Genomic DNA, 72,089 nt, shown 5'->3' with positions numbered 1-72,089 from the left:
CGTGACGTCATACGGTTAATGTTTACATTCTGCACCAACAAAGTAAACAAAATTGTATATACTTAATTTTAAATTAGACATTATAAACGTCAGTAGAGAATACAGTTATGTGACGTCACAAATGTTTTTGATAGTTTGAACTATTCATAGACAACTTGTACTTTTACAAAATGGTTTTATTTTCCATAGTAAACATTTTTATAAATATTTTTCCCCTATTCCTCGACGATGAGCTGGCCAAATACTCAAGTAGGTGGAGGCCAATAAACTAAAGAAGGAGAAGAAGGATATACCTAAATATAACCATAAATATAACCATATAGTTAAACTAAACTATACTTAAATTTGTAGTTTTAAGTTATTATGAGTTTTTGAAGCGTGAAATTTTGGAAGTCATATTTTTAAATAAAACTGAACATTATTATGTAATAAAAAAATGTGAGAGTTACTTGACTATCGGGGTCAATAGTTCTGGTACCCACATACGTAAGGTATACAGGACAAATTTTCATTTTCAATCTAGGAAAGGAGATCCAAATAGTTTTACATGGGTTCTAAATTAGCATGAGAAGAAAGAGTAGTAGCAGCTGTGCAGTATTAACCTGTCCTGCCGATCTAAGCGGTCATTGCCAGTCTGAGCTCTTCAGTACTCGGCGCAGGACAGACTGGATGAGGAAAATCTTATTTTCGACACAGTGCTTATCAATGGCTAATAGAAGACGATCCATGGATATATAGGCCAATATGGCAGGTGTAAATAAAGTACAACCAAATAAACACCTGTGGATCAACTAAGAACGTAATTAATATGGGGGCGCACCCACATTATTAACTGTATATTTGTTGATTGAAGATGAAGTACACATACTCACACATATACACAGGCATATACACACATGCACAAACACACCATGCACATATATGTCATGTTCAGTTAACAAATCACTGGACAGTAACTCCACTAGTTGTGTGGTCTTCTTCTTCCTGTGCCACATCAGAATTATAATCCTACGTTGGTGATTACTATTGCGAAGGCTTCTCGATCTTTTGTAGTATGGAATAGTCCTGAATTTGATATATATGAGTCCATTCACGAATGTTTTTTAACCAAGAAATTTGTTTTCTTCTTACACTTACCTACAATATGCTGATAACACGGTCAATCTGACAGGTAATGCTGAAGCACTGCAACGATTAATGGACCGAGTAACGCAAGTCTGTAGAGAATTTAGAATGAAATTGAATACAAAGAAGACAAAAACGAGGGTCATCAGCAAACACCAAAACAGAAGGGTGAAGGTCAATGTCGACGGAACAGATCTGGAGAGAGAAACAAGAATAACGTAACTTGGAAATAACCTTGATGAAACTTGGGACCACTCACTAAAGATAAGAACACGCCTGGAAAAGCAAGTACAGTGTTTTTCAAAATCCAAAAAGTTCTATGCAACCGCTGGCTAGGTATCTCGTTGAGAACTGGACTACTTATGTGCTATGTTTTTTGTACCTTGCTCTATGGCCTTGAAGCCTGGAAAATGACAAAAGCAACACAAAAAAGAATCCAAGAATTAGAGACACATAAGAATCCGAAGAATCTCAGAAGCCCTATCACCTTGGAAAATCCAATTACCAATTTACGAAAGGACAAAGATGAAGTAGAAAATACAAACATACGTACAGACAAGCAGGCCATCAAAGTTTGTAAATCCAAGAATCCGTTCTATTCGCCTATAAATTTCATTAAGAAGGATACTTTAGGATCATCGATAAATCTGGATCCTTTGCCCCACCAAGAGTTAGATTAATCAATAACTCGAATAGTCGATATCTTCTAGCCAGATTAAGGGAACCGGACATCTTAAAAGCCATTAAACTTCATCTTGCTTATCTACACGACCAACCTGCCTCAGTGTTTTATGATGGATTTACCAACACAAGCGTTAAACTCTTTTTGGCTTCCGAGGGACTTCCTACTAAAACTGAAGATCTGCGACAAATTCTGCTAGAATTTAACAATGCCTATGGAATTGGTCCAGACAAGGTGGAAGCTGATCTTGCTGCTTTTAGGTCCTTTCTCAGTTATGAAAGGATTATACACCTGCAAAAATCAAGGGAATGTCACCGAAATTACTATTCCGCTGTCTCTCCAAAACGAAATTTTTAAACATCACGACGTGTTCTGAGGGACTAGAATCCTCAAATTGTTTTAGTGATAACAGCTTTAGCGTGGTTCTGATTAATATTCGTTCTATAAGATACAAAACTGATGAATTGTTTTTGTTCCTAGAGGAATGAGGATTTCCCCCAGTAGTTGCGGTTACAGAGCACTGGCTTGAAGTCAACAAGCCTTTTTTGTAGAAAAATACACCACAATTGCTAGGTATGATCGTCAAGCTCAGCTCATGGAGGCACCCTGATTCTTTCTACGAGCAATGATTTTTCGGGTAACAAAATATGACTTTCTCTTTAGTGAAGCCTTCTTTGAGTTTTCCTTAGTTTACAATAAGAATCTCAATCTTTATAATATTTGCATTTATAGATCACCTGACTCTTCCGTGGAAATATTTTTTCAGAACCTGCTAAATTTGTTAGATGACCTACCCCATAAAAGTAGAAAAATTTTATGCGGGGACTTTAACATTGATTATGCTGCTGCTTGTGCTACACAAATATCCTTGATCAACATATTTTGAATCGTATGGTCTAACAATGCACGTTGATTCTCCTACAAGGATTACAAAAACTTCATCTACCATAATTGATTATACTGTCTCAGATTTCTCACTCCTTGATGTCCACTCTACAATAATTATTAATGCTGGACTATATGATCATGAAGCAGTTTATACGAAGTTTAATATCTTCAGCAAACCCTCCTCGAAAACCCGACGTTTAGGCAGGATTTTTTCTACCCGGAACTTTCGTAATTTCCAAAATTTATGCTTAACCTCTGAGTGGCGCTTTCCTGCTATGGACGTGGATAATAATTTCAGTGATTTTTTAGATAAGCTTGTCTGTATCTTCAATAAAGCATTTCCTTTAATTCCAATTAAGCCAAAACATCGTAAACCCTGGACTACTACAGGTATCCGAATATCTTCCAAGAATATGCGTTCTCTACTCTACATCAAGAAATTTACTACGCAACGTCTCTATCACTGAATATATCACCAAGTACAGGGCAACCTATCTTAAACTTATAAAATCAGCGAAAAAAGTCTACTACCAAAACCGTCTGGGAAGCTCTAAAAGTGTTACAAAAGAAACTTGGTCCATAATAAACGATCTTCGAAATAAAACCCACACTACTCAAACATTTTCCCTTTCAGACCCTGAAAACCTAAATGAGTACTTTGTTAATGCGAGTAAAAATATTACATCAACTATTTTGCCACAAAAAGATCCCATTTCCTATCTCCCTAATTCAAGAAAGGTCTCGAATTCATTCTTTATAAAACCAGTCCATAAATCTGAACTGATCCAAACAATCGATAGTATCAACAGCAAATCTTCCTGTAGTACTGATGGTCTATCGATAAAAATTTTTTCTAATCTCCCAGAAAATGTGTTGGAAGTCCTCTTCTCACTGATTAATGATTCTTTTGAGAAAGGCAAATTTTCAGAGTGCCTAAAGACAGTCATCATTATTCCTCTTTATAAGGGTGGTGAAAAATCTAATACCTGCAATTATAGACCTATTGCACTACTACCGGTACTCTCCAAAATGATTGAGAGACTGATAAAAGCCCGACTTATGTCCTTACTCGTTGAAAACATTTTATCACAAAATCAGTTCGGCTTTTTAAATAATAAATGCACCACTGATGCCATGTTTTCTGTACTACATAAGGTTTATCAAGCACTAAACAATAATCTTCACACTGCCACCGTTTTTTGTGACTACGCCAAAGCTTTTGATTGTGTAAATCACAACATTTTGACAAAAAAACTAAATTTCTACGGAATTCGAGGTATTTCTTTGAATTGGTTCCAATCTTACTTGGATGATAGGAAACAACTGGTTAGAGCAAACGATACAGACTCTAGTCTCAAAAACATTGTATGTGGGGTACCTCAAGGATCAGTATTGGGTCCTCTACTTTTCCTTATCTTTATTAATGACATCACTAGTTTAAAAATTGATGGAAAAGTCTTTCTTTTTGCTGATGATACCAGTATCACTTGGAGCAACTCAAATATTGCAAATCTTCATGCTACTATAACTTCTGATCTACTTACAATAAAAACCTGGTCTGACTCTAATTTACTCTCGTTTAACGTAGATAAAACAGTAGCATTTTCTTATAAAGGAGTCCTTCAACCCTTACCTCTTAATAACAGCCAGATCAGTACCGTTGATTCTGTAAAATTTCTTGGTATTTTTTTAGACAGCAACCTTAAGTAGTCCCACCATATCGATTTGTTAAGAAAGAAACTATCCTCAGCTTGCTATGCTATAAGATCTGTTTCGAATGAACTCAATTTAGTTTCTTCCAAAATAACATATTTTTCTTTGTTAGAGTCACATCTTCGTTATTGTCTTCCTTTTTGGGGTTCTGGTACAGCTGCCCAATTCGATATGATTTGAAATTACAAAAAAGAGCAATAAGATATCTGTTTGGCCTCAGAAGAACAACACATTGTAGAAGTTACTTCAAAGATCACAGAATTTTAGCCCTTCCATCTTTATATATTTTACTGTTTGCTTAATTCGTAAACATCTACATGTCTTTTCACCAAGATCTAATCATGACTACTTCACGAGAAATTCTACCTTTGACTTCTATTTACCGACCCCGTCATCTGAGTTAGTAAAGAAATCTAAATTATATTCCGCAAAAAAACTTTATAACCATCTCCCTCTACAACTTAAATCTGCAGCATCTTTCCCCAAATTCCGTAAACTGACAAAAGCCTACCTATCCGAAAGACTTATGCCGTAGAAGATTTTCTTAATCAATAACTAAGAAATTACAGTACCCTTTGCACAAGTAGTATTTTTATTATTATTTTTCATCTATATTTGAGTGTCATATGCAGCAGCTTAACTTTTAATCTTAATTACTAGGTAGACTATGCAATTTGCAATTTATTTAAATTTTGCAATTGGTTAACTGATTAACTTCATTATTATTATTTTTTTAATTTATACTGACGATTTATGTAACTTTAGTAAATTGAATTGTTATTGTTTTGTTTTCTTGACTTTTGTAAGCTTTGTCGATAAAATTGTACAATTTTTCATGACAATAAAGCATATTTCTATTCTATTCTATTCTATGAACTCTGGTATTACCGTAAAATGCTCAGAATATCCTACATGAGCCATACAGCAAATGCGAAAGTTTTGCGGATGATGAACAGGGAAAGAGAGCTTATGCTTATAATAAAAGAACGGAAAACACAATATTTTGGCCACATCGTAAGAAATCAAAAATAAGAACTGCTCCAACTTATATTCGAAGGCAAAATCAATAGTAAAAGCGGACCAGAAAGAAGACGCAACTCATGGCTTAAAAAACACCGGCAATGGACGAATAAGACCTCCATAGAACTACTCAGGGCGGCTGCAAATAAGATTAAATGGTCAAATGTAATGGCTAACATACTTAAGGATAAGGTATCGTAAGAAGAAGAAGAAGAATCAGTTGAGCCTATCAGAATCAAAACCTGCTAAATCCAAAATTTATCGTTTTCCCTGTTTTACAAAGTTTCTATCTATGTCTACAAAGTATCTATTAATATACAGACATAAGGCTCAAAACCTTCTAAATCCTCTTCAAAATACCACTGAAATGTTAACGTAGAATCAAACCCTGCTATGTCCATAGTTCTATGAACAATAAAATACTTGTTTTTCTTGTATATTTTGTATGCTTTCCTATCAAAATGGTTCAATACCTACTTTTAGTGCATTAATTGCGCCTAAAAGCAGTTGAAAATGAGCAATAATATGTGGGCTTAGAATCAAAATCAGCTAAGTCCAAACTAAAAGTACAAATTGTACAAGGGGCATGCAGAAAAATGACTACATATATGTCAAATTAATGTGCCATTTTATGACATTTATTGAAGCCACTTTGATTAAGAAATACCGGATAATTTTTGGGAAATATTTTTAATGTTTTTTTAGTCTCCTGAACAATTTAAAAAATGGATCTAGCAGGTTTTGATTCTATAGGCATCAGTTGTAGTATTCCATATCGATTTTCCCTCAATAAATATCCCAGATAAGATATATTCTGGTGTTTAACAGTCTTTAGCAGTTCTGTACCTTTGTTGACCCTCCTTCGTATTCCTCATTCGTATTTAGTATAATATTTTAAAAGTACATAATATAATATATTAGTCGAAACAATAAAGCACTGAACCTACGAAAAAAAAAACGACAAGGCGGATCTTAATAATTCTTTTTGCATTCGATTCGTGAATGCGCCAGGAAACTTTGTAACCCCGAGCCATGATATATTGAAAAACTGCATACAAAAAATGCATTCTTAAAGTGCATCTCAAACAGACAATAAAAAAATTCAGAACCCGTCAATTATCGGCGGAAATGAGTTCAATTTTCAAATATGGAAATGGTTGCTGATGTGAGCACATAATATTATTTATGTAGGGTAGGTAATAAGTCTACTACTCACAGTCTTGTTAGATTTTATTTATTTAAAATGTAGATGTAAAATTTGGACGACCGGTTTCGGTGTTTAACATTTACACCATCATCAGGCCCTTAAGAAGATATATCAGTATAGCATTAGCGAATTAGCCCCCTCCCTTCAGACATTATTTTTTTATTAAAGAATATTTGTGACATTAACGAGATAACTAAAGATTGCACACAATGATATCTAAACATGTGTAAAATTTTTAGTTATCTCGTTAATGTCACAAAAATTCTTTATTAAAAAATAATGTCTGAAGGGAGGGGGCTAATTCGCTAATGATATACTGATCTTCTTAAGGGCCTGATGATGGTGTAAATGTTAAACACCGAAACCGGTCGCCCAAATTGTACATCTACATTTTAAATAAATATAATCTAACAAGACTGTGAGTAGTAGACTTATTACCTACCCTACATAAATAAGAGTTCAATTTTGTTACTCTGGGATTTTTGGGGTCGCTGAAAACGAATATGGTGTCATAAGTGATCTCCTGAGTATCTGGTGCCCAGGGTACCTACTGTTTACCTCATCATTAAAATTCATTAAAAAATTAGTCAAAAATCGTTACTCGGATTGTTTTTAGGGTCACTAACGATGAATATGACATCGGAAGTGATCTACGGAGTACCTGGTGCCCAGGGTAGCTCGTCGTCTTTTGGAGTTTTCGGCAAATTCATTAAAAAATTAGTCAAAAAAACCTTACTCAGAGGTTTTTGGGTCGCTGACTACGAATATGACATCGGAAGTGATCTACGGAATACCTAGTACCCAGTGTACCTACTATTTACCTCGTTTTCTGGAGTTTCCGACAAATTCATTTAAAAATTAGTCAAAATTCATTACTCGGAGGTTCTTGGGGTCGCTAACCACGAATATGACATCGGAAGTGATTTCAGGAATACCTGGTGCCCAGGGTGCCCTGGTACCTACTATTTACCTCGTCTTCGGGAGTTTTCGGCAAATTCTTAAAAAAATTAGTAAAAAATCATTACTCAGGGGGTTTATGGGGTCGCTGACGACAAATATGACATCGGAAGTGATCTCCGGAGTACCTTGTGCTCAGGGTACCTACTGTTTATCTCGTGACTAATGATTTTTGACTAATTTTTTAATGAATTTGCCGAAATCTCCGAAAGACGAGGTAAACAGTAGGTACCCTGGGCATCAGGTACTCCGAAGATCACTTCCGATGTCATATTCGTCGTCAGTGACCCCAAAAACCCCCGAATAATGAATTTTGACTAATTCTTAAATGAATTTGTCGAAAACTTCAGAAAACGAGGTAAACAGTAGGTACCCTTTGTACTAAGTATTCCGTAGATCACTTCCTATGTCATATTCGTCGTCAGCGACCCAAAAACCCCTCGAGTAATGATTTTTGACTAATTTTTTAATGCATTTGCCGAAAACTCCAAAAGACGACGAGCTACCCTGGGCACCAGATATTCCGGAGATCACCTCCGACGTCATATTCGTCGTTAGGGACCCCAAAAACCCCCAATTATGATTTTTGACTAATTTTTTAATAATTTTTTTGCCTAAAACTCCACAAGACGAGGTAAACAGTAGGTACCCTGGGCACCAGGTACTTTGTAGATCACTTCCGATGTCATATTCGTCGTTAGTGACCTTAAAACCCCCCCGAGTAATGATTTTTGACTAATTTTTTAATGAATTTTAATGACAAGGTAAACAGTAGTTACCCTGGGCACCAGGTACTCCGGAGATCACTTACGACGCTATATTCGTTTTGAGCGACCCCAAAAACGTCTGAATAACAAAATTGAACTCATTTCCTCCAATAATTGACGAGTTCCGAATTTTTTTTATTGTCTGTTTGAGATGCACTTTAAGAATTCACGAATCGAATGCAAAAAGAATTATTAAGATCCATCTTGTTGTCTTTTTTTTCAGAGGTAAAGCCGATTTTAGTGCTTCATTGCTTCGCCTATATTACTAACATATTAAAATTAAAAAAGTGAAATAACTATACTCGAGCTTTCACCCTCTAGAAATGATGTATCACTTGTTACGTCATATTACGTAAAAATATGTTCAGTCAATGTTTCCGACAAAAGATATCAAGCGATATCAGATTAGAGACCGTCCCAGGCAGCAATATTTATTTATTTCTCCCGTACCTTCAAAATGTGTATTCATAAATTGTGTTCCATGTTCTGTGTGAACTACCGCACATTAAATCTTGATATTGGATTCAAATTACATGCACATACATACATTTACCGCGAATTCTTGCTATTATTGTATCTACCAGGAGCACGGTCAAGATTGACTGAAAAACTCTCGGACTTGTTTTATTGACCGATGGGGACATTATGTTATTACAGTGGAACCTCGATAACTCGGATTAATCGGGACCGCGGCCGATCCGGGTTATCGAAAATCCGGGTTAGCCGGAGAATATGGTAAAAATTAATAAATAACCTCCATTATAATTACAAAAACATGAAACACATATGCACAGTACACATCTAAATTACGTATAGTTGTATAGAGTGTAGTTTTGTTCATTTCTTGGTAAAAAACTCAGTCATACTGTAGAGATGTACCGACACCATAATATGGTATCATAATATCATATTATGATGCTGCAATAAATTTATTTTAAAGATTCGCCTTTATCAATCCTACCTAATGTTTCTAGTTTCTTTTCCATTGTCACTACAACATTTTTACGTTTTGTTACCATTACGTAGACAAAAATCACGCAAACACAATCTGAAGCATGATTACAGAACGGAAGTGATTAATACGACTGTAATACTACACACAATACGGTCACAAGGAACAATGTTGTTATTTAAGAACAGACTAAGACCATTGTTTTAAAAAAGAATTTTTAAATAGTCACGTCTATTTTAAACAATGCTAAGACAGTTTGACATAAATAAAGGAAAAGGAATACAGACAGGTGCCTGTTCTTTCCGATAAGCAGAGATGGTCGCTCTGCCTGCCGCCGTGTACATGAATCATTTTTACTATTATATATGTAGTTCAAATTACACAAATACACATTATCTCTCAAATATTATTTTGCCTACATACATTTTTATTTGATAAAATTGTTAAATTGTTTATTTGTTAAATTTTTGTCTGATGAAAATCGGTCCGGGTTAGCCGGACTTCCGGGTTATCGGGGGCCGACTTATCGGGGTTCCACTGTACTATCATTTATCTCTGTTTAGATCAGTTTCTTCTTCGGTTATCCATTGGAGGTAGGTACGTATAAAATTTCTATAAATGCATTAATTTATTGTTCATAAATTTTTTTAATTAATTAGTTAATATAAAATGCAAATAGAGTGATGACTTGAGGACATTATCTTGTATATATTGTACCTTTTGTGTTAGTTACAGGAAGTTTAAGCAAGTCAATTCTTTGATGTTTATTAGCCATATCATCTGTTGTCTACCAAGACCTCGTCTGCCCTCAATCTTTCTCTATCTAAGCATTATTGATTACATTCTTAAGGCTTAGTCATTTGCATTCTATGTTGCATTGTATATACTAGATATTTCTCTGACAATTGTAACGTAAATGATTTTCTTCTTTTTTCTCAGCTTTTCCCTTTTCAGGGGTCGCTGTACTTACTATTCTTCGCCACTCATTCCTGTTCATCCTGTCTTCTTCTTTTACACCTTTCGCTATCAAGCACTTTGTCACTTGTCACAGTCCTTCCATCTTCTCCTCAACTTATAACAGTTCTATGCTTCATTTCACATAGTTTTCATCTCTACATCTGACGTGACCAAACCATTGCAGTCTTTGTCGTTATCCTTTATTTGAGACAGACTCTTTCCTCAATCACGTGGTTTCTGATCTTGTCCCTTTCAGTCTTTCCCAAGAACCACGGTAATATTTTCATTTTAGTTACATCCATCTTCTTTTCCTGAATTCTCTTTACATTGGCGCCCGAGTATTTGTTTTAACAATTAAGCAATGTTTTGGCAGAATTTAACTTAGATACGACAGGTAAATTAGACGATCTTCGGTCAAGAATGGTGTTACACTTACGCTCAAAAAAGACTGGCACAGTTACCAATATCGATACTGAGGATCCTAAAACAGACGATACACAAACGGAAAATAAACACAGTCAAATAATGGACAGAGTTAGAAAATGGGGCTTACATTTTGACGGATCCAAAGACCTCACAGAATTTTTAGAGAGGCTATACGAACTAAAAAGCTGTTACATACCGGATTCGAGACGATGCTTGATTAAAAGCACTGCCAGAAGTATTTAGGGGAAAAGCGATACTATGGTTCCGAAACAACGTCGACTCCTGGGAAAACTGGAACAATTTTACGGAGGATTTTAACTTTGCTTTTAAATCAGCAAACTGATTAGACGATTTGGAAGACCAAATCAGAACGAGAACGCAGAAAACAAACGAACGGTTTAAAGATTTTTTTTAGAGCTTCAAACGCTAATCAGAAGGTACGGCAAAATAGACGAAACACAACAATTAAAAAGAATTTACAAAAACATGCACCCAAATAACAAATTATACATCAAGGAAAAAGATGTCACGTCCGTCAAAGACCTTATACGCCAGACTGAAGAATACGAAACGATTCAAAGCAACATAAGTAAAATAGAGGTAGACAACACTTCACAAAGAAGAAGCTCCCATTTTAATAGAATGTCCCAGGAAACATCACGAAAAAAACTATTCAAATTCGATAGACGAACATGCTGCTGGAATTGTGGGAAAAGGGGCCACAACCGTAATATATGCCGTTCAACGCCGATACTTTTCTGCAGTAGATGCGGAACATTAAATATCTCACACAAAGATTGCAGTTGCCCCAATCCGGGAAACGACAAAAGTGTCGAGACATCCAGAGGCATCTCGAACCCAAACCAGAATTAAGGTCCTCTGTCACATCTTGCCGTAATCAGACAACCAATTTCGACAACAGACTGCATTGTTCACTGACGTTCACAAACGGAGAAACGTTTCAAGCACTGTTAGATACTGGATCACAGAAACCTTTCATCGGGGAAACAGCTCGAAAGACACTGTTAGAAGATAACATAACCGAAGAAGAGGAAAGAACAGATATTAGGCTTGCAGACAGTAGCACTCAAGAAATAAGACACAGCTATCATACCATATGCCCAATCAATGATGAATGGGGTCAAATTAAGCTTTATTACATGCCAAATCTCTCCTCACAAGCGATAGTAGGCATCGATGACATACGGAAAAGTGGATTCTGCATGGATTTTTCGAAAAACTCCAACGACAGTAAAGACAATACAGACATCAACACCGAATTTGCAACACAAGTCGATGAATTGGTTCACGCGATACAGGCACGAGATACAAAAGACTTTACAGAAAGTACTTACAACGACGGCGGCGTTGCAAAAAGCAAATTCAACATAAAGTCGGATCGAAAAGCCTAGTTGATTATTATTCTTGGAGCGTTGATCGAAGAATAATCACCAACAGCGAGGTATAAGAGGTGAGTTTATGTAGGTAGTATTTCCCGACCATTTCCACTGTCGTTTTGGCGAGCTGAGCGAATCCGATAGTTCTCCTTTAACCTATCCTTATACGAGCGGTGATCGTATATCCTTAATATGTCTTTTCATCTGGCGAGCTGAGCGAGATTCCCATTCCTACATTTCCTTATACATTCGTGTCGTATTAATAAAAGCAATTCCTATTTCACGTGATCGTCAAAATCATTCATTCGTGTACAAAATATCGTCACATAGGCCCGAACAGAAGGCTCGATGCGTAGATTATAAATATATTTTATTAACGCAATTAACGAGTAATTAAGGCTAATTATCTTATCTTTTGTATGTTTTGATTCCAAATAAAAATGTCTTAAAAAGCGAACTCTTTTCTTCGACTGATATTCGACAGTTACCTGGAGCAACAACGCAACGACCTCGTTACATTGGCCTCTTTACACCAACGCAGGCTTCACCACATTCTTGTATATGTTTTATTTTAACCCCTTACCAATTTGTTGATGTCTTTCATTCGATTCCAGTCACCGTAATCATTGGATTCATAAAGCGGCTGGACCAGATGGTATAAATAAGGAAATCTTTAAGCAACTTGACATTAAAAGCTTGTGCAAACTGTAGGAGGAGGAGTTATAGTCTATAGTGTATACTGGTAAATATTTTATATCCACAACAAATCAATGAGATTCCTATATAGTTTTTACAGAGGAGTTTATCGCCATTTTTATGGATTAGGCAGCTGATACTCTTCCACTCTTTTAGCATTTTCTCCAGTCGTCATATTCTGTCTATGATTTCATATATTCTGTTCGTTATTTCTCTTCCTCGCGATTGCTGGTGGAGGGTACATATATAATCTTACTAATACAGAAAGAGTATAGGAATTGTGAAATCTTTTAACGGACTTATGCAGATATCATTAACACAATTTTAGCAACAAACTTATTAGAAAAAAACAGAGCCATACACATATCCAATCCTGTTACTCCGTGAAGGAGCGTAGGGTATCCAAGAAGCTTTTCCATTTCTGTTTATTTTTGGCAATGGCTGCCAACTCTCCCCAGGTTTTCTTCATGCTTTTGTAGTTATCTTCAATCGTGCTTCTCCATCTTTCGGTCGGTGGTCCTTTATTGCATTTGATTTGAGTGCTTGTTTTGTTATGTCTGTATTTTCTTTCCTCAACGTGTGACCCAACCAGTTCCATCTTTTTCTCGTTATTGTTGTTCTGATTAGTGATTGTTTAGTCTTCCTCCACAATTCTTTGTATGTTATGGTGTTGGGCCAATACATCCTCATAATTTTTTGTATGCACCTATTTACAAAAATTTGGATTTTTCTTGCAGTTCCTGCTGTCACTGTCCCATATAGTAGTACTCATTTGACGTTATTATCAATTATTCTTATTTTAGTGTTTTTAATCTGGGTTGACTTCTATATGTTTGAGAGGATTCCAAAGGCCTGTTGTGACTTGCCTATTCTGTATTTAATATGTGCCTGGACTGCATATTTTGCAATAATTATAGTGCCTAGGTATATAGCAGAATTATTCTTTGTTTGTTTTATTTCTTCTTTATAGACGTATAGTTCGCTATGTTCACTTATTCCTACTCTCATCTCTAAGTACGGTCTTATTAGTGTTGATTTTAAGGCCAACTTCAGCTAAATTTTCCTCTAGATTCCTGATTATCTTCTTCATGTCGTCTATTGTATGTGATATCAAGCAGATATTAAGCAGATTAAGCCATAATATGAGCCATACATAGCTTTTGAATAATGCTAACAGATACCATCAAAAGTCTAAAACTGAATATTTTGGACTTAAGCACTTTTCATAGAAGCCGAAAATTTCTTGTGTATGTTCAAAACTTCTGTTCTCTATGCCAAAACGCCAAATAAAGAAATTGTTTTGCAATCTAGGTTTTTTAACACAATTTATTTAGTGTAGTGCTTCACGATATTCGATAAAAATATAGATATTGTATCGTATCGTGAAGCTCTTATTTAGTGTGGATATAATCGAATCACCTGGTATATATGTAAATACCTAAAAATTACCTGTATTCCGTATTTAAGTACCATTCAATTTGGAGATATTTTCGCGTTTGTGCCGAACTCAACATCAACATCAACACCAACTTCGAATTCATAACAAATGTAGCGTAAAATGTAATTATGCTAATTAGTCTTGTAAATCTCATCCGTAGTCCATTCCACGGAACGTTTAATGTGGAGTAAAGGTCATTAATTGCATGATCTGTGCTCTGTGTTCTGTGCGGGCAGCCTTTTTGATGATATTTCATTTGCCATGGAGGAAAGAAGAAAGCTCATTGTGTTTCCGACAGGAAGATAAATAAAAATAATATGCGGAAAATGTCGACACGGCAATAACCGTCAATAATTGCACTTCACGGAGACTGAGGGCTATTAATTACCTGACTTTTTATTTGAAATATCTATTCTGTTATTAGTTTATATTTCTTCATTAATATACAGGGTATTTTTGATTTGTAAATGAAATATTGTTTTCTGAATAATATTAGGTTTGTTTTAGCATCAGTTTCAAACGGTTTGAAACATCAGCGAATAGTGGACCAGCCCGAGTAGAGGGGATAGCACTGGTGACTGTATTACGTTCTCTCACTGACCAACTGTTTGCTGACGGTTTCTGACTAGTTTGACTGTTTGCTAGAACAAACCTATTAGTTTTTTAAGGTATACATGGACATAGGCCTCCACATTTACTGTAAGACATAGGCCTCCCCCGTTTATATCCAAAGTGCACGGTTTTCTGCAGTATAGATTTAATTTTTCAACATCTTTTGTAGATCATCTTGCCATCATGTATGTGGTCTTCCTCTATTTCGCTTATCTGATCTTGGTCACCATTCAGTTAAATTGCGTGTCCACTTTCGATCCTTCATCCTTGCCACGTGGTCAGCCCATATTTATATCTGTTCCAGGACAGTAATTATAAAAAGCTTTCTACCGAGTCAAACGCTTTGTGGAAATCTATAAACAGTAATACCAGAGACCATTTGCCAGCCATATTGGATATGACAGATTCACGATAACGCACGTCCTCATGTCGCTAGAATAGTGAGTGCTTACCTTGACGAGATTCAATTTAAAAATTATATTAGCCACCATATGACCCATATCATTGAACCGTGAAAAACAAATTAAAAAAGTTGAAAAAATTGAAATATCTGGGTACAATAATTAATGAAAATAGAATAGAAATATGCTTTATTGTCACTGAAAATTTTTACAATTATGTATATGGACAAAGCTTACATACAGTCAAAAGAAAACATAATATCAATAACAAATAACAACTACAATTTGCTAAAATTAGATAAATCGTCAATATATGTACAGTATAATATAAGATATAAAAGCCAAGACAAAAACAATTTATTGCAAAATTTATATAAATTGCAAATTGAACATACTTACAACAAATAAAATAAAAATACATAAGGAACTGACAAGTTTATGCTACTGCGTATGAAACCCAATTTTCTTAGTTATCCATTAAGAAATTCTTCTATTGAATAGTATGGTCTTTTAGATAGATAGGCTTTTGTCATTTTACGGAACTTTGGGAAAGATGTTGCAGATTTAAGTTGTAACGGGAGATGGTTGTACAGTTTCTTTGCGGAATATAATATAGATTTCTTTACTAACTCAGTGGATGGAATCGGTAAATAAATGTCAAAGACTGAATTTCTGGTGGAGTAAAGATGATTTGGCCTTGCTGGAAAGACATGAAGGTATTTACGAATTAAACAAACCGTTTCTAGAATATATAAAGATGGAAGTGTTAAAATTTCGTGATCTCTGAAGTAATTTCTTCAATGTGTAGATCTTCTGAGGCCAAGCAGATATCTTATTGCTTTTTTTTTGCAATTTAAAAATAACATCAAATTGAGCAGCTGTACTAGGACCCCAAAAAGGAAGACCATATCGAAGATGAGACTCGAACAACGACAAATATGTTATTTTAGAAGATGCTAAATTAACTTCCCTTGAGACAGATCTTATTGTATAGCAAGGTGAGGCGAGTTTCTTACTTAACGAATCGATATGAAGGGACCATTTGAGGTTGCTGTCTAAAAAAATACCAAGAAATTTTACAGAATCAACGGTACTGATCTGGCTGTTATTAAGAGGCAGAGGTTGAAGAGCTGCTTTATAGGATAATACGACTGTTTTATTTACGTTAAAAGAGAGTAAATTAGAGTCAGACCAGGTCTTTATCGTCAGTAGATCCGAAGTTATAGTTTCATGAAGAGATGCAATAGTTGAGTTGCTCCAAGTGATACTGGTCACAGCAAAAAGAAAAATTTTCCCATCGATTTTTAAATTAGTGGTGTCATTTATAAAGATAAGTAACAGAAGAGGACCCAATACTGAGCCTTGTGGTACTCCACATACAATGTTTTTGAGACTAGAGTCAGTATCATTTGCTCTAACTAGTTGTTTCCTATTATTCAAGTAGGATTGGAACCAATTTAAAGAAATACCTCGAATTCCATAGAAATTTAGTGTTGTAATCAAGATGTCGTGATTTACACAATCAAAAGCTTTGTCATAGTCGCAGAAAACAGTGGCAGTATAAAGATTATTGTTTAGTGCTTGGTAAACCTCATGTAGTACACAAAACATGACATCAGTGGTACAATTATTTGTTAAAAAGCCGAACTGATTTTGTGATAAAATGTTGTTATCAACGATAAAGGACATAAGTCGAGTTTTAATGAGTCTCTCGATAATTTTGGAGAGTACCGGTAGTAAGGCAATAGGTCTATAGTTGCAGGCATCAGATTTTTCACCACCCTTATGAAGAGGAATAATAATGGCTGTCTTTAGGCACTCTGGAAATTTACCTTTTTCGAAGGAAGCATTAATTAGAGAGACGAGGATTTCCAACACATTTTCTGTGAGATTAGAGAAAATTTTTATAGATAGTCCATCAGTACTACAAGATGATTTGCTTTTGATATTATTGATTGTTTGGATCAGTTCAGAGTTATCGACTGGTCTTAAAAAGAGTGAATTCGAGACCTTTCTTGAGTTAGGGAGATAGGAAATGGGATCTTGTTGCGGCAAAATAGTTTATGTTATATTTTTACTCACATTAACCAAGTAGTCGTTTAGACTTTCAGGATTTGGAAGAGAAAATGATTGAGCTGTGTGAGTTTTATTTCGAAGATCGTTTATTATAGACCAAGTTTCTTTTGCAACACTTTTAGGGCTTCCCAGACGATTTTGATAATAGGCTTTTTTAGTTGATTTGACAAATTTTAGATACGTTGTCCTGTACTTCGTGATATATTCAGTGACAGAAACATTGGTAGTAAATTTCTTGATGTATAGTAGTGAACGCATATTCTTGGCTGATGTGCGAATACCTTTCGTAACCCAAGGTTTCCGATGTTTTGGCTTAATAGGGATTAAAGGAAATGCCTTATTGAAGAAGCGGAGAAGCTTATCTAGAAAAACACTGACATTATAGTCCTCGTCTATAGAAGAAAAGTGCCACTCAGAAGTTAAGCATAAATTTTGGAATTCTGGGTGGAAAAATCCTACCTAAACGTTGGGTTTTTGAGGAGGGTTTGCTGAAGATGTTAAACTTCGTATACACTGTTTCATGATCAGATAGTCCCGCATTAATAACTGTAGAGCAGATATCAAGGGGTGAGAAATCGGAGACAATATAATCGATTATGGTAGATGTAGTTTTTGTAATCCTTGTAGGAAAATTAACGTGCATTGAGAGACCATACGATTCAAATATGTTGGCCAGGGATACTTGGGTAGCACAAGCAGCAGCATAATTAATGTTAAAATCACGGCATAGAATTTTTCTGCGTTTATGAGGCAGGTCATCTAACAAATTTAGCAGGTTCTGAAAATATAGTTCCACGGTAAAGTCAGGTGATCTATAAATGCAAATAATGTAAAGATTAAGATTTTTATTATAAACTAAGGAAAACTTAAAAAAGGATTCACTTAACAAATAATGAATACACAGAAGAGATTAAAGCAAGAATAGGACAGGCAAGAAATGCTTTCAACAAACTAAAAAAATTATTCTGTAGAAGGGATATTATAATTTCTTCAAAAACTTCTGAGATGCTACGTGGTCTCCGTATTATTTTATGGTTTTTAGTCTTGCACATTAAAGACATAGTTTCGGACAGATTAGAAGCCTTCGAGTTATGAGCCTGCAGAAGGATATGAAAAATAAGTTGGGTGGAGAGAGTAACGAATGTCGAGGTGTTGAGGAGAATGGGAAAAGAAAGAGGTTTTAAATACGCATTATATATATACCGTTCTTAGGCGTCAACGCCCTTCGGTAGGGATCTATGAAGGAGTATCAGCAAGCCGCAAGCCCTTATCCCTTACCGTACCGCTCTTCCATAGACCGATCAGACGCCAGTTTATTCCAGACCAAGTCGCATATTCTATTGAATTTTATACTACCGACGTTGGCATTTTATTAATTTCATGACCTGGCTGACGCTCGAAACGTCGATCGCAAATCCAATAAACTTGTCGATCGACTGCGCCTCTTCCGACTGAGCCGTCGTGACCGACGGCAAATACAAATTAAGTTAGAAAAATGCAATATCTTGGACATGTCATGAGGGGCGAGCGTTACAACTTCTTCCAATTAATAATACAAGGAAGAATACGGGGTAGAAGGAGTCGTGGAGAAGACCTATCTCCTGGTTAAACAATCTGAGAGCTTGGTTTAACGGCACTTCTCTTTAAGTGCACTAGTCTGCTGATCTCTTTAGAGCAGCGGTATCGAAAGTGCGAATTGCCATGATGGTTGCCGACATTCTATAAGAAAGCTACGTCCAGACAAGCGACCATTTATAGCGCCGTAAGAGCAGTAAAATGAAGCGCGAAAAATGGGCCCCACGGTGAGTGTAGTGGATGGCCAGACTGAGCTGTAAAGTATCGCGCAGCAACATAGCATTATAGGATAGGACCCATTTCGAGGTTCATTTTACTGCTCTTACAGCGTTACAATTGTCGCTTGTGTGGCCGTAGGCTTAGACGATATGACACATCAAGAAGAAAAAGCCCATATGACATTTAAATTCGATCGAGCATTTATATGACACGTTAAAACATCGCATTCGGAACAGAAAAAAGGATTTTCTCAGGACACTCAAAGATCCAGATAGCTGACTACTTTTTTAGTTATTGTAGACCTATAGGAAGAAAATCTACCTGCTTCCTACCTAGAGTTCGCGTCCGTTTTTTAATTATTAACAATTTAGTGCAAAAATCACGATTTTTTCGATTCTTTACACCCTATTCAAAAGCTAAACAGTTGACATAAAACTACAAAATTTAATTTTTTAGAACATTGAAAAACCTTCAAAATGCCGATTTTTAAAATTTAAAAAGTTAATTTGTTGCTTCGCAAATTGCAAAATAAATGAAAATCGATATTTGTTAATAAATTTTACTAAATTTGACTTAGAATTTTAGGGTTTCACCCAAAGTTGGGTATTTTGGTACTTAACAAACCCCTTAAAATTTGAGACCGATCCATTAATTAGTTTAAAAGTTATTTTATTTGTTTATCCCAGAGACCTTTATTTTGCAATAACATAAGACAGAAAATAATAACCATTGGGCAATTCTGAGTATGCCAAATAAAAGTAGAAGTCTGATAATAGAGAGATTTTAGACCCTCTACTTTTTGACGTACGTTAAACATAAAACGTTATACTTGTCATGCGCACTGAGTGATAAATAAGGGATAACGTGTTTGCTTAAAATAGTTTTTGAAACCCTTCAGAAAATACGCACACAGATTAACGTTAATTGACATTTGGCAAACGTAACCTATTGGGACGGTGCAAGTTCGGAAAAGCGACACCTGGTTTCTTCGCTCTGCACTTTTATTCGCCCTTTTAATTATATTGGCCAATCATATGGTCCTGGTTGCTGGATAATTGTCAAGGCCATAGTCCAAAAAAATAATAAGCAGAAAAATAAGATTCAGGTTATGTTATTAAAACGTAAACAATTGTATGTAGTAAATAAAATTAGTTATTAAAATGCAGTAATGCAAGCAAAATACAATTAATTACATTTACCTTTATATAATAATTGCATATCATATCAATATTGTGGAGCAATATATAATTTTTCTTCTTCATTGACAGTAGATATGAAATATACGTCAATTTGACAATTTCAATTGACAATGAATTATTTAAGAAAGTTACAATATTTCTCCGCTATTCTCGCACGATCGTTTCTCGTATTGCCTCCAAGTAATTGCACACCGCGAATAAAACGGCAGTTGTGAGCTATAACTTATGTCATTGAATTATTTGCCATAATGGAAGAAAATGTATTAAGACTTTCACCAAAGACAATTTACTACTTTAGGAACACAAAACATCCATCCTAAATTTAACAAGACAATTCAATCAAGTGTCAGATTTCTCAAGAAATGCTGTAATTTAGTATTATTCTACCAGGGTTGCCAAGCAGATTATATTCAATTATATAATATGTTTTTTACCTGATAGTTTTTAAGAAAAACAAATTTTGATTACAATTTTATACATCGTTACTATATTTTTTATTCTAGTTGTCTTTGGTTCAGCTCATATGACTTTTTTTTCGTTTTTCATGATTTAGATATATGACATTTGGCAATCTTACAAATTCGTAATCCCTTAATAACGTGACCCTTATTTCTACCTAAATAAGGGGATACCTTATCCGCTAATAAGGTAATACGTTATTTTTCAATTAATGCGCATGAGCAGAATAGCGTATAACGTTTAACGTTGCTGAAATAAGGGGCTTAAAAACTCTCTAGTATCAAAATGTATTAAAAAAAGATACAAAAATTAATTAATATACTTAATCAAAAATCATTTTTGAAATTTTGTAATTTATAAACATTTAGAGTAACTTTAAAAATTTGTCCGTAGAAAAATCTTTTTATATATTCGAAAAGCTAGTATTTTAAAACTAATTTTCAAATAAACTTAGCCTGGGTTTATTTGTGACAAAGTTAGCCATGTGTTTTTTTAATTCACAGCTAATTTGTTTATAATAATTAAGGAATTTCATTGATGCCATTTTAACGATTGGGATTTGTATTATTTGTTAAAAAATTTGCAGAAACATTATATCTTCACAGCACCCTCTACGATTTTTCAAATATGTAGTTCAAACTGTTACTAGGGGGAACCTACGAATCCACAAATTTAAAATACCGAAAAAGCAATTTCAAACTACAGTGGAGCGTCGATTATCCGAACGTCGATCAACCGAACGACCGCTTATCCAAACTCCTGAATTTTCGTGTAAAAACTCGATTGAAAATGACTAAACGTAAGCTCTTTCTATGAAAAATAAACACGAGAATAACAAACGGTTAGAGGGAGGTGAATCTGCAACCAATTTATCCAATGAATACAAAGTTGGTAGGCTGGTAAGACGGATAAAAAAACAAAAGACGGACATAAGTAACTTTATGTTCCGGCTTAATTCTTCTGACGGATCCACAAATCGTAATACGATAAAATTTACTTTAAACACGGATTTAGATGATGCTGAGTGTAAGCGGTTTACTCTAGGTTATCCCGGGAGAACCTAGGTTTCCTCCCTAGATCCCAGGGAGTTTTAGCTTTGTTGCATATAATTTGTGATGCCAAACTGACACCGAAAATCAAATTTCATATTTTTTAATCCATTCTGAAATACTTTGCCAGACACATGGTTAAAATACACGTAACACAGCCGCTCGTAAACGGGTAGGATTGCCTCGGCAGAAGAAAATGGAGGATTTCTTAATGCTTCATGCTAAAAAAAATCTTCATTTTGTTGCAAATACAGCACTTATTTGTTTAATTTCTATCCTATTTGTCACTAAAGATATACATGTATGTATGTATGTAAGCATGTAAAGATGATCGTAAATAAGGTATTCATTCGCCTATGGGTAAATAGTATTGCTATATCAATACAGTTCGATTATCCGAAAAAATCGATTTTCCGTCCCCCAATTAGTTCGGATAATCGACGCTCTACTGTAATACAATTTTCTGTATCTCCGGATCAACTCAATGGATTTTGATCTTTTTTTTTTAATTTGTATGTAATTTCTACGTACATTACAAATATGCAATTTGTTTATAAATTTATTAATTAATAATCAGTCTAATTTGTTTAACAATTCTTGAAAAAATATTTATTTACAAAAATCTATTTTTCTAATCATAGTATCATTAATGATCATAGAAAAAGTTAAAGTGCACTTTAATAAATAAATTATTTTTATTAGATATAATTATTTATTGAAGATAATTTATTTATTAAAGTATACCTTACCTTTTTCTATGATTAATAATGATAGTAAGGTTCAAAACATGGATTTTTGGGAAAAAATTATTTTTTCAAAAATTGTTTAAATAAATTAGACTGTTAAATAACTTAATAAAGTTATAAATGTCAAATTTCAATTAACAAATTGCATATTTATAATGTACAGAAAAGTTACATACAAATTAAAAAAAGAAAGATCAAAATATATTCAGTAGATCCCGAGATATAGAAAATGATAGTAGTAGATTTTAAGTTGCCTTTTGTAGCTTTTGAACTTGCTCCCAGTTCCCCCTTCACTTACCACGGCTAGTCACCAATTGAACTACATTTTTAAAAATTCGTGTAAAATACCAACTTTTCGAATATGTAAAATGATTTTTTCTACGGTCAATATTTTTAAAGTTATTCTAAATATTTGTAAACTACAAAATTTTAAAAATTTGGCATTAGGATTTTTGACTATATTAGATCATTTTTTTATCTTTTTTTAGTACATTTTGATAGTATCACTTTTCTACTTTCATTTGACATACGCAGAATTGAACTATCTTTATTATTTTCTGTCTTATGTTATTGCAAAATAAAGGTCTCTAGGATAAACAAATAGAATAACTTTTAAACTAATGAATGGATCGGTCTCAAATTTTGAGGGTTTGTTAAATACCCCAATACCGTTTGGGTGAAACACTAAAGTTCTAAAGTAGTTTTAGTAAAGTTATTAACAAATAACGATTTTTACTTATTTTGCAGTTTGCGTGGCAACAAATTAACTTTTTAACTTTCAAAAATCGGCATTTTGAAGGGTTTTAATGTTCTAAAAAATTAAATTTTGTAGTTTTATGTCAACTGTTAAGCTTTTGAACAGGGTGCAAAAAATCGAAAAGTCGCGATTTTTGCACTAAATTGTTAATAATTAAAAAACGGACGCGAACTATAGGCAGGAAACAGGTAGGTTTTCTTCCTATAGGTCTAAAATGAACAAAACAATAGCTACCTAGATCTTTGAGTGTCCCGAACATGGTCTATTTCTAGATTATTTCCCTGGAGGATTATTCCTATGACACTGGGAAGGCTAAGGATTGCAGAACAAAAAATTTCACTTCACATGATAATTCCAAAATATTCCCTATTTTTGTCCATATCCCTTTAATATTGTAAATGGAAACTAATAAAACAAGTTATTTTTTGTGTAATTAATTTTGTTTTTCAAATATTTGTTTTAATTCCTATTTAAGACATTCGAAACACATTTATCCGTATTAAAAAGAAGAAACCGGTTAAAGATACCGTAATTACAAATTGTTATTGCCTAAAAGGTTGTTAAAACATAAAAAAGAGGTAAGTCACTGTTTCAAATTATTTTAATAGCTGCTTAGGTCTTTAAATTTTTTGGAATTGAGTGTATCCCAATAGAATCTTTATTCGGCCTAATGTGATAATGGTGATGTGATAATAATGTGATGACGTAATAAACGAGTGTGCTTAAAGTGATTTTAAAATATTCGTTAGTCGTCGAGTTCTTTTAAATAAAATGATTGAATTAAGTTTAGCTTCTTGGCCTTAACTTTTAGGAAAAGAGCAGTATAATTTGTTTTTAATGCAATGAGGAGTGGCAAGCAAGAGTTGCTGCATAGATGAAAAGGTTGTGTTTAAAAACAAAGAGTTATTTGAACAAAATATATAAATTTTAAAAAGAAATCCGACGGAACGTGGCGCGACAGGCTTTGTGAAATAGAAAAATAGTCCAGGGCGCATCTGTTTTGAGATGGACGTTGAGAGGTGGCTCATATTTTTTTGCAGAAATTGCTTGGAATTAACTCATATAATAATAATTGAGTTATCCTTCCACCCAAAAAGGTCCGGAACATTGTTTAAATAATCTAAATGTCAAAAAAATGAAGGAGAAATTCCATTTTTTCTTCGTTTTCTTGAATAAAACTTTCAAAGTATTCACTTCCGAGAAAAGTTGCACTGACATAAAAGTTGCGTAATTAAATTTCCTACAATATAGGATTGGTTAAAAATTTTAAAAATTATCACCCAAAAAAACTTTATGATATAGTAAAACAATACTGTAAAGTAAAGGACATCGCACACATCTTATGGAAAATATAATGTCACTCAAATTCAATAAAATTTATACGATTGGATTCGTTTTAATATAACGGTCAATTCTTATCATTGCGCCAACTCTTAATTATGATTAATTACGGCGCAAATTGCAATTAAAGTTTATCGAAATCACATTTTTGGAGTCCATAAAATGTTAGTTTACAATCATTATTGCTCTGAGTGCTATTCATAACAGCTTAAATCCCGCTGGGCCTAAGCGGATTAGTGAAACTAATCCGCTGATTTATGGAGTACCGAAAATCTGGGTATTTTAAAATATTTTTTCTCTCTCTAACTTATGTACCTACCCATTTGATTTCAGATTTATTTATATCAATTTCTGCTCTTATTTTTTAAAATAGAGTTGGCGCAATGATAAGATTTGATCGTTAATTTAAAACCAATCTACTGGTATAAATTTTATTGAATTTGAGTGACATTATATTTTCCATAAGATGTGTGCGATGTCCTTTCATTAAGATCGGCTCAATAGATTTTGCAAAATAAATTTTGCAATCCAGCTTTCGCAAAAAAAATTCATTTTTTCAAAATGAATTTTTAAAATTTTCGATGGGGTTAAGGTCTGGACTCTGGGAAGGCCACGGAAGAATAATAACATGAGTTCTTTCAACCATTCTCAACATTTAAGTTGTTATTGAGGAATCTCTGGATCACAGATGGCAACATTATGTTCTCAAGAATAATTTTATACAGTGGAATCTTTAATAACTCGGATTAATCGGAACCGCGGCCGATCCGGATTATCGAAAATCCGGGTTAGCCGGAGAATATGGTAAAAATTAATAAAATACGGTACACTTACAGATAAACTCCGTTATAATTGAAATAACATGAAATATATATATGCACGGTAACTACACATCTAAATTACTAAAAACACGCAAACGCAAACCTAAGCAAACGGAAGCGAACAATACAAGACTGTACTACACACAATACAGTCACAATCGGAACGATGTTATGTTATTTAAGAACAGTGAAAACTAAGACCATTGTTTAAAAAATAATTTTTTAAATAGTCTTTTAGTCTTTTTTAAACAATGCTAAGACAGTTTCAAATAAATAAAGGAATAATACAGGTGCCTATTGTTTTTGATAATCCGAGAAACTGAACGTCGCTCTGCCGCCGCCGCTGTATGCCGTGAGTCATTTTTACTATCGTATAGTTCAAATTAAACAAATACACATTATCTCTCAAATATTATATTACATACATTTTTATTGTTGAAATGTTTGTCTGATGAAAATCGGTCCGGGTTAGCTGGACTTCCGGGTTATCGGGGGCCGACTTATCGGGGTTCCACTGTAATATAATCATACTAATTTTTCTTCCATAGATTAAAACAAACACCCATGTCTTTAGCTCGCATTAATCCCCATACCTTGAACGAGAATCCTCCACTATATCTTAAATTGAGGTGCTCAGGGCAATGGTGGCCTAAGCCACAAATTGAGCATTTTTAGATTAATATATCAATAACAGCAGCAATATTAAATCTTCGGATTAACAAGGATCTACACAACCGACCTCTATGTATATTTGGTTCTACATAATTTGTAGCGCCATCCCATATGCATAATGTAAATACGACTGCTAAGATTGCATTTATCTCAAAACTTCGTTTTTGGTGTTAGGCCACTGTTGCTCTGAGCGCCTAAATTATGAGTAAACAGTTCATCAAAACTATGATTTCTCGAACCACAAACTCCTATTTGACCATTGCTATATCATTGAATCACTTTTTCATCGAAAAATGTAAGTTAGATCAAAGTTGTCTTCGCGGTTTATGAATTCATTACAAAATGCAACTTGTCTCCTCTTGTGATCCTCAGTCGATATGGTTTCCTTACAGATGCATAATTTATCAATTCACTTGCTTTAATCTTTCTACGTGCAGTGCGAATGCTGCCCAAACACGCTGGTTCTTCGGCAGTTCTTCGAGCTGTGGCAAAAGGAGCAAAATTTTTAAAAATATGGGTAATAATCAGAATCAGCTGTTAAGAGAATCGAAAATTGTGTTTGTATTTTGGTAAAATTATCATTGTCTCTTTTTGAAATTGAAACAAACATGTTGTACACCGTATATATTTTCTAAACTTTTTCTTTGACCCTGTCACTGTATACCCTGTATATCTCTGTTTACCTGTATTGAAAACACCTCCTGGAAAATATTGAATGGCAATTACACAGAAATATGAAGTCATATATCAACTGCTTTGTAGATAAATTACAATACGAACTTAAAAATTCAAAAACGTAAGATGATTAATGATACGTACATATTTAACAAAATATTCATTTTGTAGATTATTGTGTAACGTGTAGACATGTAACCACTGTAGTTGGTTGCATAAACCTATTAACTATGATTGCTATTTCTAATTTGTTAGCGAAACAACAGAAACTGAGTGAGGCCATATTTTTCCTGTAATAAAACTCATTATAACCTCAGCAGTTTATATTTACAAAGGTTTATTGTTTTTATTGATCAATATTGTTTAGTGACTAATATCAAATATAACACGAATAAAGGAACATTTTGATTTAATTTTTTAATTAGGTCTTTTTTACTATTTCAGTCTCTTTCCCGGGTACATCTCCTCCCTTCCTCCTCATGCCTCTCTTGTTTAGTATTCCTGTGACTTTTTTTCCTGAGATTTGTATGATGTGTTCCAGCAAGCTAGCTCTTCGGGCTCTTATTTTTACTGTGATCTTTGCTTTCCCACACATCCTTACCTTATTTTTGATCGTCTCCTCGTAAGTTTTTTTGTCGTTTGCATCCCTCCACAGGTTTCTTTTCCAGATCTGTACCTTCTTCTTCTTCTGTTGGTTAATGCTCAATCGACCTTGACGATTTTGGAGGTCACCAGAATTTTCATGGAATTTTCGCTAGTTTCAAATCATTTTTAACCTATCTTGCCCATTTTGAACAAGATGATGATCTTGAGATTTGAAAGTGAATGTAATGGGTAAGTCTTTGAGGGTTCATACGTTCTAGGTGACTATAAAACATCATTTTTCCTTTTTTAGTATTAGTGTCTTCCAAATATTCATATAACTAGTGGCGTACTGAGCATGGTTCCGCGGAACGAGGGCCCACTCTACCGCGCTTTGTGCTTCTTTTGTTTCTAATTTTATGGGGACATTTTGAACAACTCAAGTACACACTAGGAAATGCAACTGATTAATAAATTTTAATTTTTGTGTAGATACTTATAAATAAAAACGAAGAATACCTATTCATCAAAAAGTTTGAAAAATAAATATTAAGAATCACAGGAAACGCTTTTGTAAGGTTCCTTAATCGTTTTACCTGCTTACTGAGGTACTTGTTTCAACACTTGTTTAAAGACTAATCGCTAGTGCCTGCCTATACGTGCTAACTCAAACACTTGTATTTTTTACATTAGTACGATCAATTGTAGGTGAAACTACAAAATTGCAGAAATTTGGAAACTTATCAATGCAAGTTTTATACGGTGGGTGATAAAAATAATCCTAGATGTAATATCCAATAAAGATGTGCGAGATTCGTTGGTTCAAAGTGCTTATTTTTGAGAAGGCTGTAGTTTAATCGGCTTAAACGAGTCACTAATCTTGAGTGCATGAAAATTTTGAACAGCCATATCTATACAACCAATTTTTGTCTTCAGGAAAACAAAAAGTCCAAAATATTCACAATACTAAAACCTTTGGTATCACCAATAAATTTTAAGTTATAAAAAAAAATTCTCACAATGAAACAAAATTAATTTAAAACCAATTTTTTTTAATTGAGCACTTTAAATCGATAGAACTTACAGATCATATAAACAATACATAAGTCAAGTAACTTGTGAAGCGGTAACGATTAATTTCATTTCGGATGCTAATTATGGGGTGATTTTGACGATTTTTTACCAAAAAAAGGACCAACTTTATTTTGAGCGTTACATAGGTACTTAATATTGATGCTAGAAACTAAAAAAACACAAATAAAGCTTTTTTAAAAACTTTAAGAAAGTTGTGATGAGTTTTTCCCGAAAAGTGCTTCACTTTTTGGTTATTTTACGTTGAAATATTCGATTTGGAATTTGACGAATAAGAACCTACTTTTCATTACCTACAACTCTGATCCTCCTGGGTCTATCGACTATTTTTTTTTTCACTTTTTATAAGCTATATTTTTACTAAGAATACGATGAAATATTTCGATGAAATACTTACTTTTTGAATTATTTGCGAAACACCGTATCAAAACGTGTTTTTTTTTATAAAAAAAAAGAACATATTCACTTACAGATAACTAGAAAAGTATTGACTTAGTGAAAACCTCTATAGACCTAAAGTTGCTTAGAATTAGTCAGTTTATCCAATTCCGGACTTATCTAGAACGTATGTTTTTCTACCCCGAAATGAGGTGAAACTCACCTCTAGGGTAAAAGCACACATCGCACAAGAGATATCACTTTTTTTTTGTTGGACATGTTAGCTATGTGTATGCCAAATTTCATTTTAATCCGAGCGGTTCTTTAACATTTACAGCAAAAACCGTGAATAAATGAACTATAAATTAGCTTGAGTTTTTATAAATATATGATATTTATATTTTATGATAATATAATGATTTATATTTAATGTTTATTAAAAACTTTTGATATTCAATGTGTGTTTTTATTGGGCGGGCGCAACTGGAACCAGGGCCCGCATCCCAATGGAACCAGGGCCCGCTGATCTATCGGTACGCCAATGCATATAACTTATGATCGTGTCTTCGGCGGAATTTTCAATTTTCTTTTATTGATCCCAACATATTTTTCTCAAAATTCCCTATCTTTTATTTCAAGTTTTCGTAACGCTTTTCTCCTTACCATATTCAAGCATTTGAATGTATATAGGGTTCACGGCCTGATCACTGTATTAGTAGTGACCCAATTTGAAGTTTAAAAATAATATAAGTATATTGATAAGAATATATTATCATGATGATTTAAAATGAATGTAGTATGTCTATGCATTTACAGATCAGAGTGAAGACAAGTATATCGAAGAATTTTACGGTCGTATTGAATAACTATTAAAATCTGTTAAAAAACAAAATACTTTTATAATAAGTAATTTCAACAGTAAAGTAGGCAAAAGGAAATGCAAAGATTTGATTGGAGAACATGGACTTGGCGAGTGCAGTGAAAGAAGAGAAAGGTTGGTCGAATTTGGCCAAGAAAAAGAAATGGTAATAACAAACACGTCATATAAGCTTCCACCAAAAATATTAGATACCTGACAGTCACCTCAGGATACAGAGGATAAAATCGTAAGATACCAGATACAGAAATTCTATCAAATTCGCGATGACGTAACCAGGTGCTGAAGTAGCTTCTCATCACAACACAATTATTGCAAAATTCAGTTTAAATCTAAAACAATCTAAACGAAGCCAAAATAGACACTATATGTTCACACTAAGAAACAAGGTAACAAAATTTAACGTTTAACATATAACTTAAGAACTACCGCCAGCTACAACTTATAACAGAAAAGGTTAGGATTCAAACATCTAATGGAAGAACTTAAAAGACACTGTACCTACTACAAATTAGTAAAAATTAATTCAATAAAATGTGCCAAAAAATGTCTTCAGATATAGGGTGTTCCATAAGAAAACATATAACTTTGATATGCCACTCTTTTTGGGGCACCCTGTATAATTCATATTATTTTTAGATTATAGTGTTAATGGCCCTGTACATTTCTGTGAAGATTTTTTTTTATTGTGAGCCGTTTTCCGCACAGAAACTGAGGCGAATAAGATGGATCACCCTGTATAACTGCGCCATCTTGGTCTTTGATATGGCTAGTTGTCATAACGTACAATGGTTTTTATTTGCAGTTTATCAAATGCAGTTTCATTTAAAAAATGCATTTAAATATTATTGCACCAAGTTCTTTGCTTGATCCAGAAAATTATTAAATAGAAAGTTGTTGACAATCTGTCGGAATTTTAGACGATTTAAATTTAATGATTCCATTTAGTGATCATATACCAAATTCTTTTTTTAAGTTGATTTATCACAGACAGATTTATTAGCTTGACATTAGAAAAATTACCTTCTCGCTCCATTGGTGCTTTAGAGTTAATGAAGACATTAATAATTTTATGTTTTTAGGAGATCTGTAATTTGCGTTGCAATTAGAAATTTTTGTGCCGAATATTTTAAACTAGTTTTGACTGGTTTACTTTTCGGGGGAAAATTATTAAGTAAATTTTCTATCGTGTCTATCTTTGGTAAAAATCAAATTCTTACTCCCTTTTTTACTATTCCTTTTGTTTTGTATTACTCCACTTTCGTTTTTTCCTATCTTATTTCCTGTTGCGTTCTCCTTTCACATTCTTGAACTTGCTATTCATCCCATGGTTCTTCTGTTCCTTGCTAACACCTAACAGTTTAAGTATCTAGGAGTATTTTGGCGGTAATTATATTATGAACTAAAAAGGGATAGTTCGCTGGGTTGGCTGTATAACCTGTAGTTAAATAATCTCTAACATCGAAGTAAAACAACTTATAAGTAGTAGGTATAATTTAATAAAATGCTAAAAAATCCCAATGGATTGCATAAAATACACTTACCGGCACGAAAAACGGGCACCCCAAAAAAGGTTTTAAGAGGGCACCCCAAAAATGGGTCATTTTTGATATCTCATATCCCCTAAACCTGTCCAATTTAAGTAATTGTTTTAGTATGTTGTAGACTTATTCTTTAGCAATATTGCTGTGAGAATATTGTTGCTAGACAGGTAAATTTTCATTGTATACCGGGTGTACCAATCAAACTGTTTTTTTTTTTCAATTTGCACAACACCCTGTGTAATATTCTAGGCTTTATAAAATATTGAAACTAAAACCCAACTATAGCCTCAGGTTTTCTTAACATTCTGTTTTTTTAATTTATTCGCTTATGTTGGATAATAAAAAAGTTAGGGACTTTAACAACTAGTCATGTTCTTTTTCAATTCAGGGTGTTTCTAAATAAGTGCGACAAACTTTAAGGGATAATATAATGACCGTTTGCTTGATAAGATTATGTCCGCAAATGCTTCGTTGCCGAGATACGGGATGTTGAATTTTGTCTTACAATCTGACGATTTATTTATTGCTCTAAAACAGGTTGAGATATGCAAATGAAATTTGGAAGATTTTAAGAGGTAGTTATTCTGCATTTTTTGACAAACAATTAAGAATTTATATTTACCATTGTCGTGAATACGGGTCATATTACCCGGTCATATTACCCGCATGCACGCCAATGGTGAAGATAAAATTTTTAGTTGTGTGTCAAAAAATGCGCAATAACTACCTCTTAAAACCTACCAAATTTCATTTGCATATCTCAACCGCTTTTAGAGCAATAAATAAATCGTTAGTTTGTAAGAAAAAATTCAACATCCCGTATCTCGAAAACGAAGCATTTGCGGACATAGGTTTATCAAACAAACGGTCATTATTTTTTTCATGTAGAATTAACTCTTAAAGTGTGTCGCACTTATTTAGAAACACCCTGTATTGATAAAGAACATGGCTAGTTGTTAAAGTCCCTAACATTTTTATTATCCAACATAAGCGAATAAACAAAAAAACAGAATGTTAAAAAAACCTGGAGCTATAGTTAGGTTTTAGTTTCAATGTTTTATAAAGGCTAGAATATTCCACAGGGTGTTGTAAAAATTGAGAAAAAAACATAATTTGATTAGTACACCCGGTATATAATGAAAATTAACCTATCTAGCAACAATATTATTACAGTGATATTGTCAAAGAATAAGGATATAACATATTAAAAAAATTACTTTAATCAGACAACAGGTTTAGGAGATACGCGACATCAAAAATGATCCTTTTTTGGGGTGCCCGTTTTTCGTGCAAGTCAGTGTATGTTCAAAACGAACGTTTTCAGACCTATCAGTCCATCATCAGCGAACCAGTATACTTGCTAACTGGCCCCAGAACCAAACAAAGGTTGTAATTATAATTCAATCTACATTCTAAAGTAGTAAAATTGAAATAACTTAACGCTGATGTTAGTGGATAACCTTAGGGAACATGATGAAACCCTATACGGAATCTTTAAGCAAGCATTTTGGGCCACGAATATTTGCCAAGTGGCCCAAGATGGTTGGTTAAGGTTTCCGTATAGGGTTTTATCATGTTTAGAATGTAGATTGAATTATAATTACAACCATTTTGTTTGGTTCTGGGGCTAATTAGTAAGTATACGAGTTCACTAATGACTACTTACAAGTTATTTTACTTCGATGTTAGAGTTTAATTCTATTACGCTCCTATTATGCAGGTAATTCTTCCTATTCTGCTTTTGGCATCATAACTTTGAATAGACCTTTGCCTATCTGGCTATATCCTTTCATTCAGACTTCTCTTGTGACCTTCTTCTCCATTGTCTAACGTTTATAGTTTTCAGGTGGTCTTCCCCGTCAACCAACCATTTCGTTGAGGATCTTCCTTTTTTTCGTCTTCCATTGTAATATTTTCATGTTTATTTTGTATCTTCTTGTCTCTCGTAGTCTAGGTTCTTTGATTTTCTTCTGATATTGATATTTGTCCATGATTACAGTTGCGTTGCCCTTGTCAGCTGATAATACTATTATGGATTCATCTCCAAAACATCAAAAATAGTCAAAAAACAGTTAAAATGTAATTTTGATTACAATCAATTGGGACTTAATCACATATAAACATGATATTTAAAACTTACATACCACAAGAAAACAGTTAAGGAACCTTTTTAATATTATTATTCTTTCACATTTCTCTTAACCCTTGTTGATATTTAGTGTTTTTTAAGAATGCTTTAATCAATTTGTTGAAAGTCTCTTTCGTTTTTGATGATTTAGTTGAGAAATTTAACATATATTACATAATAATATAGGTATAAATATACCGATATAGAGATTTGCATAAATCCAAATTGATTGCCGTTTTTTTAGAATCTACCTATTAATTGGTATTGATTTCATTTTAATTTCTACTATTTATCAATGTTTTTTAATATCATTGATATAGCAAACTGACCTATTTCCTCTTACAACTTAAAATACAGCGATTTATCAGGCTCCTCAACACAAATCTTTATCAGGGGTACCAATCTAAATTTTTCGAGGTACTTTTTAACCAGAGGGTAATTTTTTATACAATGTCGTAACATCTTTAATTCATTTCTCATTCCATCGGTATCGTTTGAGCAGTGGTGTGCTAATGTTACGATAGTAAATTTAATTAAGTTATAGAATTGTTATTCACCACGGGTTTGCATCTAACAATAAAAGTGTAGAACATAATATATCACTGTTCAAATATATTGGAATTCGCCTTTTTGGTACACAAGATCCTACAAATTATGTTAAAAAGAGTCTCAAAAAGAAGATGAAATTATAATATTCTACTAGTGTAGGACGTCAAAAAAAAAATAGAAGAAGAAAAAAAAAATAGAACAATTTGCTCTGAAAACATTAAGAGACAGATATCAAATAACTCAATAAGTTATCTCTGCAAAATACAGGGTATTGTGCGATGGGTAAGACATATAAGACGGGAATGGAACCAGCATGGATACAAGAATGGATAGTAAGAGACTGGTCCGAATATCAAGAGATTTCAGACCAATAGGCACCAGGTTAGCAGGCGCTTTAAAAAATAGCGAGATAGCTGGCAGCCAAAATCACCAATAAAACTGCTGCCCTAAAAAGAACAAGAAGAGGCCTAAGACCCAATATAAGCAGAAGAAGAAGTTTGGAAGTACAGGCACATGAGAACTAACAACAAAGTTAGAATATATTAAAACATCAAAAAACTGTAATTAGAGTTTTTTCGAATATCAAATTTAGAAATTTCGAAAAAATAAAACAGAGTTCACTTTTGGCTAACCAACGCAAGAACGCCAAATACTCCATAAGGAAGGAAGGCCATAGAGAGAAACCAATGAACTATCTTCCAATAAAGTCGTTCCAGCAACGGAACTCAAAAATATTGGCAATATCATTTTAAAGTCATCTACTTAAAAATATCTATATTATGTCTGAATTGTTAATATGAATGAGTCAGATAAAATTAAATTATTAGAAGAATTTTTTTACCTAGTAACAAAAACAATTGTTTAATTTATTAATGTTTTGTATTTTGGAAACGGTTTCCGAAGGGGAAATCGAAACTTCAAAATAAACTTATTTTAAAGTAAAATTTTGGATTATTCCCAATAAAAATAGTAAATATTTAAAGCAATTTTTAAAAATTCTATACGTCACTGGCCGCAAGTCCAATATTGTAGCCCATAACGAGACTGATCTCCAATCGAACGTGATATATAATTATGCTAATTAATTGGGAGTGGAAATCTCATCTATGACCTGACAGTATGGATATAAAAAAGTACTTAACGTACCTTTTTACGAAAAGGTACTCAACGTACCGATGCCAGTGTGTCTAGATGGATCCTTATGACTATCTATACTGATAAGTATATACTGAGATATAATTTTAATTGGGCAATATGTTATCTTTTTAGGAATGGTCACAGGGTTAGATTGGGCATGGGTCAGTAAACTTTATTTTCAAATAACAGAACACTGAGTGGATATACACATATGTCCAAAAGTTTGGAATATTGGAATATTTCATCTTTTTATTGATTTTTATATATAAACTCTTCTAAATAGTTAAACATCAGTTTCCTTCAATTCTCAACAATACTAAATAAATCTCAAAACCAGCTAAACGATATGCAAAAAAATGATTTAATCTCTTGGAGTGAAAAACCTACAATGTACAGCTTACATTTAAAAATAAATTAGTATAGATTGGAATCAGAAAGCTAACATTAAAATAGAAAACGAGATATCAAAAGCAATAGAAATACTTAGAGGAGTAAGACAGGGATGCATTTTGTCACCACTGCTATTTAATGTATATAGTGAAAGCATCTGTCAGGAAGCCCTTTTGCAAGCAAATTAAGGAATCGTAATCAATGGAGAGGTTGTAAATAATATTCGATACGCAGATGACACTGTACTAGTTGCAAGAACAGTAGAAGAATTACAACGATTACTTACAAACATAAATATTGCTTGCAACAATTATGGCATAAACATTAATATCAAAAAAACCAAGTATATGGTCTTCAGTAAAATCATGACACAACCAGCACATATTAGTATAAACGGCATTCAAATTGAAAAAGTATCAAGTTATAAATACTTGGGAACTTTAATAAACGAAACTGGAGACCAAAACAATGAAATAATAAAAAGACGTATCGAAATTGCCAGGGCCACCTTCATAAAGATGAGAAAATTCTTCTGCAACAGAGATATAAGCATACCTCTACGATTAAGAATGCTAAGAGGCTACGTATTTAACACGCTATTATACGGTGTAGAGGCCTGGACTCTCAAACAGAACAACATAAAAAATATTGAAAGTTTCGAGATGTGGTGCTACCGTCGAATGCTGAAGATAAGTTGGGTTGAAAGAATCACAAATCTTGAAGTAATACGAAGGATAGGAAGAAACCCAGAAATTTTGTTAACGATAAAACGAAGAAAACTCGAGTATTTGGGTCACCTGATGAGAGGTCATAAATACGCATTACTTCAAAATATAATGCAAGGAAAAATAGAAGGAAAACGGAATCCAGGCCGTAGAAGAATGCCGTGGATGCGGAATTTGAGAGAGTGGTTTGGCTGCACCACTAATGAACTTTTTAGGTCAGCTGTAAACAAAGTTAGGGTAGCCTTGATGATTTCCAATCTCCGATAGGAGTGGCACAAGAAGAAGAAGAAGTATAGATAAAAATAATTTTTAATAAAACTAATAAACTAATTTTCTCCATTGGCCTGTATGCATGTCTGTAGGTGATTTGGCATGCTGCCGATTAACTGGTCGAGCTGGGCTTGCGGAATTCTCTCCCATTCTTCACGCGCAGCATATTTTAGTTCTCGAAGTGTAATAGGGGGATTGTTTCGAAAATCCACAAGGAAAAAGTTTTCCTGTAGTTGGCTGTATACTAGGGTGGTGCGAAAAAAGTCAAGTTGATAATTCCGTATCGCTATAGTGCGGGAAAGTTGCGATTGGTAATTACAAGAAAAACAAAAAAAGAATTATTCTTTATCTTCCGACTTTATCTTCCGATCCCGCAACGGACCTAAAGATTATGAAAAAAATGAAATTTTGCCTTTTTTTCAAAAAATTTTATTCATCCTTTGAGTACGTTTTATTTATCGCTATAGTAAAATTTATTAACACTTTACATGGTTGAGTACTAAAAAACGCTGGACGGAAGGGACGCCCGAGAACTTTATCGTGCCGATCTATTATCGTTATGGTACTAGATATTGGCATTCTATAAAAATAACAAAGTTACTCGTTATTTTGATATTTTAGACACCTGCTGTACTTAAAAGTATTTTATGGTTCTACGCATCATTAATTCCTGCATTTGAGAAAATGTTGGATGCCATATTTCGGGGACACACTATAGATGTGTAGATTATTGCATAAATCAATAGAATATTATAGTCATACTTTCATTTCAAATTAGTTCATTTTTCTGAGAAATTAATAGTTTACAATATTTGCATTTCATTCTATTTCGATTACGCCAGTCAATGCGCGAGATTAAGAACAAGATATTATCTCCAAATTCTATCCTACTGCATGGATTTTAATAAAATTTTGGGAGTAGCCCAATCTCCTAATTCAAAGTCTATCCTATATACTATGGCGCTTTTATCATGGGGGAAGTTCCCACCACTTCTCAGGGGTGAAATATTTTTATTTTCGAATTACATGGAGAAAAAGGAAGATTTTTAAGAAAATTTAAAAATTCATTCTATAATTTGATCACATTTTTTAAAAAAACCATTCATTTTAAACCCGTTTAACTTTTTGAAAGTAGAAATAACACTATATTAAAAGGTATTGAGAAGAAAAACAATGCATTTAAATTATGGTGGATGGGGAGTTAAATGTATATACTTTTCATTTTTCCTTAAAGTACATTAGTCATTATATTTTTTGCACCATATCTCGCTTAGTTTGTAAGTAACCGACATTTAACGGTGCTCGTTTTAAAGGCCTTTTCAAACACTACAAAAGGTGTTGGTAGCATTATACACCTAAAACCTACCGTTCCTCTGTTATTTCAAGTTGAATACACCAATTTGAGCATGCACCAAAAAACAAACTATTTTCACCTACCATATCTCTTTTTGTATTATAAATAGAACATTTACGAAGGAATGAATCTCTTTATTATTTATAATCTAAAAAATGTTTTATATAGAGTTTTTAGTTCGATGCATAGTTTTTAAGGTATTCACAAAAAATCCGTCCGAAAAGGTGTCATTTTTCAATGAAAATGGCCAATTTTCAACTACGCATAACTCAAAAAGTATTGAGTTCTCAAAAAAAAGTATAGACCAGTTTTTGCTTAGAAATAGGTTCTTCAGCCACTTCCGTGCTTATTTTGACCAACAAATTTTCCACCCCCTTGAAGAAGTGGGAACCGCCCCAAGATAAAAGCGCCATAGTATATAGGGTAGATTTTGTTTCTTGAGCTATTCCCTACTTACTGTGAAAATATCAAGTACATCAATGTAGTAGGATGGAATTCGGAGCCAAATACCCTCATTGACTGCTCTACAATAATGCTCTGCTATGAACGCGTGAGAGAGGACACACATAAGATTATAGCAAAATTTCTATTTACCGTAACTTTTCGAGTTTTTGAGCTACAGCAATAAATTTTATGACATTGGAAAGGTAATTTTGCATTCTTTCAAAATGTGTTAAAATATACAGGGCGTATCAAAAAAATTAAGATTTTTTATTCATTTCCGGTTCAACCGGAAGCCATGTTTTTGGTAAAATTTATTGTGATAATAGATAATAAAATACCATATATGTCTGCAAAATTTCAAATTTTAGTTTCTATTAAGAAGGAAGTTACGGGCACTCGAATATTTTTTTATAAAAAATTCATAACTCCCCTCCTATGGGGAGTTAAGATATATGACTAATGTCATTCAATTTACTGATAGGATATCAAAAATATATCAAAAAATAAAAAAATTCCTTGGAGCCATTTTTGAGAAAATCTAGTTCAAATTTATGTCAAAATTTGACCCCTTAAATATAGGCAACCCGTAACTTTTTCTGAAAAACGATAACATCTTTCTTATAGCCCCATCTTTAGGCTATATAACGACTTTTTCAAATTAAACTTATCTTCAAAAACTTTTTAGATAGATAGGGAAATGTGTCGGGGGGGCGGTCGGCCATGTTGGCCGCCATTTTGAATTTGGAAATGTCAAATTCCGTACTTTTATTTACCTATCGATGAGCTTACTTTGAGTTGAATTTCATTTATTTCTGTCAAAATTTGCAAAAATGGGCCCTAAATAACCCCCCTATTTCGGCCCCCCTTTGAGAGATTTTTTTTAAAAGCTTAGTTTCTCGACAAAATTCTCTTAAACTTACTCATACCGAATGTCATCAAAATCGGTCCAGTAGTTTTTGCTGGGCGGTGGCGACATACGTACGTACGTACATACTTCCGACATGTTTTTTTTATTTGCTTTTTAGACCCAGGGGGACTCAAAACGTCGAAAAAAAGTGAAATCTGAAAAAATTTTTTTTGCACGATCCTATAACTTTATCTATTATACTATACTACGTATATAGTACGATAAAGTAAAAATTGTTTTACGCATTTAACGGATATTTTCCGATCCCGCAAGGTCAATCAAAATCATTAAAAATTAAAAAACATTTAGTTATCTCATTTTTTTGTTACAATGTGAAACTCTTCGCTTGTTTAGATATTGTATGACAATATTTAAACAACCCAGATCTCAAAACGAGGGGGCGGTTGCACTTCTAGCTCCACACGCACCCTTGTCTCCAACCAACCAATGAGTGTGTGTTTTTTACATTATTTACATATGTACATTTCATTTTCATCTGTTTATGTCCAGCTCTCAAACACCAACTTTGCATTGTGATTTCTTGATAAAATCTGACAGCATGGACCTTGATTTAAGTGTTGTTCTGATGAATCCATCTCTTGATTGAGGCCCACATACATTAGCATTAGACGATGCTTCCGTGGCCAACTTTAGACACCGCTCATCACAGCTAGCTTACATTCCAGTCTGACGTGTCGCCCGATGTAATATAGGGAGTTATATCTTCATTTGAAACTCTTCGAGGAAATGGTGGAGAAGATAGTTTTGCATCATTCCAGTCTATTATTTTAGTTTAGTCCTGTGCTTCAAAATTTCAAGTAGTAGGGAGAAAGGAAACACATTATAGAGAGCTAGGGCCAAGAAGAGTGTTAAAAGCCAGGTATACTAAAGCCTAGGGCAAAAGTATTAGAAATGTCGGCATTCCTCCTACTTTAAATTTTCAAGCACAGGACTACACTGAAATAATAGACTGGAATGTTACAAAACTGTCTTCTCCACCAGTTCTTCGAAGAGTTTCAAATGAAGATATACCTTCTTGCATTACATTGGGAGACATGCCAGACTGGAATGTACAAAACTATCCCTGCCACATGCAAGCTGACGAGCGCTGTCTAAAGTTGCCCACGGAAGCATCGTCTAATGCTAATGTATGTGGACCCCAATCAACAGATGGATTCATCAGGAAAACATTTAAATCAAGGTGCATGCTGCCAGATTTTACCAAGAAATCACAATACAAAGTTGATGTTTAAGAACTGGACACTATCAGATAAAAAAGAAATGTACATGTAAATAATGTAAAAAAAAACACACACTCATTGTTTCGTTGGATAGAGGGGTGCGTGTGGAGCTAGAATTGCAACCACCCCCTCTTTTGAGTCCTGGGTTGTTTAAATATTGTCATACAATATCTAAACAAGCGAAGAGCTTCACAATGTAACAGAAAAATGAGATAACTATATAGTTTTAATTTATCAAACTCATCAAAAATTTCAAATTTTATAGATTTTGATTGACCTTGCGGGATCGGAAAATATTCGTTAAATGCGTAAATCAATGTTTTCTACCACTCTACCATGCAAACTGTAAATAAATTTTACTATAGCGATAAATAAAACGTACACGAAGAATAAATAAAAAATTTTGGAAAAATGGTAAAATTAATTTTTTTCATAATCTTTAGGCCTGTTGCGGGATCGGAAGATAAAGTCCGATTTGAATAATTCTTTTTTTGTTTTTCTTGTAGTTACCAATCGCAACTTTTCCGCACTATAGCGACACGGAATTATCAACTTGACTTTTTTCGCACCACTCTACTGTATACTATGTAATACAAAAAACAGTAAAATCCTTCATAAAAGGTATATATTTAAAATCCCTAAAAAGGGCCACATCACAATCACATAACTAGTTTTCGCTTGCTGCCACACTTACACCATGTGAACAAGTCAAATCACAGCTCAGATGTTACCTGGGGCATATTAGTAAAATACTTTAAACATCCATGCTTAAGTTAGCATTTTTAGCCGATGTTTCCTTGACGGATTACTTGTACAGGGTTTTGACCCACATATTTTTGTTAAATTATATCTTGGTGGTTATCATGTAAATTTCACGTAAGCACTGATGATGACTGGTAAACCAGTCGAAAACTAGTTATGTGATTGTGACGTAGCCCTTTTTAGGGATTTTAAATATATACCTTTTATAAAGGATTTTACTGTTTTTTGGATTGTTTCGCTTCTTGATGCGTGTTTTTAGAAAGTCCCAAGCATGTTTAATAACGTTCATGTCGGGGGAATTCGAGGGCCACTGTAATGTAGATATTCCTTCTTCTTCCAGAAAATTTTGTACTGCTTCTCTTCGATGAGGAGGTGCGTTGTCATGCATAAACACAAATTCATCACCTACTGCCTCTCGGAATAGACGTACAACAAGATTTAAAACTTTTTCGATGTACACAGCACCAGTGACTCTTCTGTTCAGAACCAGCAGTGGCGTCCGTGTACCACTCATAACACCACCCTAAACCATAATACTGCCACCTTCAAATGGGACACGCGGTTGGACTGTTTCTAGTCGGGCTTGTCGTCCTGGGGCCCTTCGAACCAGTGTTGTTCGCGAATCAGATACCAAGCAAATTTTTGACTCATCTGAGAACATCACGTTATTCCAGTTATGACCGTGATGCATAATTTCTCTAGTCCATTGCAACATTAATATTTTTGTGTTGGTAGGTTAGTTTAGGAACATGTAGGGGTCTTCTACGATACAAATTTACCGCATTTAGTCCGCGTGATATTATTTGCCATGAAATATTCAGTCCTTGAAATCTAGAAACTTCTCTGGATATACCACTTGTAGATTCCAGTCGATTTCTACGAGCTATCAATGTTATCTGCCCGTCTTGTGCTGCAGTTGTAAAGCGACTTCCACCACTTCTGGGACGATCCTTGACGTCATTTGTGTCTTTGAATTTTTTTTTAATTTACGATACAGCACTATGAGTAACATCAACAATATTCGTGATATCACTTCGACCAAAGCCCTCTTGTAACAAAACAATTACTTTAGATCTGTCAAAACGAGATATGACGTTTTTAAACATTTTTAAACGGCTCAATTCAAATTTAAACAAAGACTGAAATAATGTGTAAATACGCTAAGCAGTTTAATGTGACCAAAATGATATAAAAACTATTCAAATTTTTTATCATTTTCATTTAAAAACGCTCTAGAATGAATATCAACAGCAGTTTTGAAACCACCATAGGCGTAGATATATTATTTATACGTATTCCAAACTTTTGAAGATGTGTGTAGATCCTTTTATGTAGTTAAATTTGCCATGTTTAATATATACACTTGCAAACTTTATATGGAATCATCATAATATGAAATATATTATATTTCAAACCAATATTTACCTCTTTCTTTTGAAAAAACTTGTTATTGTTGCGAAGAATAAAGGTTTTTGTTAAAAATAAACAAACACATAAAACAAACCAATAAAACAGGCGAAAACGGCGGGTTCGTTGGAAAAAATATTTCCATGAGATTTTTTTGCACAATCACATTCGTGAGACACCCCAGAATAAGGTTCAAGAAGTCGCCCACGCAAAAAGTGGTCCAATTTTTTTTATCAATTTTTTTTAATCAAATTGCAAAAATCAATGTTTTCGGCGCGGATATTTTTTTTTAGATTTTTCGGACCATTCTGGACAGAAAAGGTCTCTTATAATTTTTCTCTAAAGTTGATCGTGTTCGAGTTATAAGCAATTTAAAATTTGAAAAACGCGAAAATGGCCATTTTTAAGACTTAATAACTCGGTTAAAAATGATTATTATAAAAGTCAGGAAGTGACTAAATCAAATTTAAAGCCCCCTTCATGATCCTGAAGAAATTTGTCTCATTAATTTATTACTAAGCTGTTATTTTTAATTAATTATAATGAGTGGTAAGATCGTATTGACGCGGCTGTAAATGTGAGTGCGAGTGAGATGCGCCATTGGACTGCCTGAAAGGCATCTCTTTCGCACTCATCATGAACGGCCGCCTAATACTTGCACGGCGCTCATTATTTTTTACTTAAAAATAACAGCTTAGTAATCAAATAATGACAAACATTTTTTCATAATCTTGTAGGGGGGCTTTAAACTTTGATTTAGTTACTTTCTGACTTTCATAGTAATAACTTTTAACCGAGTTATCGTTTTTTTCAATTTTAAAATGCTTTTACCTCGAAAACGATTGACTTCAGAGAAAAATTATAGGAGACCTTTTTCATCCAGAATGGTCCAAAAAACAACCTTAAAAAAATTGTTCCGGCCAAAAATACTGATTTTTGCAATTTGATTAAAAAAAAATTGTTAAAAAAAATTGGACCACTTTTCGCGTGGGCGACTTCTTGAATCTTATTCTGGAGTGTCTCACGAATGTGATTATGCAAAAAAACTCATGGGAATATTTTCTCCAAAGAACCCGCCGTTTTCATCTTGTCTAATCAGATAACACAGCCCTCTACGTTAGAGATTATAATATGCTCTAGTTATAAATTGATCGAAAATAAATAAACTAACTACGTTCAAAGACGAAAATATGCTCTATGTTGGGTTAGTGGACGTGCAAATGGGAAATATTATTGGTCTTGTGGAGCAAGAAATGTCTGAGAGGAACATACATACAGTGGTAAGTGTAATACAAAGTTAGGTATCAGCAATCCAAAAACCTCCGTTAGGTATCAGCAATTAGGAAAGCTTGCAAATAGACCAAGTCGAACTCACCAAAAAGTAACAAAGGCTAGCCACGATAGTTTCATTGCCCAAGCAGCTAGACGAGACCCAACAATTTCTCATCTACAGCTCGAAAATTAGCTTTTGGAAGCTACATGTGTAAGTGTTTCTGTGAATACGATAAAAAAAACTATGCAGCAGGGGACAGCCACGGGTTCCCGGATTATCCAGGCAGCACAAAATGGATCGTCTAAATTGGTGTCTCCAACACCAAAACTCTAACATTGGAAATTGACAAAATTTGCTACTTTCAGAAGAACCCAAAATTTTTGTAAAATCAGATGACCAACGAATTCGTATAAACGGAGGGTGAGGAAGACCAGAAAGAACGAAAACTACCAGATCTCTTCACAGATTAAAGTAGAAAGTATCTTGTTCTAGGTATAATCGGTAAAACAACTCCTTTAATTTGTATCGTAACAGTTTTAACAGCTCGCAGGTTTGTTGATTTGGTTCAGGTTTGTTGATTTGGTTCTATACCTAACTATAGGTGAACTATACCCAGGAGAGGAGAAATTGGAGAAAATTTAATTTTCATGCACGATAATGCACCTCCATTTACCAGCAGAGTGACTACAGATTTTCTTGAAGCAGAAAATATCACTATTCTGGAGTGGCCTGATTGCTCACCAGACCTTAACCCAATAGAGCATTTGTGGGATATGCTTAAAAAAAATTAGAGCTCGCCGAGATAATCCACAAAATACTGCACGGTCAGTACAAGCTGATCTTGTAGAATGGAACAACCTACCACAACAAAATGTTGCCAATTTGATTAGAAGCATGCTCACGCAAATTGAAGCTTGCATAAGGTTCAGGGGTGGTAACACTGACTGTTAGCGCACGGGTTAGATTTGATTATTTTTTCGTGGACTGTAGTTTTAGGTCTGCTAATGTATTTTCATGCACTAACATGCAAATTGAATATTAATAGATTAAAATGATGTTCCGTTAAACACACAACTGATATAAAAAATGGGTGCTCACGTTTTTTGTTGTGTTCTTCGAATCTGGGGCCCTAGCAAGCGATGCACTCTTGCACCAAACCAGCAACTTTACGATACTTTTATCACGCCGATGATTTAATTTATTTGAAATTTTTGATACTACAGGATGGTATGAATTTGCTCGCCATTTTTCGTATGTCTCTATTCCGCATACACGCAAATAACAGTTCTTCGGTACCTTACGTTGAACTGTCAGCTGTGTGTATTTGAAGTTTAAATTTAAATTTTTAGCGGCAAAGTGGTTTGCGCCAGTGGCGGCTCGTGGCCTTAGAGACAGGGTCGGCAAGGTTTTTTTGTCTCCTCATATAGGTATACCATCAAACTAAAACCCTTAAATCATCATAGGAGATTTTGTTGTTCTTTGTTTTTTTTTTATTTGATGTACTTGACGTTCTCTCTTGTTTCATGGTGTTTCCACAGTACGTGTTGATTCTTTTGAGATAAGATAAATCCCGTTTTTTTGAGGCAGAAATTGGTGGTAGTAAGAAAATTGATGAACAGTTTGTTGTAATGGATTGCAGTACTTATTACATATAATTATACATACATATCGTCCCTTAGCTAACAACACCGCATAAGTAATTTTTACCAACTTTACAGGAGACGAAAAAAAAACTACTTTTTGAAACACCGCCTAAGTTTAAAAAAATACCGTTAGTAAACACCGCTTAAGTTATTTTATTATCATTTCTTTCTATATTAATACGCTTAAATGAATAAACATTACTTTATTATATAGCTTATCTCTTAATCTTCTATAAAAACTTCTTGGTTACTAGACTTTTCAGCAGTAAAACTCACGTACAAACATATAATCACAGAGCGACTTGTGAGGTGTTGACCATGATACAAGTTGACGACTTGCGCGGTGTCACTACATTTTGAATTACGGTATCTGATTGACTGAAATCTAAATCATGTGACAAATGGTTAGATGAGCAATGAGCAGACCTCGGTATATGTCAAAACCGTTAATTTTCGACTTGAGCGGTGTTGTAAGCTAAGGGACGATATTTTGTAACTTATCCCACTTTCTGAAAATATTTGGATGGGCATAAGTTTTAAGTACCTAACTTGTAATAATAAATATCTTGAAAATTCTTTGGCGAAGGTAACTTTTAAATTTTGAATCGTCAAAAAGGTCAAAAATTTTCAAATCTTCAAAATTCGAAAAACGAGTATCTATTTGCATATAATAGTAGGTATCCAAAATTTCAAGATATACCTACTCGTTTTTCGAGACATGTATCATGTCGTTGTCTTTTCTGGGATGGTTCGAAAATATCAAGCGAATCCAAAACGTCACTGCGTATATATTGCAAACTACTATCATTACGAGAATCTCTGAGATTTTGCACCAGCTTTCGCATTCTATTTTTGGAATAAATAACGTCAGTTGACTAATTTTGAACAACAATGAATACCTTGGGCAAACTCTGTCTTAAAAATATTTAAAAGAATATTAAAAGAGTAATTATTTAATAAAGTTCTCAAACCGATTGCTTCACGGATCGAGGTATCGCGACTTTCAAAATCGTCGCCTTCGATAATAAAATCAAAAACCTTCAAAAGCTGTTCACGAAAATCTGCTACAGATACTAAAACTACCAGAGATAATCTGCTTAGATAAAACTAACCTGAGATTTAAAATTTCATCGCGTCTGACAAACTGTTTGCTTTTTTTCGAAAAAAATTTGTTCTAAACCAGTAATCCGCTTAGGTGAGCTAAACTGGCAAGAAAAGACGATATTCTTTATTTTTTACACGTATCATGCAAAACTAAATTCATTATATGCGCATAATAGTGAATAAATAAAGCTTGTAATGCAGTAATTTTAACTTTTGCCTGGAGACCATTCAATTCACCACACATCACAGCAACGCTGTCATAAGATTGCCCCAGTTTGCCCTACCAATTTATTTTTGATATCAAAAAATTTTAATCTGTTCTTTAAAACACCAATAACATATTTTGCCTTATTGCTTTTACTCACGTCTCTAAAACCTAAAAACCTCTCATAAATATTACCACGTAACGCGTATCGAACAACAATAATTGATAATTGTGAATGACATGATAATCAGAAGTTTCATCTACTTCCAGCCAAAAGCAAATGGTTTTCTAAATCTCAGATTCAATAACATTATTCAAAATGTAACTATTTGATTATTTAGTTCATTCTGTATTACGAATACACTTCGAATCAGAAAGTAAATATTTCTAAAACAATAATTTTAATAATTCTCTATAATTACTTTGATTTTTAACAAATGCTTCGATCCATCATGTCCACTAAATGATAATTCCTGACAACTTAAAAAAATTACAATATCAACTAAACGACGTGATTATTTTTGACAATTTCTGCCGATGCGATGCCTCTAAATGAAACACCGACCGGCAGATCGGTGATGTGTCGTACCTGCCGCTTAAATGTCTACGGAGAGAATGCATGTTCGCTTGCTCATCGACTTGTTATTTAGTTGAGTTTTACGTATAAATCATCAAGCTACGGATGAGTTGGGCTCGGCTAGCCGAAAAGTCAGATGAATGGCTCGGATCATTAATTTTTTGAGAAGTCTGTTATGCGCAGGGATCACTTAACGCTCGGATTGATCAAATCCTTTTAAAAACCATGAATAAAATTTAGTATGTATTATCTGACAGATTTTTTTTTACTTCACAGATACGAATATTAAAAAAATCTATATCTATAAATGTGTGGGTCGGCACTGCCGACCCTGCCGACCCCGACCGGCCGCCACTGGTTTGCGCTAACACTGGCTACTAAAAAAGACATAAAAACAAAAACAATTTAATCATTATTCGTTTTATGTTGAAATTTTTCATGCTATTGACTTTAAAACAAGTGGTTTAAATTTGTTATTTGCTGACTTTATTGTTTTCTTTAATTTGTATGTATTGGGGATTAAATTGCTTTAAAACAAAAATATTGTTTGACTTCGTATGATGTTTTTTTTTTAAATTCGCTTGAAATAATAAGAAATATCAGATGATTCAATATACTTAAGTTTGGTTGTGATTCAATATAATACTATTAAAGTTTTTGTAAAACTCTTGACCCCTTTGGACGCTTACGTTTAAGCGACTAAACTATCCTTATATCTTCAAGAAAGCTATATAGCATAGTCATATTATTTTGTTCCGCAGCCATGGCATTGGTCGTCGTCCAACGTTACGCTTTCCTAAAATTTTGCCCTGCATGATATTCTACAGAAGCTGGTAATTTGTTCCTCTCACCAGTCATCACGTGGCCAAGGTATTGTGGTTTTCCTATTTTTATTTCATTATTCAGTTCTGTTTCCTTTGAAACTCTTCGCAAGGCATCTTCATTGGTGACCCTGTATACATAAGATATTCTCAGGATTCTTCTGTAAAGCCACATCCCGAAAGCTTCCACTATTCTTATTATCGCTTTAGTCACGTAGTGCCTGCCTCTATAGTCCAGGGCGGATCTGTTTTGAGATGGATGTTAAGAGGTGACTCATATAATAATAATTGAGTTATCCCCCCACTCAAAAAGGTCCGGAACATTGTTAAATAATCAAAATGTCAAAAAATGAAGGAAAAACTCGATTTTTTTCTTCGCTTTTTGATTATAACTTTAAAAGTATTCACTTACGAGAAAAGTTTCACTAAAATAAAAGTTGCGTAATTAAATTTCCTACAATATAAGATTAGTTAAAAATTTTTAAAATTGTTACTCTTGTTGCAAAATAGCAATAATTGCGAAAACAACATAAAAAACAAGTATTCGCATTTTACGCTTTTCAACCATTTCTGCTACACTTAAGACCTTCATATTTCACCCAGAAAAACTTTATGATATGATAAAACAATACTGTAAATTTTGCAAAATTTTGGAAAATAAATTTTGCAATCCAGCTTTCGCAAAAAAATTTAATTTTTCAAAATGTTGCAGGACTGAAAATAAAGCGGAGAGCAAGTTAATTTTTTTTACAAATAGAAGAATACTGCAACTTTTATTTGCAATTTGCAAAATTAAAATCGGTTAACTACAAAGGGCGTCATTAATTTTTTTAAATAAACATTTATTTTTGGTGCTACGCGCAGGACAGCGGTGTTCGATTCACACAAGGTGACTTCCACCAAAATTTCTTCCAATCTTTATCTAATATATTATTTTCTTACTCTATATTTTGTTGTATGTTCATATTTTAATTCCACAAAAATCAAACTAATTTGATTATTGTGTGTGAAAAATTGTATAGAGTTGCATATGTTTAAAAATAATACACTTTTATTTTCTAAGTTAAAATATATGAACAAAGAAAGTTTTTGCTAAAAAAAGTGTTATTTCAAAGGGCAGAGTATGTGTTTTTATTTTGCAATAAACAAATTTATTTATTTATTTCGAAATGTGATAAAAATTAATTAATAATTCATTAATTTATCAATCATTATCAAAGGTCATTGGAATGCCCAATCAGAGCGAACGTATCCGCTGTCCTGCTCGTAGCACCAAAAATTAATGTTTATTTAAAAAAATTCCTGACGCCGTGGTAGTTAACCGATTTTAATTTTGCAAATTGCAAATGAAAGGTACAGTATTCTTTTATTTGCAAAAAAAATTAACTTGCTGTCTGCTTTATTTTCAGTGCAGCAACATTTTGAAAAAATGAATTTTTTTGCGAAAGCTGGATTGCAAAATTAATTTTTTTGCAAAATCTATTAAACCGATCTTATTGAAATTTACAGTATTGTTTTATCATATCATATAGTTTTTCTGGGTGAAATATGAAGGTCCTAAGTGTAGCATTTGAAGCGGTTGAAAAATATTAAATGCGAATACTTGTTTTTTTATGTTGTTTTCGCAATTATTGCTATTTTGCAACAAGAGTGACAATTTTTAAAATTTTTAACCAATCCAATATTGTGGGAAATTTAATTACGCAACTTTTATGTCGGTGCAACTTTTCTCGAAAATGAATACTTTTAAAGTTGTAATCAAAAAATCAAGAAAAAAATCGAATTTCTGCAAAAAATACGAGTCACCTCTCAACATCCAAATATACTAATATTTTTACAGATGCGCCTTGGTCTATACTTACATATAGGAAGATACTGCATATTATTGTATATTATATAATATCTAAGCATGCTCATTTTTAGGCGGAAGCTCAAAGTTCTATTGCAGTTTTTTTTATTTTCATAAATGAGCTACGTTCAATTTCAATTCTGGTTGTTAGTCTTCTTCTTCTTTTTCTTCTTTTATATAGGCAGTATTGCCTGTTTCTCTTTTCTTTGGGCGTCCTATATTTCTTTTGCCTAACAGTGACTTTTCCCTGGCTATTCTTACTATCCGTGATTCAGACATCCTGCTTATGTGTTGACTCCACTCTTCTTTTCTTTTCTTTACCCAGGTATTTACATTGTCTACCCCACATATGCATCTGATTTCCTAACTTCTTACCCTGTCCTGTAGTCCTTTTCCAGCAATTGTTTATATACACGCCCGATGTTTTGGCCATCAATAGTAAGTTGGTTTCTTGGTAAAGGTTAAAAACTTAGAAATTGAAGACAGCAAAAATATGATTTCAATAGTAAATTAGAAAAGAAACTCAACCTCAGTAAATTCAGAGTTATTTTTAAGAGAAACCTTTCATACAAAAACCCTAAATCCTACTAAACGAAGAACAATGTGAAAAATTTATATTGTATATAACACACAAAACACAAGTACAGTTTACAATTATTTATACATTAAAACTCACAATTTACGAACACTCCCAAACACAGAATCGCAAAACACATAGAAATAATGCATAAACACACAGAATAATCAGAGTTTGATGTATCATAGAGCATAAAACATCCACCCTCATATCTTTTCAGCCAAAGCATAGCTGTTGCCTACAACACCATAGACAAGTACGTCAAATCAAAACTTTTCGATGTTTTTGATAAATCATAACCTGAGCAACATATTGGCTGTTCAACATTTTTCTCTTTTCTTTAAAAATACTTTTTGAAAACACGGAGTTGAAATCAAAACGTTAAATCTTTTTGGGTAAAAATGAAAAAATGTAACTTTTAAAATAAACTGTGGTTAATCTCATTTAAACATATGATTTAAGAATTCTCAGTTTTTCTTCTAGTAGGATTACAAAGTCATCTGATGATAATAAACTGGTACGCGAAGTCCTCGCACACGCCTCGGCAAGGACACATTTCACCAGTGAGTCGAACCGAACCTCTTATGAGATTGTGTGTGTGTGTGTGTTTGCAAAATACATGCGTTAATCACTATCCAAATCGATACAGTTGTTCATGTATCTAGAGTGGCTCAGCACTACACATTGCCATATTTAATGACAGGCTAGAGTCAGATGAAGAGCGGTAGATATTGCGGGCGGGTCCGTGGGAAAGTAGCTGTGTACCCCTCGGCTTGAGGTCACGTGTTGACCCCGCTACAGTGCCCCCTTCCGCGCCATTCACGATACAGATCCACCCATGTGCCCTGAACTAGCACTTTCTGATGGGCGCTCTAGAGCTGGCAGTAACGGTTCCTGCTCCGGCGTTACACAATCACGAACTCATATTAAATAGGCACTGCTAATACTACTATAGATTTAAATCAAATTTACAGTATAAGAACCCAGAAACATTAAATTTATTTACAAAAATGTAATTTACATTTTATAAACCAAGAAATTTATGGACATAAAATATTAGTTGGTATGTGCCCATTGAATTGGCAAGTACCTAGCATCTTCGAGCAGGGAACCATGGCACCCTTTTAGCATGTGTTCCACTTTATCCATTAACATCGACTTGTAGTCATAACATTTTAACATATTACATTATGTAAACCATATATGATGATGTTAACACTATTTACAGTGTGCTAGTTTCAAAATACTCGGCAGGATGCACTGAAGATGTTCTGTTTAGAACGAAAACGTTCTGCAATCGATGACATTTTATAGTTTTAAATAAACGATTTTATACCAGAATACATCTCGAAGTTTTTACTTCTGTATTGGTTTTTTAAACTATGGTATACAGCCAACTATTGGGATTTCCCCATTGATTTTTTATAAAATATTATCTTCTTCTTTCTTGTATGTAGGCTTTAAAGCCTGTTTCTTCTTTAATTTCGGCCTCCTAAATTGTTTAAATTATCTTTTTCTTGGTCTGCCAATACTTCTTCGTCCATTTGGTGACTTATCTCGTCGTGCTATTCGTATCTTATCCTCTGCCATTCTATTAATGTGTTCGTTCCACTCCTGTTTCCGTTTTGTCACCCATCCATTTATGTCTTCTACATTCAGTGGCGGCCCGTGAGGTAGTGCCATAGAGCCATGGCACTACCTTGCTAACTATCCATAAACATATTTTTTATCTTCAAAACTCTTTAATTCCTATTAATTTTTTTGTGTGTATTTCTTTTGATCTTCATAAATTATATAAAATATGGCAACTATGGGCGCAATACAATCCCTGCCGACAGCGGAGATTATTCGACAGGAGAATCTCCTTCGCGCCGAAGTCAGTACTGGCACGAGTAAAGAGAGAAAGATTTTACGAGCATTACATGTAAGTGACAGAGAAAGAGCTATATTGGACTATTAGTATACCTTAACATTAGAATCTCTGTGCCAGGCACGAGGGTATGAAGCCAGGTCTATTTATTTTGAGTTTCTTTACGTGCTGGTTTGTCGCTTTTATTATGTATATTATCTGTTAAAAAGTTTTTGTATTTATAATTAAACTTTTGGTGCATCATGATCGTGGGTATTTTGATAATATTTTGATTATTTCTTAAGTTTAATTTATTAATTGACAATAAAGATTAGTATTTTAAAAATTTTTTTGGTGGTTTTTCGCTAGAAAAAAAAACTACAAATGTTATAAGTGGACACTATAAATGTGGAGCTTTCGAGTTAGCTTTAAGAGGTCACGACGAAAAAGAAAATTCAGAAAATAGAGGCATATTTAAGGAGCTGGTCAATTTTAGCGCCGAATTAGACAACGACTTAAAGGTTCATATTATTCAAAGTACCAGATCTTTCAAAGGTCTACCTTCTCCGGACATTTAGTTGCTTCTAATTTATTTATGTCGGAGAAGTTTTCTGCTCATAAGCATCAGTTCTCCGAATCATTTCTTAATGAACCATGAAGACAATTTTAATTTTTAAGCAAAACTCGGTTTAAAACTGAATTAGAAGTAGGTACTGTATTAGCGAGACGAATTAAGTACTGCCTCTGGGGCTGTTTCGCTATCGGTTTTATTGTAGAGGGAAGGTTCAAAAAGCACATTTGAAGAAACTATTAAACTTTTAAGTATTTTAGTTACCATTCCTATATCAACATCTGAAGCAGAACGCTGTTTTTCGATGTTTACATGGAAACCTAGTGCTTTAGGTATGCTATCTGCAGAAAAGCATTTTGTAAATTGTATTGATACTTTTAATTATAAAGTCATTGAAAACTTTGCAACCAAAAAATAGAAGAATGAACTTCATATATCGTAAACTTTAAAAGTGACATTACAAAAATTTGTGCATGTGTGTGAATAATGAAATAGTATTATTTTTATAAATTGGTAAATAGAGACTAAATCGTAATAACAATTTTCAAGCACTATCAGCAGTAAATGCTGGTGGTAGGTTAAGAGGTTTTTATTATTAATTAATTTACGGAACTGTTTTGATCAATGTTGGACAATTGCTTGGCACCTCAGATCAATAAACTTAAGATATGTACATAAGATAAAAGTATCCGCGCATATTTTTTTTAGTTTTTGTTGGCAGTATACCTTTTTTTGACAATATCGTGAATCCGTCACTAAAAATTTTGGCGGCTGCCCGAGTTGTGGCACTACCTTCTTAAAGTGGTACGAGCCGCCACTGTCTACATTGCATGCTCTTCTTATGTTTTCACTTTTCTCCCTATCCAACAGACTTTTCCCTGATATTCTTCGAAGTATTTTCATATCTGTTGTTTCTAGTAGTCGTCTCGTTTTAGATGTGTCAGGTCTTGACTCCGCCGTGTATGTCAATATAGGTCTAATTGCTGCTTTATAGATTCATGCTTTTGTGTCTTGACTTAGGTGTTTGTTCTTTCAGATTGTGTCATTAAGATATCCCGCCGCTTTACTTTCTTTTAAGCTTTGTTGTCGTACTTCTTCTTCAACATCTCCGTACCTAGTTATATCTACTCCCAGATATCTATACATTGCTTCCTGCTTTATTACTTTCCCATCATATCACTTTCGATTTTACATCGTAGTGAGTATTTATATTTTGTCATACATTTGGATTTTTCTACTGATATTATCATATTGTATTTCTTGGCTGTTGTTTTAAATATGTGTGTTAATTTTTGGAGATCGTCTTCTGTCTCGGAGATTAATGCGGCTTCGTTTGCATAACATAATATTTGGATTTCTTTGTTCCCCATTCTGTAACCATGACCTTTACGTATTGCTTGTATTATTTCGTCCATTATTATATTAAAGAGCAGTGGGCTTAACGAGTCACCTTCTCTGAATCCGCTTTGCACTGGTATAAACTGTGTTAATTTTCCATTTATCGTTGCCTGTATTCGATTATGGAAGTAAATGTTTTCGATGGCTTGTGTAATATTGATTGGTATGTTTCTTCTATACAGTATAGTCTATAAAACATAGATATGTAGGTTTGTATGCTGGTACTCGATGGCTTTTTATGTGACTTGTCTTAGTACAAATACGGCGTCTATGCAGGATCTTCTGGATCTGGATCAATGTTGTTCATCTAATAAAGTTGTTAGTTTATTGATTTTGTTGGTTAGGAGCTTTGTGGTAAGCTTAAGTGCGGTGTTAAGCAGATTTATTTTATACCTCTATGTTCGGTTCTTCTTTGCTACCTTTCATAAAATATCCAAAAGTTAAAAACAATAATAGACTACATAGACTATATAAATATAGACAATATAATTAAATCTACTATTTTGAATTGGAAAGAACTACAATTTTAATTCAAAATGTAGTGTATTACAGTATGAGGTGTTGGACATTCCTGGTTAATATAATCGATAAAAAGAGTCGATAATTTTTACCATGCAAAAGGAATATACTAACTCATTACCTTTCTTGGATATTTTATTCTCAAAGAGATAACCTGGTACATCCGTAATGACGACCTGCACAAGGATCTACAAATGGAGTCCGTTGACAAGGAAATCCAAAAGCACGTAGAAAGTCACGAAAAAAGGCTTCTCCTCCACGGAAATATTGAGCCATCCAGGTCCTGGACAACTTAAACCAGGAGAGAAGAGTGAAGAGGACCAAACCTCACGAATTGGTGTAGTGGGTGTCAAAGTTAAAAGCGGAGCATTTCGCGACTAGTTTGCAAGAAAGGTGTTGGTGTAGTGTGTGATAAAATGAAAAGCAAGGCTTTGTGTGATAATGCGCAAGCAAAGAGTGTCCCAGTGACAATAAACTCAACTAAGAAGACATCAAAGGGTAACTCTTAGAGATTAAGTAGGTAGTACGATAGGGTACATAAAACGTTGTTCATTGGTCAGTGACCAGATTGAAGCACCCAGCAAAAAGCCTCAATTTGCTTTCAACCCCAACCCTGTAATGTGTCGTTCTCAATCTATTGGCTGATACCTCTGTAAGTGTCATCGTCTCCATTCTATAGGTCATAATTGGTAGAATACAACTGTTGAATACCCTTTTCTTTAGATTTATTGGTATCTTTTTGTTCTTCAACACCACTGAGTCTTGCTACTGCTGCCCATGTCATTCGGATTCTTCTAGTTATTTCTGCCATTTGATTCTGTTTGCCTAGTTTGATCGTGTGACCTAGGTATATATACTTTTCGACACTTTCGATATCACTTCCAATCTAAGTCGATTGTGATGTATTGATTTGTCATCACTTTTGTTTTATTTGTTTTTGTCCCCTGTCTAACTTCTCTCTCCGTTCTTATTTTGCTTGTTGTTAGACCTTCTGATGCATTTATTTGCATAGTTTCATTGTCGTATATGTTTTTGAGGAGTATTCTATATCTAAAATCAATCCTTGCGTTATTTGTTCCTTCTAATACGGCCCTGATTTCTATGGAATCGAATGCCATATTGTAATCCACAAATGCCAAATGAAGAGGTTCATTGTATTCGTTGAACTTTTCGATAAGTGTCGTTATTGTCGGTAGGTGTTCTATGGTACTATGTCAACAGGCTGGTAACTATCGAATTTATTTGATAGCCTGTTAGTTATTATTTTGGTAAGCATTCTGCACGGATGTGGCAACAGGCTTATTGATTTGAAATTTTCGCGTTTGTTGTACCTACATATTAGGTGTTTTTTTTTTATTTAAACAATATAAATACACCTAATCTACAAGATTAATCAGTATTTTTTCTTTAACCTAATTTCCCTAAAAAATGTTTGTAAACTAGATGTCACCTGGTCCATCCTAGCTTTTTTTACATGAAATGTCCACTTCTTTATTGTGGCTACACAGCACAGCACTGACTCTGCTTTTCACTAATTGCTCACGTATTTGTTGTGGCTACAATACAATGCACAACACTAACTAAGCCCGGCACAACTTCACACATTACACGAGCTCGAACGGTTTAGTCCTCTTGAGCCTTCGTATCTGGGGTTCGTTGACAAGAAGCTGAAGTTCTTCATGGTTGGGATGCTTATGGAGCCTGTCTTCATGTCTCCTAGCGACTTTCTTAATTTCATTTGGAATAGATTCGATTTTAAGATCTCTACGCAAATCGTCGTTCCGAACATACCAAGGAGCACATACAATATTCCTTAATATTCGGTTCTGGAGCGTTTCTAAATTTCGGTAATTACTTTTTTTGGTACAGCGCCATAATTGTAGGCCATAGGTCCACACCGGTTTCAATATCTGTTTGTAAATTAGTACTTTGTTCTGGATGGAAAGTTGAGAGTACCTACCTATTACCCAATACATATTTTTGTACTTTATCTTCATCTGTTCAGTTTTCTTTTTAACGTGCTCCTTCCATTTTAGTTTGACGTCGAGATTTAAACCCAGGTATTTCGCTGTTTTTTTATTAGGAACAACGTTGTTGTTTAGGACAATTGGAAGATTATTGATTTTCTTGTTAGTGAAGTTAATATGAACTGACTTCTGTTCATTAAACTTTATACGCCATTTTTTAATACGCCTTCTATGCCATTAATTGCATTTTGTAAGTTAATCGTAGATTCCTCTATAGTTGCTCCTATTGTCATGACTGCTGTATCATCAGCAAATGTGGCCAGTTGGATGTTTTCCCTCTCCGGAATGTCAGATGTGTACAAAAGGTATAGTATTGGTCCAAGAACGCTACCTTGTGGAACCCCTGCATTTATTTGCTTTAACTCAGAGTACTCGTTTTCCATTTTAACTCTAAATGTTCGCTGGTGTAGGTATGACTTCAATATTTCAACGAGTTGCATAGGAAATATTTTCTTTAGCTTCATTAACAGACCGTCGTGCCATACTTTGTCAAATGCTTTTGCGATATCCAGGAATACTGCCGAACAAATTTTGTCCCCTTCCAGTGCTTTTTCTATTTCAGTTACTATTCGATGGATCTGGTCAATTGTGGAGTGTTTATCACGAAATCCAAATTGATGAGTTGGAATAATATTTTTTTGTTCAATTATATGGTTCATTCTTCGTAGTAGTAATTTTTCAAACACCTTTGAGATTATGGATAGTAAGGAGATTGGCCTGTATGATGTTAATTCATGGTTATCTTGTCCTACTTTTGGTATCATTATAACCTCTGCAGTTTTCCAAAGGATGGGAACATATCTAAGCCTAAAGGATGCATTATTAGTGTAGTAAGCTTTACTATGGCTTTTCTAGGTAATTTTTTTAGTATCTCACCATTGATCAGGTCAAACCCAGGCGCTTTTTTTGTATTGATGTTTTTGATTAATTTTTGAACTTCTTTTGTAGTAGTCAGTTGTATGTTAACAGAATCAAAAGCTACTGGTTCATCGTCTACATGAGTTTCCCCAGGGTTTGGCTGAAATATGTTTTCTAAATAATCAGCGAACGCATCCACTTTCTCTTTGGGATTTCTTGCCCATGTTCTGTTTTCTTTTCGTAGAGGAGGTACATGCTGAACTGGCTTATTTATCTTTTTGGCTGCCTTCCAAAGGGAGTAATCGGTGCATTCATCATCAGTTAGTTCTCTCAGGTACTTATTGATTGATTCGTTTTTAATTTTTGAGATTTCCCTACATATTAGGTGTATGGTGTATGTATATATAGCACGCAATTGCAATGCGTGTATAATATAGGTATAGAACTTCTTTTTGGATTGAGAAAAAGCATTTAATTCGCAACCATCATCGATACGGTGAGATATTAGTAATTTGTATACTACAGGTTGAATTCCGTATGTATAAGTTCGAACGAAGTTATAATGGTTGGAGGAGGGATAGAGTGTGTACCCGAAGGAGCTTGCGATGCAAGCGCATAAGGGGCCACACGGTGCCTACTCCAATCATTATAAGTGATTAGTGTTTAAAGTATTTTTGAAGTGAAAACTTCTGTAGCGATTTTGTGCACTTTCTGGATGGGGAAAAAGCATTGAATTCGTGACCGTCATCGCTTCGCCGAAATAAATTCTGTACTTTTATGTATTATGTGTATGTATATATAAATAGTATAGGATGCACCCAATGGGTAATGATGTAGGTATAGGTATATAACTTCTCTTTGGATGGGGAAAAAGCATTGAACTCGCGATCGTTATCGACACGGCAGATATTAATAATTTATATACTATAGGTTGAATTGCGTTTAAATTCGACCGAAGTTATAATGGTTGGAGGAGGGATAGAGTGTGTACCCGAAGGGGCTTGCTTCGTAAGAAGTTTTCACTTCTGTCGGCACTCCCACAAGTGCCCTAATTTTTTTTGGATAGTCCATGTTTCTGACCCATATGTCAGAACTGGTAGGACGAGGAGTCACCCAATGGTTTGACCTTTCTTTAATTCGAGTATGTCTCATTTGATTACATAAAATAAATTTTAACACGATTGTCTCTACCTTACCAATCAAAATACAAAACACACCATGTTGACATGTAATTTTTCCCTTTGAAAATCCAGAAATTGCAATTTATTCGAAGTAGTTGTAGAAAAGCGTACTCGCAATAAACTCCCACCTTGAACCACCAGCCTAAGATACTTTCAGCTCTCTGGCCTGCGTACTAGCCCGAGTACCTAAGCTCTCCGATAAAGATGGTCCAGCAATTTACTTGACCCTGCCCAGAGACGGACTGCCGTTGTAATCTTCGAGCCAATTCCCCGGAAATACTTGTTAAATAATATACATTACAACATGTATCACGAACATGCAATTTTTGGTATAGAAAATTGAGTCTAACACAATGTATGGAAAGCTTTATCGGTTTATCGTTATGTCTATTGGAGGGATTGTTTCTTGCCAATTTTAGCGCACGGTCATCACGTTTTTTTTTTTAATATTACATTATTTGATTAAATTAAAGAAGCGATGAATGGTTAGGAAGAAGAAGCAAAGGACAAGTGGAAACAAGTGGCTCAAAATAGAAAACACTGGATTGAATTGGGGAGCCCTATGTCCAAAGTTGAATTACTTAAGGTTAAAGAAGAAGAAAGAAGCGATTCACGAACCTATTCGAAGACGATAGGAGTAGTTCACCTCCCGATATTACTAACTGCGACGGACCCCTAATAACACGCTCTGAGGTTATAAAAGCCATACAGTCATCAAAAGATGGCAGAGCGACTGGTCTTGATGAAATTCCAACTGAAATATACAAGCTTATAAATGATAGCAATGTTTTAGAGGCTATAACTTCGTTTTTCAATACCATTTATACCAGCGGTCAACTACCTAATGGTTGGTCTAATTCACTGTTTATAGCTCTACCTAGAGCTAGACAACAGCAAAAACCTGTGCTGATTATAGAACCATCAGTTTGTTAAACCACTTATTGAAAATTTTTCTGAAGGTAATACATGGTCGTATCTACAATAAATGCGAGGAATACCTGGATGACACACAGTTTGGTTTCCGTAACGGGTTTGGAACGAGAGAGGCACTGTTTGGAATGAACGTACTTGCTCAAAAATGTCGAGATATATCTGTAGACATATACTGTTGTTTTATTGACTTCTAAAAGGCATTTGATCATGTTCAGCACTCTATATTGATCGAAGCTCTAAAAGACATTGGCTTGGACGGCCGAGATGTTCGAATAATTGCAAATTTATATTGGAATCAAACAACATCAGTTTTAGTAGATGGTGTGAAATCACAGGCTCTTAATATTAAAAGAGGAGTACGGCAGGGATGCCTCTTGTCACCCCTGCTTTTCAACGTTTACTCCGAAAGAATTTTCAGAAAAGCACTTTCTGAAAAACATGAAGGAATACTTGTGAAAGGCGAAGCCATCAATAATTTGCGATATGCGGACGATACAGTACTCCTAGCTTCTAGTCAAGAAGATCTGAAAACACTACTTGATAGTGTCGTTGAGAGTTGTAGGGAGGCAGGTCTGGATCTGAACATACGGAAAACCAAAATACTCGTAATAAGTAAACAACAGCATATAAAACCGTCTATATATGTAAATAATACCAAACTTGAGCAAGTTGATAAAATCGTTTACCTTGGACAGCAATTAAATTGTAACGCAGAAAGTCACGGCGAAATTAGATCTGGGATAGAGCAGGCTAGAGCGGCTTTTAGAAGGATGTCCAAGGTGTTATGTAACACAGACCTAAAATTGGCATTGAGGATCCGTCTACTTCGCTGCTACGTGTTCTCGGTCTTACTTTATGGTGTCGAGTCCTGGACTGTGAATAAAATCGATCTAAATCGCCTTAAGGCTTTCGAAATGTGGTGCTATAGAAGAATTTTAAAAGTTTCCTGGGCGGAGAAGATTCGCAACTCCACAATACTAGAACGTCTCAGCAAGACTACTGAGATCATAAAAAGCATCAAGCAGAGAAAGCTGAAGTATTTCGGACATGTAATGAGAGGTCCCAAATATAGGTTGCTACAAAATATCATGCAAGGAAAAATAGCAGGCAAACGCAGTCCAGGACGAAGAAGAACCTCATGGTTGAAGAACTTGCGAGATTGGTATGGTGTTGATACAAGCATGTTATTTAGGGTGGCAGTGAATAAAATTAAGAAAGCTATGATGGTAACCAACGTTCTGAAAAGACATGGTACATGAAGAAGAAGGAGAAAGAAGCGATGTCTTAAATTAAAAGTTTGCTTATGTTTAACATCACATACATTTTTCGTCTGACTCTCTTTCATTATTACCTCTTTAGTTCTAACTTACTTACTCCGTGGCGTTACAGCCCTCCGTCGATTTTAGCCAACTTGACAACATGCTTCCATTCTCTTCTTTCTTGAGCCATCTCCTTTCAGTTCTCCACGCCCATAACTTTCAGTTTCCTGCTATATTTACTCGCCATCGGAGTCTAGGGCGTCCACGTGCTCTTCTTCCAGTTGGGACTTCATCCCATACCAGCCTTACTATTTTCGTCAGAATGTCTTCTGAGGTGCCCTGCCAATTGGAATCTTTTGGGTGTGGGAATATTTTATTACATTTTAACCATGTAATTGGATGGAAAAAGTGATTCTAAGAAAAAAAATCTTTTTACATTTTCTTCGTAAAACAAATATTTTTCGCGTTATTCGCGCTTGAAAATAACAGTTTTTCGACGAAAAAATCGACTTTTTTAAAGGGTTTTTTGAGAATATCTCGAAAAATGTGCATTTAATCAAAAAAACTGTAGATATCAAAATTGTGTCATTTAGTAACACAAACCAAATTCTTTTCCAATAATATCTTTAAGACCAATACAAACCAAGATACGGCATGTTAAAGGTTAGCTTTTTTCGTCAAATGCATAATTTGAAATATTCAAAGCCAAATAATGGAAAAAATTTGCATTTTTCGAGGAAAACTTAAAATATCTTTTTTCAAGCATACAATTAGACCTTTCAAAAAAAAGTAATAAAAAGTTTCTAGCATGAAAATTAAGCGACTTATAATAAAAATAAATGTCGTTACCTACTTTTCTCTATGAAAAAATCAGTGAAATCAACTCCCTAACTACCTTCCTAATTCAAAATTGGTCTTCACCTTTCTGTAGTTCCTTTTATATTTATATTATCAATACACTCAATGAGTTTGACCTATTTAAAATGCCTAATTTTGTAAAAATATTATATCTCATTTTGTACTGATTTTCAGTCTTAGTAAATGGATTTAATTACCTTCGTAGGAAAGCAACTTTGATACCCTCTCAGTAATGAGACCCCCAAAAATGATTTTGTAGGATTTTTAAAGAGCTATAAGACTGTGTAAATTAAATTCCGTAAGATGCCTTAGTTTTTAATTGGGGCGGGTTTAAAGGGCTCGAATAAGGGGGTGTTTGCTGGTAATTAGAGGTTTTAAACAGCTATATCTGGCTAACTATTCACAGTAATAAAAATCTATGCACAGGGTAATTTTAGTCATTAGAAAAGCTACAATTTAGTAGTTTATAATTTTTTTCATATCTTTAGTATTTTCGGAGATATTTTGAAGTAAAAGGTGAAAAATAAAAAATTTGCAGAAAATTCAAACTCCTTGAGTGTATTGATAATATAAATATAAAAGGAACTACAGAAAGTTGAAGACCAATTTTGAATTAGGAAGGTAGTTAGGGAGTTGTTTTCACTGATTTTTTCGTAGAGAAAAGCAGGTACCGACATTTTTTTGTAAGTGGCTTAATTTTCATGCTAGAAACGTTTTATTATTATTTTTTTGAAAGGTCTAATTGTATACTTGAAAAAAGATTATTTTAGTTTTCCTCGAAAAATGCAAATTTTTCCCATTATTTGGCTTTGAATATTTCAAATTGTGCATTTGACGAAAAAAGCTAACCTTTATTTAACATGCCGTATCTCGGATTGTATTGGTCTTAAAGATATTATGGGAAAAGAATTCGGTTTGTGTTACTAAAAGATACAATTTCGATATCTACAGTTTTTTGATTAAATGCATATTTTTCGAGGTATTCTCAAAAACCCTCTAAAAAAGTCGATTTTTTCGTCGAAAAACGTTATTTTCAAGCGCGAATAACTCGAAAAATATTAGTTTTACGAAGAAAATGTAAAAACATTTTTTTCTTAGAATCACTTTTTACATCGAATTACATGGTTAAATTGTAATAAAAAATTCCCACCCCCGAGATGGGGTGGCAACCACCCCCAAGGTTTTAGCGTATGATAGTGGCATGATATAGAAAATGATCCTTGGACTATTCCCTACCTTCTGTGAAAATTTTTAAGTAAATCCATGCTGGACGAAAAAATTGCGAGCCAAATTGCTTCATTTCCTCAATCGACTATTGGGGCCGACCGACCGGCTCTGTCCCGTCATACAGCTGACCGACTATAATAACTTTTATTTATATTTAATTTAGAATGTGTGTAGAAATAATTACCTTCGTAGGAAAGCAACTTTGATACCCTCTCAGTAACCCCTGTTCTACGTTTCGCTTGACCGACCGCAGTATGTTTCTCTACACACTCACAGTAATCAACTGTGAAAAATCTAGCTTTAGTAAATTCAAATAGGTTTTTCAGCGCTGCCTCTTGGTCTAGTAGTGATGTTATTCACAGTTACTTTCGAGTATTCGTTACAAATCGTTATTTTTGTATAAAGTAATCATTTACATTATTCGTTACTTTGGCGACTTTGATTACTTTTGTTACTTTTGTATTTGAGTACCGGTAATCATATCAAGAATCGCATTTCTCAGTATTTCGTATAAGTATAAGATCCGATATAACAACCACCTTCACCGATTTATTTAATGGATAGAAATTAAATGATATGTAATCTATTATGTTAAAAATTATTAAAGACAAGGGTTGCTCGATATAATTTTGTCCAAGCTAATTAATAATTAAAAAAAATTCTGTTTGCATCAATTTAGTGCCAAAAACAAACCCTCGAAACTCTAGATGACGTACCTTAGCAGTAACCCTGGGCACTCAGCTGCTTCGGAGGTCGGTTCTGATTGTATATTCGTGTTCAGTGACCCCAATTACCCCGAAATAAGAAAATCTGGCCCTTAATATACTGATTTTAACATGTTTATACATTTTTTCCACCCATTTTTCTATTGTATACTTTTTTCCAGACGTCATCCTAATCCAAAATACAATGCAAAAAGTTGCAAGTCGCTATGTACCTACTATATTTAAAAATGGATTTATTCCTGTGTTGTTAATGTTAAATGCCCTGGTCTAGGGCTTACAATACCGGAATTCCAGGATCCCGTATACCGGGATCCCGGACTATTTTTGTCCGGTATTCGATACCGGTATTTATAATAAAAATACCGGTATTTCGGTATTAGGTGAATTTATAAAAAGTGAATTGATGCACAATAAACTTTCTTCCAAGATATTTTTTGCTATTACAAGAAATTATTTTTGAAGATAAACAACCAATATCATTGTAAAAAATATTTATTAAACACGTTTATTACACATACAAGTCAAGTATAGCGCTTTCTAAAAGCGTGAATGTGGTTAATTTAAGGCGAAGGGTTATATCAGCTTCTAAAACCAACTTATTAAATCTCGTCTATACAAATACATAAAATGAGTTATAATAAAAATTATTAAATATTAAATATTTAAAATTAATCTACTTTATTTTATAAATAAGCCGTAAGATTTATTAATCAGAATTGTTTTTACATTTTCAGATCTATTTTTCATTTTTTTGTGTATTGTGGTGTATAAATTAGGCTCACTTATTTTCTGAAATATTAATAATGATTGAAAATATATAGCGGTCTAAATACAGAGTAATCGATATAAAATATTTGTCACAGTAAGTTAATCTTTGTATTAATATATTTTAAAGTTAAATTAATTTACAAATAGCAAATTTCATAAGTAAAAGTACTATCCTATTATATGCAAAATTTATCCTAGAATCAAATACTTATATACTTTTTCTATTTGCACATTTTTTATATCTATCTATTCCTACTCTCTATGTAATGTTATAAACAACATCTATTCATTTCAAAACAAAATTTAGTAGGTTTCATATTCATATATTATTTAATAACAAGTCGATATATGTGTGTGTTTTGTGTTTTATTGTCACTGGTTTTCACAACCAACTGGTCAGTCAATTTCATAATGATTCTTTGCACTATAACTTATCACTAACTCAGGGGAGTCATGTGTAGTGTGTGTGTTGAGTAAGTTCTTGTTACTTTGCAAAGTCGACGTCATTGTCTTTGCAAAGAGACAATGTCTCTAATTTTATTTGAACGTCTGCGGTCCCTCCGGTGAGTACCGATCCCACAAGGACAGAAACTATTTTCATCTAATAATTTATACTAAACGAAAGATTTCTGACCCTGGTGAGATTCAAACTCACGACCATTCGGACCTTTCGATCCATAGGTAGGCGCTCTTACCCCTGAGCCACAAAGTCGATATAACAAGTGAGGATAGTATAAAATTTATAATAGTATAATATTTAATATAACGTGTATATTTTTTATTCATAATACCGGTTTTAGTACCGGGATCCCGGTATTTGAAATTTTAAATACCAAATACCGGTATTGAGATTTTGGCTCGGTATTGTAAGCCCTACCCTGGTCTAATAAAAACAATGACATACCTACATGTAAAATTAAAGTTGATGATCATAGTCTAGAAATATTATCATTTCTACATTTTTTCCGGTCAATCTAAGCAATTTTTTTTCTAGGCCTGATAAGAATAGTGTGTATTTATTATTAAAATATAATGTGTTACATTTTTATTTTCAAAGGAACGAACATGCTTTGTTAAATGATATACGTCCCTGTGTTTCAGCTACTTCTCAGCGCCCTGTAATCCTGTAAAACTCTTCATAGTCTCCATAGCCTTCGCCCTTCATAGATAAAATTTTAGATAACTGTACTGATACCGAAAACTGGTGGAATACCGGTCCGATTCCGATATCAACCGATTTTAGATACAATAGGTACTCAAATAGGTACTCGCTCTGATACGATTGGTACGAAGTAATCAGAGTAATCAAAGTAACGATTTGCCTCTCTGTAGGTATAGTAATCGTTACTTTCGGTATTCGTAAGTAACGAGTACTTTGTAACGAGTAGATACTTTTTCAACATCACTACACTATGGACGCGCCCATAGGATGGATCGATAAAACTTTATAGTGGATAACGTTCGTATTGTTTTGGATAAAATAAGAAACGAACAAATCACGAGAAAAATGAAGCGATGAAAAAAATAGATAGATCAAGATGAAGCTAAAACCAAAAAATTAAAACACACGAAAAAGATACGTTTTAATAGAGTAAAATCACAAAAAGTGTCTACATCGCACATCCAGAAGAAAAGTGACACAACTCCTAAAATGAATAATTCCAGTTATCTTTAAATTGAACCCTATTCTTTTTGCAGGAAAAATGTCACATACATGTTTACTTCTAACTTCGGAAGGAAGATGGCGGTAGTGTCATTAATCCTTTGGCGGTAAAATGAATGAGTACTTTTATTCCGGAACCATGACACTTTAAGGTTATGCACGTGAACGTATCATATCCTTTACTTACGTATACGTATAATTACGTACCCTATACTTTTACTAGGAAAAATGGTACATAGATGTTTACTTCCAACTTAAAAAGATGGTGGTAGTGTCATTATTTCTTTGGCGGTAAAATGAATAAGTACTTTTATTCCGGAAAAATGACACTTGAGGTTATGCTCTGAAATTTAACGTGAACGTACCATTATTTATGACGAAAACCGTTGTATTTCGAGAAGTGTCCTAGGTATTTTTCGTTAATGTTTAAAATAGTGACCAATATTTTAAAAGAAAAGTGACATAACTCAAAAGTTGATCTGTTTTTCTTTGTTAAATCAGACATCACAGTTTTTTTGGTTTTGCTTCTTACACAATAATAATTAGAAACATTCACTTATCCATATTCTTAGTTTTTGTTTAAAATTTTTAGCAGTTACCGTTTAAAACTAACAGCTATATAAAGATCTAAAAAATATATTTTTGTCTCTCCTGAAAAATGTTGTTTTTTGAGTTGGGACACTTTTCTTCCGGATGCGACATAGTATTATTAATTCATGTTGAATTTAAAATAATTTCCTTGTACAAAAACTGCAGTATAATACGACCCAAAAAATCTTAATTGATGCTGATTAAGTCAAAAGTGCGTCCAACCCTGCATTTTCTTGATAATATTCCGTTTCTGGCTAGATGCTCGGTGATCTAGCTCGAGTCTGTGCCTCCAATAATGAGCGTAATTTCGAGATTTTTAGGGAAAGCAGTTCTCATGCAACAAAATGAAATTGGAGCGAAGATCTGGTCATTAACCCTTTTTTTGCGTTAAAGCTTTTTTACTTTCTTCGTGAAAGCGTTTTGTTCGCAGGGATGAGTTAGTTTATGCAAATGGGAATAGCATGATAAATAATCAGACAATTGATGAAGTATATTTATACGAATATTATTATAAATACACTACTCCAATAAATTAACGCACCACCTTAAAATGAGTCATTTTTGAGGTCTCGAATAACCTAAACCTCTTGTCCGATTTAAGTGTGTTTTTTAATATGTTATAACCTTATTCTTTAACAATATCGCTATAATAATATTGTTGCTAGACAGGTAAATTGTCATTGTATACCGGGTGTACCAATCAAACTGTGTTTTTTTTTCTCAAAGGTCACCACACCCTGTGGACTATTCTAGCATTTATAAAATACTGAAATTAAAACCCTACTATAGCTTCAGGTTTTTTTAACATTCTGTTTTTTGCAATAGTTTGCTTTATAAACAAATTATGTCGTCAAATACTCGTACTTCGTTCCAAGATACAGAATGTTGAAATTTTTCCTACAAACTGACGATTTATTTATTGTTCTAAAACCGGTTGAGATATGCAAATGAAATTTAATAGGTTTTAAGAAGTAGTTATTGCGCATTTTTTGACAAACAATTAAAAATTCTATTTTCTCCATTGGAGCGTATACGGGTCATATTACCTGTATGTACGCCAATGGTGAATATAAAATTCTTAATTGTATGTCAAAAAATGCGCAATAACTACCTCTTGCAATATGCCACCAACGCATAGCACTTTCAGATGATCTGACACTATTAGCAACAAGCAAGAAAGAACTACAAAAGTTAATGAAAAACATAATAACAAAAGCCAAAAAATTGGGACTTAAAATAAATGAAGAAAATCAATGGGAAAATCCCAATAGTTGTCTGTATACCATAGTTTAAAAAACTCATACAGAAGTAAAAACTTCAAATTGTATACTGGTATAAAATCGTTTATTAAAAACTATCTAATATGTTATGCAAATGGATTGCAAAACGTTTTCGTTCTAATTCAGAACATCTTCAGTGAATTCTGCTGAGTAGTTGGAACTAGCACACTATTTAAAGTGGTAACCCCATAATATATGGTTTACATATTATATTTTAATAAAATATGGTGACTACAAGTGATGTTGTTAGATTTATTTGAATATATGCTCAAAGGGCAACATGTTTCCCTGCTCGAAAATACTAGGTACTTGCCAGTTCAATGGCACAGACGAACTGATCTGTGGTCTGTGCTCTGCGGTCAGTTGGTCTGTGTCTATTGAACTGGCAAGTACCTAGTACTTTCGAGCAGGGAAACATGTTGCCCTTTGAGAATGTATTCAAATAAATCTAACAACATCGACCTGTAGTCACCATATTTTATTAAAATATAATATGTAAACCATATATTATGGGGTTACCACTTTAAATAGTGTGCTAGTTCCAACTACTCAGCAGAATGCACTGAAGATGTTCTGAATTAGAACGAAAACGTTTTGCAATCCACTTGGATGACATTTTAGATAGTTTTTAACAGTGGCGGCTCGTCAGAGGAGGCAAGGGAGGCTTAGCCTCCCCATAAATATTTCACACACGCTACACTGTTTTGTTTATCTTGAATCGCGAAAAACAACAAGCACTCTCACTATTATATAACGTGTAAATTCCATAATATTATTATCACTAAATATCCATATGCACGGAGCAGTAGCATTAGAACGCCTGATTGCGTCTCAGTTTTTTTATTATTATTGTAGGCAGGATCCTGGGTTATCCCGAGATGCATGAACGGAGCCGAGAAGCCGGCCAGCCTCCGTTGCTAATGCTCCGCGCAGCGCAGCAGGCGTTTAAGGAGACCCGATCTCCTAACAGTGGCATCTACGGCGCCATCACACGCTGCCCGGAGATTTACCAACGGAGGCTAACTAGCTTCTCGGCTCCGTTGCCGTTGCGTGCATCTCGGGACAACGAATTTTAGGGTCATGACTAAAAATAATGAAAAAACTAAAAGTGCGAATTTTGTTATGAAATTTGGTATTTGGGGTTAGAATAATATTTGGAACAACTTGTTCAAATAAATTTTTTCCGATATTTGTAACGCAAAGCAAAATATCGGTAATTTATAATGTTTTTGGATTCGCATTAGGCCGCGTTTAGAATTAAAAAAATTCAGTTGAGTATCTTAAAAAATGTGAACCTTCAACTTGTATGGACTGCAAAACTTCAAATCTGTATTTATTTTGATATGCATATCTACTTACAAAGATGAAATTGTTAACAAATAAACGACACAAACTTTGGTATTAAACTTTTACAATTAGACTAATTATTTTTAAAATGATATGATATTATGAAATTATGAATTATGATGATATTATGAAATGTAAATAAAAAATGGTCAAAAAATGGGGCCTTACATTACATTTTTGCCGCATTTTTTTGATAGTGCAAATTTGTCTAGATATTTTAGAGTTAAGTATAGCCTCCCCTATTGTAAAAATCACGAGTCGCCACTGGTTTTTAATAAACGATTTTATACCAGTATACAATTTGAAGTTTTTTACTTCTGTATGAGTTTTTTTAAATGAAGAAAAGACAAAGTATATCATAATAGGAGAGATCCAAAAAGAAAAAGAAAATAACATCATAGATCCAATACATGGAGGAAAAACATACTCTTTAAAAAGAGCCAAAGAAATTAATTACCTGGGAACCAAAATAGATGAAAATGGTCATGAGGAAGAGGAGGTAAAGGCAAGAATAGCTAAAGGAAATAAAAAGTATGGAGCAGTACGTACATTAATGAAATCCAAATAAGTATGTATCAAGAAAAACAAAATCAGTATTTATAAGATTGTAGTCAGACCTGCAGTAATATACGCATGCGAAACATTAGTGCTTAAAAAGTCAGAAACAGACCTTTTAGAAAGATGGGAGAGAAAAATGCAAAGAGCAATATATGGAGGTGTGAAAATAGAAGAACAACCAATAAAAAATTGGAAGAACTATATAAAGAGCCAACAATCACGACGACGTTCAAAGCACAGAGAATACGATATTTGGGGCACATCGAGAGAATGGGAAGTAAAATAATTCCAAAAATGGTACTCTCACTAATCTCCCGTGAAAAGGAAAAACCTAGTAACTGAGTTTTGATAACTTTTCAGGAAACGAAAAGAAAGAAAAGTATATCGCCGTTTAATAGAATTATATTATTTTTTGTTTTTTTTTTCGTTCAGTGGATTTCAAGTGTATGTCCCTGTAACTGTAACTTAGTTTTTTCCAAATATTTGCAGTTTTTTTAATTCTATGTCACTTACTATTTTTGAAATGCAAAGAAATATTGATTTTGCTGCGGAAAAAGCTAGTATGCTTACTTAGTTCCTAATTCATACTATTTTTGCCAAGGAAAAAACTAGTAGGTACTATATTACACTTGCTAATATGATACTTTATGATTGCTTTAAAACTATGTAAAATCAAGTAGTTAGGTACATTTTGGTTTTTAAAAATAAAAAGTAGGTAAAGTTATAATTTTTACATATATTTTATTAGAAAAATTACAAAAAGTTTTTGAATTCAACATTTAATTACATAAAACAAACAAAAATAATAAAAACTAAACTCGATTATTTAGTAAATCATTTGATGTTTCAGAAACAGGTAGTTTCTCCCAAAAGAATCTTTTTTGGCTTAGCATTGCAGGAAGAAGCTCTGTAATTATTTTTTGTTTTTTTTGAACATTTACACCCCTATCTTCAGTTTTGCTCTCAGGCATTTCCAGATTAAATTTAGGTTTTAAAAAGTCAAAATTAATAAATTCGTTTTCAGTATGACTTTTCTTATAAAACATTTGTCTTGACCCTTTTCTAAATTGTACTACTTTAATCACGTTAAGTTTTGGGAAATTTTCATCTTTTTTTGTTCTTTGTTTTACACCGTCTTTAAAGCGATAAAAATCATCATGTTTCATTAGTAAGGTTTTATTTTTTCTAGAGGCTTTTAATATTAGCTCATTTAAGTCGTTCATTTCATAAATGTTGGATCTCTTTTTCCATAGCTTGCCAATGTTTCCGTGGACACTGTCGGCTCTCATAAAAGAGTGCCCAGCTTCAAAGTATTTTAAAGTAATACTGTTTGGACCCCAGTTAGAATTGACAATTACCACAAATGACGTAAATAATTTCCAGTTTTTATTTTGGGCACTGCAGTTGTCACACCAAAATTCGTAGTGCTCTACGTTAACTGAGGATCTTTGAATAAGCCCGCAATATGCTGATGCCACATCTTCCGCCGAGCGACCACTTATAGCTTCATGCCACAAAACGCAAATATTTTCTTCATCTTTTGTTAACGAAGCAAAAGTTTCATTGAACACAACTAATTTACTAACAAAGACAGATTTTTTTAAAGATAACTTTGGAAGTAGTAACACTTTTTGCATATCCGCGCAATAAACTTTAAATGAGTCTGGATAGTCGTGCTGTCTGTCATTATCATACGCTTTTCTGGCAGCAATATATGCCATATGGTGATCATTAAACGTATTACATTGATCACAAGTCTCTGGAATTGTACATATTTTTTTGTGCTCTTTTTGATGTACGCAAATGTCACACTC

The sequence above is a fragment of the Diabrotica virgifera genome, chromosome 10 (assembly GCF_917563875.1).
Source record: "Diabrotica virgifera virgifera chromosome 10, PGI_DIABVI_V3a".
In the NCBI taxonomy this organism is placed as follows: Eukaryota; Metazoa; Arthropoda; class Insecta; order Coleoptera; family Chrysomelidae; genus Diabrotica; species Diabrotica virgifera.
This window is presented reverse-complemented; position numbering follows the sequence as displayed.